Source organism: Ixodes scapularis, unplaced genomic scaffold, assembly GCF_016920785.2.
Source record: "Ixodes scapularis isolate PalLabHiFi unplaced genomic scaffold, ASM1692078v2 PGA_scaffold2__306_contigs__length_199485367, whole genome shotgun sequence".
Classification (NCBI taxonomy): domain Eukaryota; kingdom Metazoa; phylum Arthropoda; class Arachnida; order Ixodida; family Ixodidae; genus Ixodes; species Ixodes scapularis.
This window is the reverse complement of record NW_024609857.1, coordinates 43,524,192-43,585,139: the sequence shown is the minus strand read 5'-3', so window position 1 is coordinate 43,585,139 and position 60,948 is coordinate 43,524,192. Positions and strand designations below refer to the sequence as shown.

Here is a 60,948-nt window from a genome sequence, read left to right as displayed (position 1 = left end):
CAAGAAGCCATGAGTACGCGCATCAATAACAGCACAGTGTGTTATGCTAACAAGGTCGGTTTTCCTCAACATATTACGTATCATAAATGTCGGTGACTTATACTTAAAAAAAAAAAAAGATTGTGAGTTTATTTTTTTGCAGAACAATAGAACGATCCCTGTGAATGACCAAGCTCAAAATAGGCTTAGGTCTGAGCAATACGATATGTACAAGGACCATGAGCAAGTGAAACATCGTACTGATTATTCCAGCGCACATAGCATTTTTAATATCGTTTATAAGATTTGTTATTCGTTAGGATATTTCTATTGTTCGCGGTGGTTTGGTTGTCTTCCTGTTCTTCAGGAAAATAAACTCGCAGTCCTTTTTTTACTTTTTTCTTCTTTTTATTTTGACACTGTGAAAGGACGACGGTTAAAAGAATAGGTCTTAGAACAATTCCTGATTACCAGCTGGAGATCTGTTGATAGTTTAGAAAGCGAAGCTTTAGAAATCGCGAACAGATGTAAATTTCTCAACATATGTAGGTAAAAAGAAACGTTTATTTAATGTATTCTTGCATAATCAGGCAACCTTTCCGCACGAACCACGGTTCCACTGAATCAAGAAATGGTCCAGAGAGAGGGCTCTTAAATGTGTCGTATGAATGCTTAGAAATAGGGAAATAAGCTTGTCTTGAAGTGGCGCCGGGTGGCTCCCCTGCGGACGGATCATTTTTCCAGTGCGGTACGCTTGGCATAGTCGCTGACAGTATGAGTAACGCAGGGTGTGGCTTGTTACCTTCATGCTTGTTGCTCCGCGATTGGTTCTTCAGCTTTCTGGTAGGCAAATGTCACCCTTTATTGGCTGCGGAGTGGTAATACGAGGCACGGGATTTGCCACGTCCTGAGTTTCCTAAACTGTCAGTAAATATAATGCCGAACGTTTTCTTTTATCTTTTTCAACAGAAGAGTCCTTTGGCACAAAAGCTCAGCCCTGCCTAAAATGACTAAATTCGCCACCGTTTTCTTTTTTTTTTTTTTTTTAGGAGATACTATGTCAACCCCTCTCCTGCCGAAGGTGTCCGATGGGTCACGGTCGAGATTCAACTATGGGTCGGCAGAGTTTTCACATCATCGGGAGAACAACTCAGTTCCCGAACACTCCGAAGATAGGCCGCAGAACAGTCCGGAAGAGGCGGAAAAGTCTCCCAAGCGATCGTCTGTCTGCGAGAAGCTAAGGGGCTCAGTCTGGGGCCTGCCTTACGTCTATCAGACATTTTGGGTCGCAGCGATCACCTCTCTACTTGCCCCTTTTTTTCCAGCTCTCGTAAGTGTACACAAAGCGAGGTCGAAATTCTAACTTCATAAATTCACGGGAAGTGCAGCGCGTCCCAAAAAAATGTTTACGCACCAAAATGGCCCGTAAACTTCAGCGACTGGCGTATCAAGCTGTAACTTTTTTCAAAGCCGACTGCTAGTCGCCCAATTAACAAACTAGAACTACAATTATCTACTCCAAATAGAACTATTATGATAATTCAAGAACTAATTTTCCACTGGAGGAGCGGCCGCTGTTGGAAGGAGTTCGAACAACGGCCATGTTTGCCCAGCTTATTCAGAGATGGGGACCCATGTCGGCAAGCCACGGAGTGGGCGCAGGGTGACAAACCTCGCACAGAACTCTCTTTCAAGCGCGCATTTCAGTTCGTTTTTCGGATATCCACGAAAATGCAAGCTGATAATTCAGTTATTAGCTCGCGTTCTCAGAACGGCGAGCGTCGAAGCAAAAGATTGTGATAAATAAAGAAGCTGAATGATTTTTACAGATCACTTACCCTTATTATCACTTGCTTTCTACATCTGCTTTTGCTGTTTGATTTGTCTCATGAGAGAGAGAGAATAAACTTTTTAACTTTTTTTTACGTATTTTCGCCGGCTTTGGTGACTGCAAGCGCCCGCCCTGATGCCTGCGCTCACCTGCACTTGTGTGAGCAGCGGTGGCGCCATCTTTGAATAAGCTGGGCCAGCATAGCCGTCGTTCGGTCTCCCTCCGACAGCTGCCGCTTCACCATTGAAAATTCAGTTTTTGATTTATTATTTTGGTAATCTTGGGAGTAGAGGAGTTGAAAATTGTATATGTTAATTCAACCAGAAAAAGGCATATCTGAGAAAAGGTAAGGAGTGGTACTTCAATTTTTATGATTTTTATGGGCCATTTTGCTTTGTAAATGTTTTGGGGGACAGGCTGTATATGCGGTGGCCATCATTGAAAAAAAATATTATAATATTTCTTTAAACATAACACTTTGAATTTGAAACAAATCTTCGGAGTATAATGTTATGGATCGGCCAGCGTACGTCAGGGGGCACGAGTGTGACCCGATTTTTGAAAAAAAGCTAATTAAGTGAAAGTCGCTCTTTTTTTTTCATTTACACCGTTTAACGTGGTACATAAAATCATAGATTTGTACAAGTTCGGCCCCTGTTATTCCGATATTTGCAGCTAAGTAACGTCCACCTCGCGGTACTCACTTAAATCAACATCTTGAAACCAAGCCACATAAGACAGATCCAATGCCCGCACCGAAGAAAGCCAGCAGCCGGTTCGTGAAAGGACGGCGAGTAGTCCGAGTCACCTAATGGACCTTTTCCACATACCGACGGCACCAGGCGGTGAATGCACGAACTAAAAATCGAGGAGGTGACCTACCTGTGATACCATCCGATGATGGGAGCTACGCTACCAGTTTCTTCGCTCTCTGAGCTGCGGCGCGTGCCCAACTTAGCTTTACAGAGGGGCATCCGTGGCGTCCTCGTAAACGTCGCGTTTTTCTTACCGTCCACTTTCTTTTTTTGTGTAACACAATTATATATATGTTGCAATTACGTGTTCTACTCGCTGATCCACAGCCTCCTTCCGAATTTCCTCGATTTTTCGTGCCGACTTCCGCCGCTTCGCGTCGGGCGCTCGCGCGTGAGCAGAACGCTTCTTGAAAAAGGTCCATTGCCGCGAGGGCGCGTCTTGCTCCGCTATCAATTTGGACTGGTTGCTTACGGCGGGTTTATTCTCTGTTTACTTTCGGTAGGACGACCTATAACATATAGCCTTAAATCTCTACCGACTAATGCTAAGCAGTGTTTCCATTGTAAAAGGTAACTGCAAATGCCTATTTTGATGACGGATAACAAATCTTTGAATGAAATGTGGCACCAAGGATCAATAATCAAAATATTATTTTTATAAAAATAAGCAATTATAGCCACCGGCACATAAAAAGAAAACCTGGAGCGGATCTTACTACATCCAGATTTCTTGCATCGTAATTTGTTCTTCTGCCGCATCTTCATTGGTTGCAGAGAGATAATAAAGTACTCGAGACCCACCGCGCTCTGCGTTTTTTTACACTGTCAGGGACTATGCAGAGCCCAAGTTCGTCTGCTTCTTGCGCAGGGGTTGTGGTGACGTCAGAACGCCGAGCTCTGATTGGCTCCGATTCAAAAGATAGTGGGTAGACCTGAAGGCAGCTAGCATTGGGGTCTACCCACTATCCTTCCAACCAGAGCCAATGGGAGCTCGGCGTACTGACGTCATCGCAACCCCTGTGCAAGAACCAGACAAGCTTGCGCTCCGCATTGCTTGCTATCTATCGCGTTACACTCGTTCCTTGACGTCTCGCACAGTCATCTACATCAACAAGAAGCAAAAATTTACTTATATTGAGTGCTCTTTTTATAGCGTATCAAATTACATCTTTGAAATCACTTCCTTTTTTTTAGAACAGGTGGGGATTTCTGACTTCAATCCCCTGTTTACATGGCCTTGTTTAGTATTTCTGTCCCTGAAACAAGTACATACTAAACACGAATCGTGTTGCGCTGGCCGTGAGTGTTTAGCGCAGCGGCAGAACACTACCGACTGGCGAAGCGAAGCCTAAGTGATAAGTTAATCAGGGTTTAATACCGAGTGAATTATATTTATCTGTCCAAAAATTATTTTGTTGACAGGCGGCCTTAAGAGGAAACAACACTTGGTTGTTCGGTACCACGTTGTCGGTATTCAATGCCTTGATGCTGCCAGGGAGCTTTCTGGCCGAAATTCTGGTATGTCGTTTTTTTGTATTCTCTAATAACGAAATATTTGCTCGTAGCGGGTAAGCATTCTCGTCATGTCACGAGGCACGAAAGACACTAAATAGAGTCGTTGTCACACGCCGTAGGCTCTCAGCCGTGCGTTCTTTTAACATCATCTATATTTGCAGAGCTCAAAGTTGCAGAGTAATCAAAAGAAGAAAAAAACTTTATTACCTAAATTTATATTATTGTGGTTCTCATTTAGATACAGCTCATAGTTTCTGAAATATTATGGGACGAACGAGCGGCGATGCGTGATCGGCCTGATAGTTGAAGACACGGAAGTCCAGTAGAAAGAGTGATGGAGCAGACGTTAGTATTATGATGCTGCAGCGCGTCTCCGACTGGTGTGTTTACCGCATCCAGAAAAGTAGTCCCTCGATTTCCGCTTGATGACGTCATACAAGTTTCGTGCATTCGCCGACCTCGATCCTGGCGGTGTTATAGCAGCGGTGATGAATGTAGCAGACGCCTGCTTTGCTGAAACTTGCTCTACTGCCGCGGAGAGTTGACGGAAACAAAGCAGACGCGGGAGAGAACGCCGCGACGACAGCGACACTTGCTTCCACTCGCCCTTTTTGCCAGCATTTCAGCGATCAACACCAGGATCGCGACACCCGACAGCATGACACGACGCGTCTCCCGAGAGACATTTTGTTGCCACATCGGGAGCCCTTGCAATGAACAAACGGGAAAAGCGGTAAACACACCAATCGAAGAAGCGTCCCAGCTGCGGTACAAAGTATCTTCACTTCTCTATATAACAAATCTCGTACCGCTGACGTCTTTTTTTTTTTCAACGTCACTGCTGGGATTACGCTTATTATAATTTGTCTCATCCAACGATGAACTAAAGGCCAAAGCCACGGTCCGCCAGGTCCACTCACGTTCCACGCTATACAATGACACGCTTAACATTGATTAGGGGTGGACGAATAATGCTCGAATTCAAAAATGCTGCATCATTTCTATAGCTTCGACGCTGCAAAGAGCCTATATGTCGTGGCTTTCTTTGCAATGTAAAATTGTTGAGCCACTCAGTGCTCTTCGATTCGAACCCCTGTCCACCCGTCCCCTCATCAGTGATCCGAGACGCGGGCACCGATACGTGCATCGATGCGAAATACCACACAATTTTAAAGTGGCCAGTGATTGTAACTGGCGGTTCGTAGCTTTTGCCTTTAGTCGATCGTAGGGCGAGACGAGGTATAGCAAAAATGAGAGCATCGTGAAATTGAAGACACATATCTAAAGGTTATCGGGCACATAATTCAAGATCGCAGTGCATCACACAAACATGTATCCAAACGCACGTGTGGGACGTGAACCCTCCAATGTCGCCAGAATGGTTTTAATTAGGTACAGCGAATCCCGCCTTAAATAAAAATTCATCCTTGTGAAAGTCTTTCTTCCACCCTTCTCTAACTTAAGTACTCAAAACATTGCGCCGAAAGGCATCCGAGATCTAGAGACGCTCTGTATTACGCCATCTGTGGCTCCACACTCTAGATGTACGCCTTAAGCTTCGATGTGCGACGGATACTTTTGATTAAAGGTTATGAATGATTTCCGCTTCTTCGGTTTGTTTATATTGATTCGCGTAGAATGTGAGTAAGAAATATATAATGCGCAGAATTAATTCTAGACATATATTGCCAGAAAGCACAAACACGTGCATCAAAACAATGTTGTTGTTCTTCTTTTTATCTACCATGCTTACGCTATGTCATTGTGTTCCAGGTAACCAAAAAATCACTCAAGTTTGCCTATATGATAGCAGTAACAGGTCTTACAATCTACGCTCTTCTTTGTGGGTGAGTTTAGACGCAAGACACTATGAGATATCTACTCACCACATTCATTTAATCATGGCTGCTGCAGAGGCATGTTAAGGTGCAGCCTATTAGCCTTGTTTTGGGGGAGCAGACGATTCACTGTCCTGCCTACCTTGTAATAAAGTGACCGAATATAGTAGATTATATTTCGTAAATTCATCAGCCAGTGAAATGTTATATGGAGGGTGTCTCACTAGAGGCAGAAGAATTAAAAAACGCCGCTTGAAATAAAGAAACATCCTTCGTGGTAACGTAGATGTCCGCGACGGACGTCAAGTAGAGAGTGGAAAGTGAAGTTTCGCTAATAAACAATCTAAAATCCACCCTAACAATTTTAAATGTTAGGAGGGATCAGGGTGTAAGATAAACAGGTGGGGAAACGGCCCATAGAAGTCTACCGCAGCGCCGTGACCGGATTGTGTACTCGTCTGCTTGCGGGTACCCCCGACTTGCGACAGATGGCGCTGCGGTGAGAGGAAAAAAACAGAAACAAATCGGAATCGGATTTGCATAGAATTCTTTGGGAGAGTGCGCAAAACAAACCGAGAGCACGACAGTCTTCCATTGAAAATCCACGAGAAATTATCTCCGTCAGTTTAGCCGGTCGCCCACCTAGAGTGAGAGCTCGCGGTGCTCCACATAGATGGCGCCACAGAAAAAGAGAAACCCGAGGGGGACACAATCCGGTCGCTCATTTGGCTCTCGTTTCCCCACCTGTCTATCTTACACCCTGGGGGGGATTTTCTCTGTCAGATCGGGTTGCGATGACGCCCCGCTCTCGCTGTGAAGGCTGACGTCGCTAACGGGTTGGTCTTCCGCCGCTGCTTTGCAGGTAGTATTATTACCCCAGTATATTCACGACTTAAATTGACAAAACGTGGATCAGAGTTTATTTATATAATTTCTACAAACAGCCATGATATACCTTGACCATAGGTATATAAGAATGTATACCTTGACTAGCGCGCTCTAATACGCTAGCCATGGTATACATTTTGATATACCTATGGTCAAGGTATATCATCGCAGTTCGTAGAACTTATATAACTGAATTCTGATCCACGTCTTGAAAAATTAAGTCGTGAAGAAACTGGTGTAATAATGGCACATGCAAAGCAGCGGCGGAAGACCAACCCGGTAGCGACGTCAGTCTTCACAGCGAGAGCGGGGGCATCATCGCAACCCGATCTGACAGAGGTGCGTCACTAATGGTCCTGTGATCGCAAAGAGGCACGCCCCGCTCTGCTCTTTCCTCCAGCGCGGAGATTTTTCGCTCTTCTCTTTCTTTTGTTTCGGTATGGCGGACTATCTAGACAGTCGATATTCGCCAGAGAATAGCGCGGAGCAGAATTTACTTTTCTTAAACCCAACAACGTGTACTCTGAATGTCTAGAACTGCAACGCACTGCTTGTGTATGGTTTGCTGCATATTTCCGAAGTGCTAGATGCGGCATCCTATTACTACTCAGAGGTGATGTCGAAACAAACCCTGGTCCCACGACCAAGACGCAAGAAGAACTACTTAATAAGTATTTTTGTTTTCGTTCTTTTTAATATCATCCAAACTCTGCAGGCAGGCAAAAGAGATATCCTTCGAGAAGTTTCATGAATTAACAGTAAATCAGCGCGACACTGAGACATTGGTGAATAATCTGGCAACACACGTTAATCATTTGGAAAAAGAACTTCCAACTATGAAAACGGTAGCCGTCACCAAAAGTCTGGTATCGGATCCACAGATAGCGTCCGCTGCAATTGAGATATCGGAGCTCAGAGCGCGCGGTGACGACGCGGAGAGCAGAGAGTGCGGGTCTAGTCTCCTCTTTTTTCGGCTTTCGCGATGCCGAGATAGAAAATTCGGCGCAATCGGAAAACGCTGGCGAATACGTGTGTCTTGAGATATTATGAATTCAACTCTTAGAGTCACCCATCGAAAGGGCACACCACCTTGGTATGTAAAATCATCAAAAGAATCTCCCAATAGTCGCGAGATTGTTTTCCTATAAAGCTGAGGAGTCTGTGCTTTCGATAGCCTACAAGATCAAGGAATGCATGTTTTTGTTAGAGAAGACTGCATTCCGTCGGTGCGTTTTGCTCAGCAGAGACTTCTACTGTTTACAAAACCTCAACTTAATTAAAGCTTTGACAGACTACTTATTAGCAAAAAAATGTTACACATACTCGCCTAGCAAAGACTCGGCTAGCGAATTTAACTCTCATGGGCCCGATCCGAAGTCACTGGGTCTTAACACAGGAACCTCAAACCACGCACCAGCTGTTCAGCTTAATACTTAAAATATTAATAACGCCGGAATTTCCAACCAAGCTTCAAATACCTCATAACGTTCAGAGAATAGTGTTAGGACCAATATAGTACCAGGTCTGAATAATTTTTTTTTTTATTTTTACTAATATTAGAAGCGTAATGCCTAAGCGCACTGTCGTTCATTGCGGACTCCTCTAGTGCGGACATTGTAAGTCTTAAAGAGACCTGGTTGTCGAGTAAAATACATTGTAGAAAAATTTAACCCTATCAGAAACATTTTAATCTATACCATCATGACAGGAAGGAAAGGAACGGTGGCGGTGTGTTGATTGCAGTAGCAGATAATACACATTCCTTTCACATCAACATCGCTCCTGAATTTGAAGTACCATGGGTCGGTCTTCACTTAAAAAAAAAAAAAAAAAAAAAAAAACTACATTTAGGGGCGTGTTACCGTCCTCCCGCTGCAAGTGCAACTTTTATCTCAAAGATTCATGATGCGATAAACACTGTCATCGTTTGATTTGCTAGTGCACCACTAATTTTGTTACTTGATTTAATCTAGCCTTTCATAGACTGAATTGATGTGCCTACTTTGCTCGCCATTTTTCTTCAGAGTGCAGCGAATTGGTTAAAATATGTTTCGTTTTCAATTTGTGGCAAATGGTAACGCAACCTCCGCGTATTACCATATCTACCTCCTTTCTGGCGGACCATATATTAAGATCATCCGCCGAACTTATCTCTTCATTTACGCAAATGCCTGACCTTAGTGACCATTTTCTATTTCATTTTTATTAAATATTCCTAAATGCTATAAGTCAAAGGAAACTAAAAAAAGTAATGGTTATGCGAGGGCTGACTTTGATGTTAGCAATAGTAATCTGAACCTCTTTCTCGATGACTACATGCAATGCCTTGAGGAGCGTTCAGTGGAAAATAACGGGTGCTTATTTACAGAATAGGTAGCATCAAGTATAACTGCTCATGTGCCCTTTCACACCGTATCATCATCACCTGAATCACTATGGTATATCGTAACATTGAGAAGATTGGCAAATAAAAAGAAACGAATATATAATGCTGTTAAGCTCTAAAGCAACGAACAGCGCTGGGCAGGGCATCATCTTGCTCCTGGGGCATATAAAAAAAGCAGCTGATGATACGAAAGTCACTTCTTTTTATGTTGGGTTGCCATCAATGTTAATAAATAATTTCTGTCAATTTTAGAAACTTATTAAACCTACTTCATGTTACGATGTAAAGGTCAAGGACAATGACGGAGTAGATGTGCCGGGTAATCGGTTCCCTTTTGTACTCAATGATCTGCTCGTTCGATTTTTTTGAATACTCGTTACATCTTCCTGTCCGATGCTTCAAGTCTGGGAAGTTCCCAAATGCATTTTGTTATTATAGACTGTGAAGGTATAGTCTAAATTATTGAAAGCATTAAAAAAATCAATTGCAGCAGGGATAGGTAAAATTAGTGTCAAGTTTATTTTTTTAATATACAAAAGTGTATTTCAGCATTATATTATCTAAAATATTCACCCAATCACTCAAACAAAAGGTATTACCATGCAGTGTTGTACGGAACGGCGTCCCTGGAACGTGTTCCTTTTAGGAGGAACGAAGGAACGCCGCCGTTCTATTTTGCATCGGCGGAACTGGAACGGGAACGCGTTACATTTTTACTGGAACGGAAAAAGGAACGGCGTTCCTTTTTTTTTTGTCCAGTGGGGTAATTTGTATTTTATTTCTAAGAGAGAAATTCTAAAATATAAAAACAATATCATTACAAAGTGCAGGATCTCGCTACCTTTTTGGTTACTTATCCTATGGTTTATTTTGTGTTGTCCTCACTTGGTAACAGTCGGGTGAAGGACAGCTAGTAGACATTTGTATATTTTTTCAATGCCCGAGCCTGCGGTATAAAAAGTAAAACTTGTAGTCGAAGGAAAAAACACAAAGTGAGGGAAACCTGAAACTATGCTATTTTCTTTCTTTCCACGAATAATCATACATCCAGAAATATAAGGCCGACTACAGCCATCACTGAACTTTCCCAAAAAGACCTACAGTTACAACAAAAGTGCAGGTTACCTGACATCAAACGCATCCTTGCATCCCGAATATTGGTCACTAAAAATAAACACAAAAATTAATTTTTGTTTCTTTTCCTCTCGTCCTCCACCTTTAAACTGAACAAAGAATCCAACCTTGACGAAGGACTTGTAGTTTTCAAGACTGACCTTCCAAAAGCCCTACTCTCTTCATCACTTGCTCGTCTTACAGACAGCAACATCGAGAAGCAACAGTTGTTATGTTCGAACAAGGGTATTTATTAGATTAAAACGTATAAGGTTGTTGTAAAACGCTCGTTCAATGCGAAGTAACAGTACATTTGGCTCGTCTGAACCGCCCACCTATGGTTGAAAGCTGAGATTTGTAAAGGTAAATATATCAATTAATGAAACCCTGTTTCCGCTTGTCTTCTTCTTCTGGTGTCCTTCCATCACTGCATTCAAATTCGTATGTTGCCATTTGATGGGAGAGATAAAAAAAGAAGACGCTGCTTGATCTAACAAAATATGGTAATCAGTAGAATACAAATGTAACATAAATCAAACTATACGTTTCATATTTTTTAATTGTAACAGGAACGAGTTCCTTTTCCACATATGGAACTTTTAACGGGAACGCGTTCCGAAAATCGCAAGGAACGAGGAACGAGGAACGAGCCTTCGTTCCTTTTTTGAGGAACGTGTACAACAATGCTACCAAGAGACTGGAAAATGGGAAAGGTGACTTCCCTGCACAAAGCTGGCAATAAACATAATCCTTCAACTTTTCGTCCCATCTCTTTAACGAGTTTTCTGTGCGAACGTCCTGAGCACGTGATTTCTTATAATATTGTTAATAGTTTGGACTCAAATATATATATATATATATATATATATATATTTTTTTTTTTTTTTTTTTAATTCAGCCCGGCATGTTATCCGAAGGTTTTATTTTTGCGAAACTCGACTTCTAACATTTCCTCATGACCTTCATGTCACACTCGACCAAGGTTCTAGGACTGACTACATACTCGTTGACTTCTCAAAAGCGTTCGAAAAGGTTTCTCACGTTTTTCCTTTACATAAGCTCCATTACCTAAACATTGGTATTAATGTAGTCGGTTGGATAAAATCGCTTCTAACAAACTAATGTCAGTTTGTACATGTGAACGGAACCAGCTCTTCATCCTCTCGTGTTAACTCCGGTGTCTCACAACGTTCCGCTCTTGGTTTACTGCGATTTCTCATATATAATCACGACATACCTATGCGTATATCTTCCTCTATTAGCTTGTATGCTGACGACTGTGTTATTTATTTTAAAACATCTTTAACGATTAACATCTCTGCCCTTCAAACTGATATTAGTAAAGTAACCCACTGGTGCACAGAATGGCTTATGGAACTTAATATTCCTAAATGTAGGTCTATTAGAGTGTCTCGTCAAAATAACGTTTGCCCTCCTTACTACATTAAACATTCTTCCCTCCCTTCTGTTTCCTCCTATAAATACCTCGGTGTTCATATTTTCAATGACTTTTCCTAGAATCACCGTGTTGAATATGCCACAAACAATGCTAATCGCTTAATTGGTTATCCTATAAGAAAGGTTTTAGTCACTCCTGATTATTTAAAGCCAATTATGTATAAAATTCTATTCCGTACTAAACTTGAATATACAACCTCTATCTGGGACCTTGGAATCACCCTTGCGTCTGCTTTTGAATCAATTAAAAATCTTTCTGCTTGTTTTATCCTTTCAAACTATCACCGCTCAACCATGTGTCACTCCAATTAAAGAATATTTTATTGTCTAGCTTCTCTTCTCGCAGAAGAAATATATCATTTATGTTTATTTCACAAGACTTATCACTAAACCCGGCACTCGGTTGAACGCTATTTTTAGAGTCATCTTTCATATCATCATCCATAGATCACCAACAAAAAATGGTCATCTGCCATTGTAGCACCTCTATTTCCAAGGCTTCGTTTATTCCAAAGACACCCATTGATTGGAACCGCCTTTCCACATCAACTGTTACAACAACTGACGGCGCTGATTTTAAAAGCGCAATTACAATTTTTATTAATAGTGTACCTTAATGATGTTTGTAATTTTTGTATTTACGTGTTCCTTGCCTTCTTTAAGTATATTGATGTATGCTTTCCTTGTTAGCGTTATATTCTTGTATTTTTCAATAACTAACCTACTCCTCTCTGTACTGCCCTCGGCTCCTGGGAGTAAAAAATAATGAAATTAAATCAAACGTCTATGTAATAATCTGATGACGGGAAAAAATTCTAATTTGAATGAGGCACTCAAGGTCAATTGTTGATAACTTGACTAGTAGTTCTAAGCAATTATTTCGGAAATGATCACGTTATACTCTCTACTTGATGCCTACCACGGTCCATAAATGCGCTAGTAAGCAATATTCACGCGTCTGTACATTTCTGCAAAGCACCGGGCCTTTCGTATGCCCTGAATACATTTATTCAAAGCGCACACACTTTTCGCGTGTCCTGAATTCCGTACGATATTTGGTTGACTTTTCACCCATGTATTCCAGCCTCGACGTGTGGTATGCTAATTACGTCCTGCACAGAGGGAGCTTGTCTATAAAATCATTTTTTTTACGCGCTTCGTCGTACATTGAAGATACTCCATAAAGTATGCATTTGATTGTATTCTGCAATTATCTTCTTCAATATATTTTGGTTTGCTAGGGCTATGTATTGGATCGACGAAGAGAATAGTTTTGTAGGAGTCGCCATCTTCAACGCAGCCTTTGGCGGAACAGCCATGGCAATCTTCCTTGTCTCAATCATCACTGTCTTTACCTCAGACAGCAACGGAGGACTCTGGATGGTGAGCCCGTCAATGTTGATAATAAACCTCGCGTAATACCATAGTTCATAGATTACCTGGTCTATAAATAGTTTGGTCACGCAGTAGCCAAGATTTCTCTATGAAAACATTTAAGCACCCGAGGTGCGCTGCTAACTTTGTGAGTTAAGAGATTGGATCACTTTGAGGACCTAACGGATAGACGTAGCTTCGGAGAGGCCGCCGGGGAGAAAGTTGCTGGATGAGTTTGCTCTTTCACAAGATAACAAGGACGGGTCAAAATGATGGACGCTTTAAAACGCCAACTATACTTGCACACTAGGGGTCATATTTGTTTTCCGAATAATTGAAACACCACGTAGGAAGTGATACACCTGCTTTATAAATATTATCAAAAATGTTCATCAAGATTGTTTGCAACTTGCTCGTTTATTTTTACTTTTTTTGTACTCCTATTTGCATCAGCGCCGCTTTTGGTGATAAACGTTATTAGGGAGCAGACTTGCACACTTTACTCAAAAAAGTAATCTATTACAGTTTCAATTACTTTATCTGAAAAATATTCAATTAGATGACTTTATTACTCGAGACGAAAAGTAATTGGCATTACTTAAAAAAGCAACCGTTACTTTTGCTATTATTTCATATTTTCGAAGCGACAAAGCTTTCTGTAGGTTTGAAAACAGGTCCTCTCGTGCAGTCTATTATAGACTTCGAATCATCTAATTACTACCTACTTTTGTTATTAATCTATAAATTTTGGTAAACCAGATCCCTGTTGAAAGTTTGGTAGTAGGATTCCGTGGTCGAAATCTTGTATGAGCAAAGCACGCTGTTAGAAGATGTAGGGAAAAAAGGTAACGGTTACAAGTAGCTTTCGTACTTCCAAAACTAATCAGATTACTGCTGTTATTACTTCCTAATAAATGAATTAAAATGATTACAAAATTACCCCAAAAGTAATTGATTACACTTAATTTGATTACTTGTAGTAAGTACCGTTAAAATCTGCTATGGCGTCAACCGACGAAGTTTCCACATCTGCACCTAGTTTTTTTAAGGACTGTAGTGATACGAAAAGCGCCCTCTACAGACTCTGCTTGCGCCGAAAGAAATTCTGGATACTGACTGCATAACGCCGACTGAAGTCACCACACAGCTGTAGGCTCACAGAATCGACAGCCCCCTCCCCCATTGCCCGACGCCACAAAGGCAGTCATTCGTCCGTTCACGTCACATGACTTTTGTTTACGGCTGCCAGCGGCTCGTGGTGGCCGCCATTTTGCTTCTTAGAGCCGCACTGGCATTGTCTAGAACGATTATAGTTATGAAAGGCGACCGTTGAACAGTAGATATAATCTTCGGTGATATTTTTTTTTTCTCTTTTGGAAGTTGAGTTAGCAAGCAGGATAACGGAACGCAGTTATTTCATATTTCGTCAGGTACTTTAGCGAAAGCTAGCATCAACTAGAAACATCTATCGCACGCATAATTATGATTGAAGAGTCAGTAGTCTAAAGCACAGATTATTTAGTGGTGCTAGTTCCAACGATCAACGCAGATGAAAGAGCGAAAGCAGTGGATCTTTTGAGTATCACGTAGTAAATGCTGCAGTAACAAGGAGAAGCTTAGAGGAAATTACATGCTTCGTTGCGGGCTTCACGACTGCCCTTTCGGGATTTTTGCAACTAATATATTGGTCGCAAGGTTCCATGGCCATTCCGGCATCATTTAATTCCTCCTGTTCTGATAGAACTACCCCATCCCGAAAATGGGCAAGCGTTTATAGAAGCGATTGCTCCAGTTGACAAGGTTTCAAAATCCATCCTCAATGGGTTACAATTATTTGACCTGGTTCCTCTATAGCTTCTACTTGAATGTGTGGCAGTCATGAAGGGTATGCAGTGGCGGTAGTCTGGTTTTTTTTTTATTAACTACAAGATTTTATTGAAAAAGAGTTCTTGCGACAGTCGGACGTGCTGTCAGAAAACACAGTCAACATTGCTCATACAGAGTGCACTGAATACGCTGAGTAAATGGGTAAAGACATATCGCGCTCGAGCTGTCCTAATTATTTTAAATTTCCATTCTCAATAACTTTCTTCCTCGCACTGGTGAAAAGACAAACTTCAGTCATATCACCGTAGATCTAATCATCAGCAAATAGAGTCGTTTTTGCGATTGTATTTGCTTAACGTGTTTCGACGATGTGCGAATATCTTCTTAGGGCATAAAAGAGAATGTCTCGGGTATTGGAGGTCTGCTTGGCCAAGTCGGCGGGGGATTCTTTATTGATGTAAGTAATAAAATAATAAAAACGTTTTCATAAGTATTCATTTTAGTAAAAATGTCTGGCTATACCTCAAACATTCTGACACCATTCCTTGCTTTCACAGCACTGGAAATACCCAACGCCGTTCTTCGCGTTCGCCATTGCTCTTGTATTAGTCATTCCATTCATCACAGTGCCTCACCCAGAATCATTGGAAAAAAGGGAGGAGTCCCGAGGCAGAGTTGACGAAATTAAGGAAGAGTTCAATCAAGGTAAGATAATCACTCTTCCACTGTTTACATTCATTTACAATAGCATATTGAGAATCTTGAAAACGTATAAATTGAGCCTGCCCATTCATTCAGGCATCATGCGTTTCTACAAGATCATTAACCAATATACCGCCCTATTGCATATGAATTTTATTGCAAACAATCGATTGACTTGTATGCATTTAAGGACCTGTAGAATACAAATGTGGATCACTACAATCTTTTTTGGACCCTAGCGTTTAAGCATTGTGAGCACAGAAATGCATGGCTTGCGGTTTACTTCAGAACGATTACTTCTTCGTTTAATCATGCTGCCGTCGCTTTCATGTTTTCCTTCTTTTTTTGCCTTAAGTAGCTTTTAGTAGAGCTATAAGAATGTTAAATTCAGGTCAGATGGTATTGTTAAGACTTTAAGCTCCTACTCGCGGATTCTAGGAAAACATTTTAATATGAGAGAGCTAGTGTCATCAGTGCAGAATGTATCTGTATATTTTGTTTTGTTTAGCAGGAGACATCGGGTCAAACGACACGCATTCCCATCTTCACCTGAGTCAGCCTAAAAATTGTTACAAATTGCTCTTGGACCCCATGTTCCTCGTGAACATCGGACATATTCTAATGTCCTCGTGTGTCACCGCCTACAATGACACCACCCTGCAGCCTTACCTTGTTCAAGTACGAAAACTAATTTGGCGCATGTGATATTAATAATCTAAAATGGTCTAAAGAGTTTGTTCATGTGAAAGACACTCATTTTTCATGCACCAATTTTCTCCAACCTGTTTCACGATTCAGTTCAACTTATCCAATACCGAAGTTGGTGCCGTGTTTACTGTCAAGTCCTGTGGACTGTCATTTGGGCCACTCATTGCCGGAATGCTCACAGTTTATAAGGTAACTGTCTTCTACGTTAACAAGTTTGTGAAGTCGCTAAAAAAAATATTTTGAATATCCATACCCCTAAGAGCATAAACAGTTAAGGTGGAGATGCTTGACAACGAACGTTCGTTCTGCTTCTCGGGTAACGTGCGCTAGCACTACTTTTAATAAATGTCGTTACCCAAAACCTCGGGAAGATCTTTAAAATGAAATCTCAAACATTGCTGGGGGAGCCCGTCACCCATTCTTAACTCCACTCACTGGTCTTAAATAAGAAAAGTGCTTTTGTATATAATTATGTTTATTTATACAAAAATATAAAGCACATAGTACACCGGACAAAGGAAATCTGCAAATTAGATTTCACAGGTTTAGTCATTGTGAGGTTGGCCTTTCATTATGTCGATAATTTCACGTTGTAGATGATAAATGTACTCGGTAAGTGCGACTGCTGCCTAGCTGTTCACACAGAAAATAAAGAGTATATTCTTACACGCCTTGTCACATTTAATACATCCTGAAATCACTTCGACGTACAACGCACTGGCGCTGAACCCACGGTATTAACTTTCGCGAGTGGCTTAATAACCGAGTTATAAGACTTATTAAAATTGCTGATGTACGTCTGACTGAATAAAAAAAACTAATCGGGCTTTCTTTGTTTTACTGCAAAACCTCACGGTTTTCTGTATTTATTTTTTGTAGTGTTTGCTAGGTACATTAGCTGTGTAATATGCAGTATCGCACCGTCATCAAGCCTCTCGTAAAAGTTGGGGCCGTTATGTCGACGTCACTGCTCTGTTCGTCGAACTAAAGTTTTGGCGTGTATTGTATGTGACAAGTAGTAATAAACGACCACATGCCGGTACGATGCTTATCAAAATCGACATAAAGCTAACATAAAGGTTAGACTCTCAGGCCTCTATAGCCGATGAAACTACACGGCTGGAAACGTATTCTACTCTGCTGGTGTGCTTGAGGCGTATGTCAGGGTCCTAGGAAGAGAACGACGATGTGCGTCCTGATGGCATTTGGACTAGTTACAGCCTCTGGCGTAAACACCATGGTCACTCATTTACAAACTTCGATTTGTAACAGTAATAAACTTTTTTTTTATCGGTTGAGCTGATCCGGCGTACTGTGAAAGCGAGAATCTCGTAAAACGTACAACTGCATATTTCTTTATAAGGGATTTTGTTCTTCATTTGCAGATGGAAAAGATTTATATTTTGTTTGGCAATGGGCTAATTGTCATAGCTTTACTTATTGTAGGTCCTGCTCCATTTCTGCCATTCCAACCGTAAGTGCAATTAACAAAAAAAAAAACGTCACACTCATTGTTATCTTTAGCGGACGTATGTGGTCGGCTGTCTAGATGCAGCTTGACTTACGAAACAGACCTCATCTCACACTATGTAATAGACCCTTTGCCAAAGTCCGCGCCGTCTAGTGGCCACTGGCTGCGCCTAATATCTGGGTCCATTGTTTTCCAAGGACAGCGTTATTTTTTTTTTCATAAAGAGTGTCCAAAAATTTTAAAAAAGCTATTCTTCTACGATGCTCTAGAGTTCGTATATTGTTGGTTTCCATCTACAAGGAAGGCGATTTAGTATTTTAAAATTTTCATGAAGCTCAGAACACGTCTTTGAAGTCATTCCAATGTTTTAGAACTAGATTTTGTATGAGGGTGCCAAGTCATACTAACATATTCTAGTTTAGGTCTAACCAGTGAATTGTAAGCCACAGGCAATAGGATTCGAATCCAATCTCATATATGCTTCTTGCCCAAAAAATTGCGACCACTAATGCTGCCTAATGAACAGCTAAAAGGGTCTATTCTCGGAGTCATCTTGACATGGGTAAACTTAGAAACATTTGTAACTCAATACGATTTCCTTTAATATCCAGTCAATTCTCTCAAATCTGCGTCATTTCCTATGTTAGTCTGGCTCTTGAATGTAAAGGAGGCAGTATGTTTTATGGATTTTTTTTTCTTTTTTTTTCAGAAACCTCACCCTCATCTACATTGGTCAGCTGCTGATAGGGTTTGGGTGTTCTGCTCTGAACGTCTGCTCTATTACACATGCGCTTAGATATGTCAAGTAAGCCTCGCTATCCAATTTCCTTTGGGAGGGCGTAACAAAATCGACCTATATTTCTGTTAAAAAAAAAATCTTAGCCGTCTCTCACAGATAAAACTCGCCAAAAAGCACGAAATGCTTTCATCGAAGAGGTTTCAGTCATTAAAGATGCCGCTGGCTACGCCGCTATAGACGGAACAACCCTATAAATAAACTTCGCAACTGTAGGCAACTCTTCGGCCGCAGTGCGTTTTTTTTTTATAGACATTTTTGAAACGCTTTTTTTTAACGCCGAGTTTTTGAGGTGATTACAGTAAGAAAGTCATTTTATGTTTTCAAATCAGCGGTTCTCAATATACTCAAAGGTATATGACGTGCAGATGCACGTCAGATACCTTAAGCACGGAAGGGCTCAAAATGCGAAGTTGTTTTCCTTACAACCCCCCCCCCCCCCCCCCCCACCCCCACCCCGTATATCTCTCTTATCCCCAGAGCAGTCGGTGAGCCTATCTCTGCAATCAATGGAAAGTGCTCGGTGGAGTTCGAGGACAATAAGAAAGAACAAAAAAAAAAAAATGTTTCGAGCTACGAAAAAAAAATGAAATTGTGTTAAAACACTGAGCCTAAAACGGGAATCGCGCTGCTCATACGTCATACAAGACGCAGCAGACACTGTCTGGGGCCTGTCCGCAAAGAATTCTATCATCATGTCTGCAGCCAACCCCGTGCCTTCTCTGTGATGCACGAGCAGTCTGACTCCGACTTAACGCGTCCTTAACATAGGGCTCACAGACCCACCTCAGAGTTCCCCTTAAGTCTAATCGTTTTTATTTATTTTTTTTAATATTTTATGGCCTCATCTTCTTCGGAGCTCCGTTCCTTAAATGTCAGTGACAGACTCTTTCGATGGCTCTGTGGAAAAATAAAAAAGAAAGGGGCAATTTTAGAAGTGCAAGAACCTCCTGTTTCCGTCGCGATGTAAAGTGTGGTTTGCCAGAGGCCCCTGTACAGATGATTGTGTAGTATATTTCTTGTAATAAGAGTCTATTTAGGCAACGCGGTAGGAGCTAAGAATTTTAATTGTGCACTGGAAACAATATGACAATTAATTAACTTCAAAATTCACGTTGTTTGAAATTGACTTTTTACTCGTGCTGGCTGGCAGCGCGAGCAATATTTATTTTGTTTGAAATTTATATGTTACATGTGCCCGTTGGCGACATGATGAGCCTGCCTTCTTTTTTCGCGAGTAAAAATACGCATTATTTCAGTAATGGCCATCCTGGAAAAAGGGGATTTACGTAAAACAATTTCTTGGATATATACAGGAAACATGGCGACTCCTCTCTTCGTGACCGTTTAACGGCATCCTGTTACCTCACAGCGTGCCAACCAAGCACAAACAATATTACTGCTGTGGCTCGATAATTTTGTTTCTCCATCTCTGAATTTCTTTTTTTTTCTTTTTTTTTTTTGTAATAGCTTCAGAATTTAAAAGATTTAAACCCCGATTGCCTGTGAACTCTGCTATGCTAACAAGGAGGCCTGGACCAACTCTGTTTGTCTAGGCCTCCTCTGTGTCTAAGTATCTGGTGGTCGAAAGGGTGAGACGGGGGTGATGGTATGTCGCGCGATCCTAACGCGTTGGGATTTGAGGCACGTTCGAGCCCAGCCACGGACATCCAGATTCATACTGGGCCAGAAGAAACGAGCGGTGATCATGCAGTTTCTGGGCTGCTCGGATACCGGGATGGCTCTTGTTATGTAGGGGGTCGAACAAGGCACGACAAAACGCTGGTGGCACGAATATTCGACACACTCCAGTCGACATCTCGCAGGTCACTGTTACCGTTGAGAGAAGTAGGGGAACGTCGGCGAGCTTTAGTTATCCAGGAGAGATACGAAAGGAGTGCAGTTCGGGATCATCTCCTAGAGCAGTTGAACTTGCTGGAGCCTCCATGTCGACTGTCTGTTGTGGCGATGAAATAGTACCGACGTGGGATAGCGGGTTAGCAACTGTGTTGTTCTTGCCGCTGTCATAAGGGAGATCGACGGTAAACTCCGATATGAAGCAATGGCGCCTGATCTGATGCTCGGTGTAGTCACTGTGGTTTCAATGAAAGGCGAATGTCAAGGGCTTATGATTGGTGAGAACAGGGAAGTCCCAGCCCTTAAGGAAGTGACGAAAGTTCTTGATTAACATAAGCACTGCCAGAAGTTCGCACGCAAAAGTATTCTATTTTTGATCCGGTTGCTTAAGTTGTAAAAAAATGATTCCGAGGGGCTGCCAGCCAGAGATTTTTTGCCAAAAACCTGCACCAACAGCGACACTCGATGCATCGGTGACAGGTCGTACCTCTGCGTCTGGAACAGGTAGAATCAGCATCGCCACGTCAGCAAACGCCTTCTTCGCTAAAAATAAAACCCAAAAAAAAAACAGACGTTCAATATTTGTTCTACTCAAGAGATGCAAATGGTTGTTTGTCGGTGGTAAGCAGATCAGTCTGGTGGCTTGATCAGTTCAGCACATCTCGGTTTGAAACGACAAGAGAAATTGTTTGTCCTATGTCCCTCTTGTTCCCCTTCTCCAGGGTTTACTTTCGTCATTCTTGTCCAGCTCGCTTGCACCTTTGCATTTAATTGCATTATAATTAGAAATTCCTACTTTACATAAATGATATTACAGCAATTCTGAGATCTTCCGAGCTTATCATGTACACAAATAATAGGAATGTTTTTTGTTTTTTTTGCGTCTTTTAAACCATTGCTAGAATTGACGACTAATCTTGCTGACCTAGCCGCATGACTAAAAAAAGTAATTAAACACTAGAAAACAAAGTATATAATATTCGTCCCAATAAACTAAAGCAATATTACAACACACTTGTGCATTTCAAAAATGTAATTATAGAACGACTGAGAGTGCAGAAATTCCTGAGTGTCTGGTTTAACCAGGAGCTCAACTGGAACTCATGTTAAAATGCTAAGCTCAAAGCTCTCTTAGGCAGAAGATGGGAAATTTTATACCAACATTGATAAAAAATACATATATTATTATCTTTTTAATTCTAAACTATTGTATATTAGAGTGGGCAACGACATCTTCCATGAACTACAACACGTCGCAGAAAACAATGCTGTGCTTATTTGAAAGCTACAAGGGTAAAACACAGAGCCTCCTCAATTATCAGCCATTTCGTCGTTTACCCTGAGACTGGGTTTTTTTTAGAAGAGCAGAAGTAACCGAAAAAACAGACAGGTCTCAAACTCAGCTACAAGTTTATTTCAACAACCTCCTCTTATATAGTTCGTTCTCGTCGTCATCAACCAATCACATACGACTTGTCCTCTGCACCGTGACTTTACAGGTTCCACTCTATTACAAAAGAAGCGGACACTCACCACGTTTCCAAGTGAAAAGGTTCTAGCAGAAGATATGCCTCACAAAGACTTCAAGCAACTCTTTTGTATCCTCACAATAAACAGGACAACAGCCCACAACGACATCCTACTCAAAACCGGTCACCTCCAAAATTATAGAAAACAGACAATACCCTCCAATACACACCACAGACAATACACACCACACAATACACACAACAGACAAACCACACGCAAAAGGAACCTCATACACCACGCCTACGCTACACGGCACCGACTTTTCCCTATGCGCCTTCTGACAGCCCCTCTGAACCGTTTCAAAAGGTGTCAATCTATCTAACCTCAAATTCGTGCTGAATACGAGAATACGACATCCACGCCATATTTTTCTGCACATGCTCTAAGGAAAAGTCGGCGCCGTGTAGCGTTGGCGTGGTGTATGAGGTTCCTTTGGCGTGTGGTTTTAAGTACGTAGGCCAAACCTCTCGGTGTTTGAACGATCGTTTAACAGAACACAAAAAGAATGTTAAAAATAATGCAGCAAATTCGGAGTTGGCTAAGCATCTGGAGGAGTGTCGAAACTGCACAACGGATTGGTCTGGAACGGATGTAGTTGTTAAGGAAAGCAACGATGTTAAAAGGGTGGTGATAGAAACAATTAGGATTAGATCGTTGAGAAATTGTATTAGTCAACCTTCCATGCAAATAGGGAACCGCTGCAAGCAATTTTTACAGTTTTAAGTGTTTTTTATTTTTTTTTTAGTCATTCTGAAAGGCTTCTTTGGTGTGTATTGTCTGTGGTGAGTATTGGAGGGTATTGTCTGCTTTCTATAATTTTGGAGGTGACCGGTCTTGAGTAGGATGTTGTTGTGGGCTGTTGTCCTGTTTATTCTGAGGACACAAAAGAGTTGCTTGAAATCTTTGTAAGGCATATCTTCTGCGAGAACATTTTCACTTGGAAACGTGGGGAGTGTCCGCTTCTTTTGTGATAGAGTGGAACCTGTAAAGTCACGGTGCAGATGACAAGTCGTATGTGATTGGTTGATGACGACGAGAACGAACTATATAAGAGGAGGTTGTTGAAATAAACTTGTAGCTGAGTTTGAGACCTGTCTGTTTTTTCTGTTACTTCTGCTCTTCTAAAAAAAAACCAGTCTCAGGGTAAACGACGAAATGGTTGACTTCCACCAAGTAGCCTGTGCTTTGACTCTTTTCTCAATTATCAGCTTTTTAAAACAAACGTTCATATTGAAGACTAATTAGATTTATGATTACGAGTTACTACAACTTATTCACAGCAAAATACTTTACGATAGAAATACATGCACAGTAACATGCAGGTACATGTCGCGTTGGGCCCCGGCTCGTGCCAACGACGCTAGACAGTGTCACGCTCAGAAGACCAACCAAAAAGCCTCCCCTTTTATTCGTCTTTCTTCCATATATCCACCTAGGCGCCCGACCACAGGCCGCGACCTTTCTCGAACATCGCGTCGTTAGTGGATCCGATCAGGCTTTGAACTCTAAGCGGCGCATCCGCCCATTGGCTGGCACGAAACGCAGTGAGACTGGAGGCGGCCGCGGCAGGTCGGTAACACGAAACACCGTGACGCCGCTTTTCCCTATCTTTTTTTTTTTTCGTCTTTTGATACACAACGACAGCAAAGTGTGTTGCCATGCACTCGCGTCGCTCAATTACAGGACAAAAGAAAGTGACAGGACATTCTACAATCGACAACGCCTAGTTTCTACAACCGAAAAAGCGCAAATATTAGACGAAGGACGAGTAAGAGGAATGTACACGACAAGCGCTAAAGTCAAAAGTCCAATTTGGGGGTTTTACGTGCCCAACCTACGACGGGCGTCTGGCACGCCCCAGCGGAGGACTGGGGATTAATTTGGACCACCTGGGGATCTTTTGACGTGCAACAGAAAGCTCGGTTACACGGCGCCTTCTCCGCAATAAGCCTCCGCCATATTGCGGGCACCTCGGTCGGGGTTCGAACCCGCCACCTGGCGATCCGTAGGCAGGCGCTCTCGCCTCGGAGCCACCGAGGCGGCTACGACAAGCGTTGACTTACCACTGAACTTTTATTAGGAAGAAACATGAAAACCTCGAACGAGGGTTTCATGTTTCTTCCTAATAAACATTCAGTTGTTAGTCAGCTCTTGTCATGTACATTCCTCTCAAGGTCAGCCATAGAATTAAAAAGTGCCTAGCAAACACCAGGTTGCAGTGTTGTCTTCCTCTCCTAGGAAGCTGGAAAAGTTGTGGGGCAGAATTGACCGGGGGGGGGGGGGGGGGGGGGGTTGTGAAAAGAAACATATTGTCACGGGTGGTGACCAAAAGAAAACAGGAAATAAACAAGAAGAAATAAACGTTTAATGTGGCGTTGTGCCACATTAAACTTGTGCCAAAAGTAAAAGAGTACAAAAGATAATAATAGAGCGTCGCGGGCGAAGTCGGCGTGGCAGCAGAGTCGAACGCTGGGGCGAGACTGACTGCTGATCAGCACGCGGAGTCCCTTATGTACGCGCGTTGGGTTCTGGAACAAGCGGCCTAGATTGTTCGGCGACTGGAACATTCAGAACTCGATCTGACGAGAATGTTCTCGAACTCCCGAGAACGCAATGAAAGAACAAATAAAAGAGCATTCCACTGAGTGGAATCGAACCCAGACTTTCTGCACGACAGTCAAGCACGGTAACCACTCGGCCACGCGCGCGGTGGCTCGCTGACGAGCGTGGCATTACTCCCCCCTTTAAAAAGGCATCGTCTCGATGCCACGTAAAAGGCAAAAAAACAGAGCGAAACAAACAAAAAAATGGGAACATACGGAGGCTCGCAAAACACAATCCTATCAAACGGTGCACAAGATCACAGTTCGCAGTCTTATCGCGCGTAGTACGGCTTGAGGCGCACGACGTGGACGACTTCCGGTCGTGGAGCGCGGCGTGATGAAGTTCGTGTTCCGTCGGGCATCACCTCGTAGTTCAGATCCCCGAGTCGACGAAGTACTTTGTAGGGTCCGAAGTAGCGCTTTAGGAGTTTCTCACTGAGACCACGGCGGCGGATCGGTGTCCACACCCACACCCTGTCTCCGGGCTGGAAGTGGGCGTCCCGACGACGAAGGTTGTAGCGGCCAGTGTCGACACGTTGTTGGGCTTGAATACGGTGTCTGGCGAGCTGGCGGACTTCTTCTGCCCGTTGGGCAACCACCTGGGCGTCGTCGCTTCCGTCGAGAGCCGGTTCGTGGGGTAACATCGTGTCCAGCATTGTCGTTACTTTACGACCATGAACCAGTTGGAAGGGTGTCACCCCGGTGGTCTCTTGCACGGCCGTGTTGTAGGCAAATGTGATGTACGGCAACACCTCGTCCCATGTATTGTGCTCCACGTCGACGTACATGGAGATCATGTCGGCGATGGTCTTGTTGAGTCTCTCCGTCAGCCCGTTGGTCTGCGGGTGGTACGCCGTTGTGCGCCGATGGCTGGTGTGGCTGAGACGAAGAATTTCTTGCGTCAGCTGGGCCATGAACGACGATCCACGGTCAGAGATCAAAACTTCGGGAGCGCCGTGCCGGAGGACGATGGATTCGATAAAGAACTTGGCGACTTCCACAGCAGTCCCTACAGGAAGGGCTTTCGTTTCGGCATACCGTGTGAGATAATCTGTGGCGACAATAATCCATCTGTTTCCTTGCGTCGATGGTGGAAAAGGACCAAGTAGATCCATTCCGATCTGCTGGAACGGTACGGTCGGGGGAGCGATCGGATGCAGGAGACCTGCCGGCTTCGTCGGCGGTTTCTTGCGTCGCTGGCACTCGTGGCAGGACCGTGTGTAGAAGTGAACGGTCTTCGGCAGCTTGGGCCAGTAATACCTTTCACGAATTCGAGCCAGCGTACGGCTGTAACCAAGGTGTCCGGACGTCGGGTCGTCGTGACAGGCTTGGAAGATCTCCGCTCTAAGGTCGGTGGGGATTACCAGCAGCCATGGTGTGCTGTTGTCTCCGAAGTTCTCCTTGTAAAGTACACCTTGTCGGAGGACGAAAGTCGGCAGGGCTCTCGAGAAGACACGGGGGACAGTACCCCCTCGTCCTTCGAGGTGCTCGATTAGCGCGCGCAACTCAGGATCGTCTCTTTGACGTCGTGACATGTCATCGGTGTTCACTGCACCTAGGAAGCACTCGTCGTCTTCGTCGTTGCTGCTGCCGGAAGGTGTTTCGATGGGGGCTCTGGACAGGCAGTCGGCGTCGCTGTACTTGCGGCCTGACTTGTAGACCACAGTCATGTTGAACTCTTGTAGTCGTAGACTCCATCGAGCGAGGCGTCCTGACGGGTCCTTGAGGTTCGCAAGCCAGCAGAGCGAGTGGTGGTCCGTGACTACACGGAACGGGCTCCCGTACAAATACGGACGAAACTTCGTGATTGCCCAGACGACAGCAAGGCATTCTTTCTCAGTCGTGGAGTAATTTTTCTCCGCCTTGGACAGTGTCCGACTTGCGTAGGCGATAACTCGCTCGGTGCCGTCTTGCACTTGAACCAGTACCGCGCCAAGTCCAGCGTTACTTGCGTCCGTGTGAATTTCGGTGTCCGCATCTTGATCGAAATGTCCTAGAACAGGAGGAGTCTGCAGTCGTCGCTTCAGCTCGTCGAATGCCTGCTGCAGCTTCTCGGCCCATTCGAACTTCTCGGCGTCCTTTGTGAGGTTTGTGAGTGGTGCGGAAATCCTTGCAAACTCCCGGATGAAGCGCCGATAGTAGGCACATAGTCCAAGAAACCTTCGCACGGCCTTCTTGTCTGTCGGTACTGGAAATGCTGCGACGGCGCGAGTCTTCTCTGGGTCGGGGCGAACGCCTTCGTTACTAACCACGTAACCTAGAAACTTCAGTTCGTCATAAGAAAACCGACACTTTGACGGCTTCAGGGTGAGTCCGGCGGTCCGTATGGCTTGGAGAACTGCTCGGAGTCGTCGCAAGTGCTCGTCGAAGTCGCTGGAAAACACTACGACGTCATCGAGGTAGACGAGACAGCTCTGCCACTTCAGTCCTGCCAGTACGGTGTCCATGACACGCTGGAAAGTTGCTGGAGCCGTGCACAGTCCGAAGGGCATCACCTTGAACTCGTACAGCCCATCTGGCGTGACGAAAGCTGTTTTCTCTCGGTCCCGTTCGTCGACTTCGACCTGCCAGTAGCCGCTCTTCAGGTCCATGGATGAAAAGTATCGGGAGTGGCGCAGCCGGTCTAACGTGTCGTCGATGCGGGGGAGTGGATAGACGTCTTTCTTCGTCACTGCGTTCAGCTGCCGGTAGTCCACGCAGAACCTAAGCGTTCCGTCCTTCTTCTTAACCAGTACAACTGGAGAGGCCCACGGACTGCTTGAAGGTTGGATTATGTCGTCGTTCAGCATCTCTTGAACTTGCTCCTGGATCACCTCCCTTTCTTTAATGGAGACTCTGTACGGCGATCGATGCACAGGGCGCGCGTCGTCCTTGGTAAACATGCGGTGTTTCGCGATGGCGGTTTGGCGCACCTTCGACGACGTCGCAAAGCAGTCACGGTATTCGGCGAGGAGGTTGAGCAGCAGACGTCGTTTAGGGTCCGCAAGCTTAGGGTCAATGTCGAGCTGTGCTGGCGACGTACTGTCTTGCAGGGGCGGCGAGGATTCGTCAGTAATCGCGGTGATTTCGGCGGGGTTTCGGAGTTCCTCGACGTGGCCCACGGCTGCACCTTTCGTGAGGTGTTGCGTTTCGTTTCGGAAGTTCGTCACGAGGGCTACAGTCCGCCCATCCTGAAGTTCAGCTACTCCCCTTGCGACGCCTATTCCTCTTCCCAGGAGCAATTGGAGGCTTCCCTCGAGAAGAACTTCGCCACAGGAAGCTTCATCGATCCCGACAAGTACGAAAACGCTCGACCGCGGTGGTAGGTTTACGTGGTTTGCGAGGACTCGGACCGTGGGTGACGACGCTTGGGGCTCCTCCGCTGGTGGAGCAGGTTTTCGTAGCGTCAGCCGGTTTGTTCCGAGGTCGATGACGGCGCCATACTCGCAGAGAAAGTCCATTCCCAGGATAACGTCCCTCGAACAGTCTTGCAAAACGACGAACTTGACAGGGCACGTTTCACCGTGGATCTCGACGCGAGCAGTGCATCTCCCGACTGGCGTGATGAGATGTCCTCCGGCGGTTCGTATTTGGGGCCATCCCACGGCGTCATGACTTTTCGAAGGCGGCGGGAGAGCCTCCCACTCAAGACTGAGTAGTCTGCTCCGGTGTCCACGAGTGCAGATGCGTCGTGGCCGTCGATGACGACGTTTAGGTTATTGGACACCACTGCAGCGGCGTCGTTTTGGTCTCTGGTAGCGTTCGAGTGGGGGCCCCCCGACGTTCGTGGAGGATCTTGGCGTCGGTCGTCTTCGGCAACTCCACCTCCAGGGGTTGCCGCGCCTAGTTTCCCCGGCGAGGAGCGAGGGGGGACAGGCTTTCACGTCGTGGTCGGTGTATCGGCGAAGCTGGACGTCGCGGTGACGGCGACCGGAACTCTCGGCGTGACGCAGGCTCGGGGGACTGGGGTCGTCGCAGGTACTCGTCGATCTCCCGAGGGCGTTCACCATACCGGGGGCGCGGGTCGCTTGGGTGGAATCCGCGCAGCCCGAGTCGTCGGTATGGGCATCGGCGGTACACATGGTCAGCTTCCCCGCAGTGGTAACACAGCGGGCGTCGGTCGGCCGTCCTCCAGACGTCTGTCTTCCTCGGCGCAGGTCGCTCTGGGGGAACGTGCGCCTGATCTTCCTGCCGTCGGGGGTACTGCGGCGTTGGGGCGTCTCTTCGGGGTGGCGCCGTGGCTTGGCGGGAAGCTTGCGGCGGTCGTCGGGCCATGGCGGCGTAGCTCAACGTCGGTTCCTCCGGTGCCACCCTGGTGACGGGAACCTCTGGTTGGAGCGCGCGATGCACTTCTTCTCGGACAGCCTCGGCGATGGAAATGGTTGGCGGACGGCTGGTGGTTGGCAGCAACCTTCGCAGTTCTTCCCGGACAACCTCCCGGATAATTTCGCGGATGTCCGTACCAGGCACGTTTTCACCGCTAAGCAGCGCGGTTGCAGTGACGCTTGGCTGCCGCTGGTAGTGGGAAGCGCGCGCTTGGAGGGCGCGCTCGATGTTTGTCGCCTCGCTGACGAAGGCGTCGACGGTTGCCGGCGGGTTGCGGACGAGGCCTCCGAAGATGTCGTCCTTCACGCCCCGCATCAAAATGCGCAGCTTCTTTCCCTCAGTGGCCTGAGGATCGGCGCGGGAGCTCAGGCGGAGCACGTCTTCCACAAAGCTCGTGACGCTTTCATTGGGGCCCTGGGTCCTGGTTCGCAGTAGGTCCTCGGCTCTCTCTCGGCGGTGGTGGTTGACGAACGTAGCCTTCAGGTCGGTCTTGAAGATGTCCCACGACGTCAAAGAGGACTCATGGTTCTCGTACCAGTGCTTGGCGGTTTCCTCAAGCGAGAAGTAAACGTTGTGCAGGCGTTGCTCGTCGGTCCAGCCATTGTGGCGGGCAACGCGTTCATACTGGTCAATCCAGTCTTCGACGTCTTCGTAGAGCTCACCGTGGAAGGGGGCAGCCGTCCGCGGTGCGACGGGCATGTAGACGACCGGAGAAGCGGCGGGGGCTTGCGACTGGTTGGCCATCGTCGTCTTCTCCGGCTTGGGCTTGTCCAGGAGCAAACCGTACTCAGGATCCTCTCCCTTGGTGCGGCGGCTGGTCCGAATTTCAGGTTCTGCGGTGAGTGGTCTTCTCACCGAGCCGGGAATCGGACTTGCACTGCGGTCCCTTGGAGGAGAACGCTGCACAGGCATGCGGTACCCCGCACCTCCACCAAAATGTCACGGGTGGTGACCAAACGAAAACAGGAAATAAACAAGAAGAAATAAACGTTTAATGTGGCGAACTTGTGCCAAAAATAAAAGAGTACAAAAGATAATAATAGAGCGTCGCGGGCGTCGAAGACGGCGTGGCAGCAGAGTCGAACGCTGGGGCGAGACTGACTGCAGATCAGCACGCGGAGTCCCTTATGTACGCGCGTTGGGTTCTGGAACAATCGGCCTAGATTGTTCGGCGACTGGAACATTCAGAACTCGATCTGACGAGAATGTTCTCGAACTCCCGAGAACGCAATGAAAGAACAAATAAAAGAGCATTCCACTGAGTGGAATCGAACCCAGACTTTCTGCACGACAGTCAAGCACGGTAACCACTCGGCCACGCGCGCGGTGGCTCGCTGACGAGCGTGGCAATATACAGCAATTTGTGAACTCTGAAGTCGGCGTAGTATATCACATCCCCTTGTCGTGTGGAAACGTGTATATCGGGCAGTCAGGCAGATGCATTAATGATAGATTAAGGGAGTATTATCTGGCTATGAGATCTTCTCCCTTCGGCTACTTGGCGGTACACTGTGCCAGGTGCGGGTGTGCGCCACTCTTTATTCACATTGGCAGTGTGACGCGGCACACTAAACAAAGAACGAGGGTGATTACGGAGGCTTTTGTCACGTCACAGTGCGAGGAGGGCATGTGTGTCAGTTCGCCGTCCATGGGCTTGTTTGGCAGCGACATTGCTTGCATGTGTCGTTGCGAAGCAAGATTTTAATCGCAATGATATTATTGGCGGTCTTTTGTGTTTTGGTGGTTGAGAGGTTTTGATGATTTTTCCTAATAAAAATTAAGTTGTTAGTCAGCGCTTGTCGTGTACATTCCTCTCACTTGTCCTTCGTCTAATATTTGCGCTTTTTTTTTTTTTGGTTTTCATGCATCACCAACTGCCTATGTTACAACTCTTATGCATAGTTTCTGAAGGTTAACAAGCAACCCCACAGCGGTGCGATTTTTGAACCTCGCGTCCCGAACGTGTCAGATGAGCCGGAAGTGAACCACAGGGTAATGAGCTATGTGACTTGTTACTTTCATCACAATTGCTACCCTGCTCGTCTTACAACCCAGAGAAACTAGTACTCGTGTTAGGCGACTGAACGCCGCCGGGAATGTCGTAACTGCCCTCATTTGGTATGAGGTACGCGAGAAATTGGTTTCGTTCTAATTCCAATCCCGAGTGCATTCTAAGAACATAAGACCTCGGTCGATTGGCAGGTCGTAGGACTGTGGCTGCTTCTTTGCTGTCTTTCACCCACACTTGGTCACCTGACTGCAGTGGAGGTAGCCCCCTAGCCGCTTGACGGCGATCGAAATTCTGTTTTTGTTTTGCTTTTGCAGCACGCTCTTCTTGGCTAACAAGGTTCTTGTTCACAATCTTAGGCTCCAGTTTGGTGGGCTGCAGCGGAATCGTAGTCCGCAGCTGTCGGCCCATAAGCAATTTGGCCGGACTTTTCCTAGGGGTCCCCGGCTGTCCCCGTATCCTAACAAAGCGAGGTAGACGTCACTAGACTTTTTTTATGAGGCTCGTTATGGCTTGAACCATCCTCTCTACTTCCCCGTTAACGTGCGGGTACCTCGGGCTCGACGTGACTTGCTGGAATCGGTACTCTCGCGCAAAACACCGGAATTCTGAGGACACAAATTGCGTTCCATGTTCCGATAAAACTACTTCGGGTATTCCATGCCGTGCAAAAACACTTTTCAAGTGGGTGATTACAATGCAACTGGTAATTCTTCTCAGATATACTTTTAGACAAACGCAAGACGACGTCCGCAAACTCGAACAAATTATGGCACGCAAGCAAACAAAAACAGACACTAAGATATTTAATGACACAAAGACCATGTTGAATTTAATACCACGTTTAGTAAATTAAAAAAAAAAAAAAAACTTACGTCACTTATGTTGGGCAGTTTATAACTTTTTTTTATTTCTATAGAATTAATTTTCCTTGCACTTTTCTCACTTACATAAAGTGCATCACCGATATAAGTTCATTGTGATTCTTTATTTGGTTTGTAATAATGCTATGTATGACCTTGTTTGCAAGATTAATTGTGTGCTGCCTGTAAGTGTTGCATTGGGGACAGAGACCTTTGTCAGGCTTTACGACTTTAGTCTTTGTCTCTCTTTCGGTTGGAACCAGAGACAAAAAAAGCTCCATTCAATTCAATCCAAATAGATTAATCCCATGAACTCAAGCATTTTCTTTAGAAACGTCGGCTGTGGGAAGTCTGGTATGGCTGTAACCTTTCTGTCCAATGGCTTGATAACTTGCGGGGTTACGAGATGACCCAGGATTTGAATGGTTGTCACGCGAAGTACGCCTTTTGGGGGTTTATGATCAACCCGTATTGGTTTAGTCGAGTGAAAAGAGCGCGAAGGTACTCCTTGTGCTCGACCTGTGTCGACCAAGAGATCGTCGAGGTAAGCAAAGAGAAAGTCTAAACCTCGATTGACTTCACTGATGGTACATTGAAATAAAAGGGCGACATTTCGAAAACCGAATGGCCTCCTCACGTACTCAAAGAGGTCTTTAGACTGACGGCAATGTCCACCCTAATCTGGTGGTGTGTCTTGACTAAGTTGATTTTAGAGAATATCTGGCATCCCGCCAGATTCGTGGTGAAGTCATGTTCGTGAGGAAGGGGTATCAGTTCGATTGTGTGTTGGTGATCAGGGCACGACAATCGCCGCACGGTCTACAATCGCCGGGGTCTTTCTTGTGAGCCATATGAAGTGAAGACAGCCAGTCCCTCGAAGTTGGTCGAACAATGCCAAGTTCGAGCATGTGCTCGAACTCGCGACGAGCAATAGCTAGGCGTCCTCCGGGCAGCCGACGTAGACGAGCAAAGACAAGCGGGGCCGAGGTAATAATGTGATGAGTGAGGGTGATTCCCTAGTGTGTGGCCTTATAATGCTCGAAAAATTCGCAAGATGTCTTTCATAAGCAGATGAAGGCGAAAGCGCCCGTAGTTCAGTCGCCGTGGTTATGGCGAGCACGCCGTTCACAGAGGGGCGTTGTCTGTGAGTCGGTGAGGCCCAGTGAATGGATGTGGACGGCGATTTACTACAAACTGAGTAACTCAGCTCCCACAACAGCCTGTTTGATGCTGGCGACAATCTACAACCACCGGAAAGTGCGACCCAGTTTCAGGTTGATCGTAAAGGACCGCTCACCATAGGTTACAATGGTCGCATTTTTCATCGCCTGGAGTTAAAAGGTTGCATCGTTGGTCCAAAAGAGAGCCAGGTAGAACGCTGATCTCAGCTCCTGTGTCGAGAAGCAAGCGATGGCCGGCTACCTTGTCGACGACGTAGAACAGGCGGCTCTCCTGTCGACCGGTGACACTTGCTCTCTTCAGTGCCCGGTATTCTCATTTCCCGCCCCAGAGCAGGGTTGGCTCCACTTACGGGCATTGCTGCCGAAGGTACGGTAGTACCAACATTCACGCGAGGGGGAGTCGACCTGACCAAACTGGGAGGCGGAAGGCTCAGCGTGACGTGAAGGGGAACGCGAGTGCTGCGGTTGGCGGCGTCGTGGCGAAGGTCCAAGGGCAGAAATCTAACGCCTCAATGTGTCAGTATAGTCTAAGAGCCGAGCGAGTCTTGAGTCATCCGTTGTACCTCATAACTGACCGGTGACTGCGCCGATGCTATGCTACCACGAATAATCAGCGCCTCGGTTAGCCAGTTCTGCAATCTTGTTTGGCGTCATGTCTTTTACGGCTGAAGCACCAATACCACGTTCTGGGAAAAACGCTTGAGAAACCACTCGCGCAGGAGGTGGTTGTTCGGGTCCTGCTCTTGATCGGCCAGCAGCTGACGCATTTTGAGGAGCAATTGGGAGGGACGTCTATTGCCAAGGTACTCCGATGTGAGATACTGCTGCAGTCTGCTGCTCTAGGACTCGGACTTGCGTTCGAGGATGGCTGCCTTCAGATGATCGAACGGGTTGACCAGGTGTAACGTAGTGAGGGGGTCGGCCAGTTTCTCGGCTACGTCGGCAGGCATGGAGGAGACGGCGTGAAGGTATTCCGTCTCCTGACTGGTGATATGTCGGACACGGAACTGGGCCTCGACTTGCATCAGCTATACCTGAGGGCTTTTGGTCAAAAATTATGGAAGCCGGATGTTTTGGACCGTCGCCGCGACGTGGTGTCGCTGTGAGGAACGTTGGATTGGCCGGTATTAGTCATTATTCATTCAAGATGGTAGGAACGAGTTCGATACCTGGTCACCAATGTAGGAGCTGGAGACAAATACTACCAGCTCAGACGAGCGGCAGGATTCGAACTGATTTGTATTTTCTCGCGCCCATGAACTATTGCTCCTTTCTTGTCGTTAGTTAGCGGACTGCACTGGCCATGAGAACCACTACAAAGGTTTGACGTGTGCATGAAAACATTGTGTACAATAAAGTAGGTGGGAAGTTCGAGCAGACGTTATTCGTCCTAGTCCGTCTTTATTCGCAATCTCAGATAAATTATGAACGTCTTACATCGCTTTTTCTGCGTTTTACTTTATATTTCTTATATTTAAAAAAAAGCTTTAATATTCCTCCTCTCTTGCGACCCTCGCCCGCAGTCTACAGATGATCCTAAAGCGAGCTCATCGACGCCAAAATTGAGTAGAGCCAGGGTCTGTGTAGTACTCAGTCAATCCATTGCATACTAGGATATCGCACAAGACCACGAAATGCGCTTAGTTTTAATTTGCAATACTACATTTCGAATAAATTTGTTTTATCACTTGCTTTTCAGGGACGAGGCTGGGTACCCAAATGATCTGAAAACGACCAGCTTCATCTCTAGTTCTGCTTGCCGGTGTATGCTTCTTGGGTAAACTAATCCTTCTTATATTTTTTTTATTGCACTTTCGCACGACTAAAGAACGCTATAAGTTGCATGTTTTTTGTATGCTGGACATTGATGCAATTGTTGGTGGCTGTTTAACCATTATACCAGCTTGGTGGCATATTGTGACAAACAAGAGTAGCAGCCGAATGTAAAACTGAAAATGTATGTCTAATGAGGCGAAATTGGTCCAACAAACTTACCTAGAAATGTACCAGTATCTTGTGTCGGCCACGGAAGGGCAAGTATACCAAAGCAGTGAGCTGCCGCTGCTTTTATACACGTTGTTGCTCTTGTACCAGTAGCTGCTCTTATACCATTGGCTCAACCAGAAATTTCTATAGGGGGTGTTTTACTTTTCTGGTAGGGCTAAAATGAAAAAGAAAGAGTAGAAAATGCTTAAAACTCAATTTGGTCTTTTTGTTATACCCACAACTTTCAACTTTGTTGTTTCCCTCCAGTGGACAGGGGGAGGAAGAAAACAAGCAGGCTACTGTTGTTTGACTAAGTTTCTCCTCCGCACCTGCAACAAAGAAATAAAAAAATCCCGTACAGGAGACTGTATGCCTTTGACTGCTATCAAAACGCTTTACGATGTGACTGACACAACAAACTCCGAACATCGAAATATTATATCTAGTTTATATCATGAAGCGACGTAAAAGGTGCTGGTCCAACTTCAGGAAAATCACATTAGGAAAGGAACAGTGCCGGGCCCGAGCCAGGGCAGAACAGCTTGGTTTCAAGGCGCCTTTTTATTGCCGCGAGGGTAATAAGGGGGTCGTGACACCTGTTGAGACGGAAGGGAAATGTCAAGGAATGAGCTCACTGAAGAATTTATTTAGTCGGAGCTTTCAACGGTTATCAAAAAATGAAAGGAGTTTACAAATCCCTGTAACGCGAAATTAGAGCGCAGCTCTTGAGGAGAAGAAGAGTGTATGGAGGGGAGGATTCGCCACTCCTCCTCCTCCGTATCCTTTCCTCCTCCGCACCCTCTCCTCCTCCATACTCTCTCCTCCTCCCTTCATATACCTTCTCCTCTCCCCTCAAAAAAATTTAAAAAAGGAACAGTCTTTTGGAAGGATGTATGGCAAAAGGAGTGACATCGGGAATGATAAAGATTATAAACCGGCTTACCCTTCCTTTCATAGCCGTATTTTGGCTGTGCGAATCCGGGCTCTTCGGGAAACCCGTAGGGTATCAACTTCCATGTTCTGCCGGTGTGCGCGAGAAGGAGAAATAACAAATATTTATCGTACGGGCGGAAGAGTGTTCAGCTACGCCCATGCGCGGTACGTTTAAGAATGTTTTAACCCAGACCACTAGATTACAGTCAAGAATGGGCCAAAACTACCAAAAATAATTCAAGTTAAAAAAAAAAATTCGTGCCGACCGGAGTTTAAAACTCGTTTTTCCGCATGGCAGCCGCATGCGTTGCCAACTCCGCCACGTGCGCAGTATTATTATTATTATTTATATAAACCAGGTTCACCGTTTTAGCCGCAATCGATGTTGCTTATTCTTTGTGTATCTCAATCGTGATGTACATACCTTTTTTTTCTTTTCAGCGGTATGCTTATGCCTCCCATTGCTGCCTATATTGTCACGGCCTGCGGGTACAGAAAAGGGTCCATGTTCATGCTGGGTACACTGTCATTGTTTGTAAGTTTCTTTCATATCAATGCAATTACCGTGTTGTTAGGTAAAAATATCCCGATGAATGAACGTAGTTCGTATCGTAACAGATTATCATATCCATTCAGGTGTTGTTTTAGAACTGGTTAAAGTTTGGTGAGCTTGGCCTCGCGTTACAGCAGTTGTTTTATGGATGATTATTTTTGCATGCCTCAGTTCTTTTTGTCTTCCCCGAACACTGAGGCGACAAAAGAATGAAACTCTAGATGACGCTTTTGTCCTGCCTCGTCCATCAATTAACATAAAACAATTACTGCGATATTGACATCGATGCCGGTCACATCTGACTCACTGTATCTGCCGGGATCAAACAACGTTCAAACTCCATTCGTGACGGTGTTTTTTGTTTACCCGGTACAGTACTGAGTTGACAGGGGAGGTGAGCGGTTTAGGAAATGTGGGGACCTTCATCAACATTCCCTTCGTAATCTTGATTTCTTTCTCTTCATCATTATCCTCATCCCCATCTTCCTAATTATCACATATTCTAACCTCCTCGAGCACTTGTCTCTTCTTGGATGCGGTCGCTCAATAAATTCGTCCCTGGATCTCTCTATCTCACCCTCAAAATATCTACAGGTCATGACACATTTTAATTAGATATATGTATCGTCAAAGACCTCGGTTAAGTGTACTATACAAAAATAAAGTATGCATTGATTATACAACCAAAAAGTAAAATAAACCCATTTCAATAGTAAGATCCATCTAGTGACAGCCCCGAAAGCCTCAATATTGCCTCACGGATGTTGGTGATAAGTAAACACGACCAGCTAAATTAAGCGCACTTGATCAACTTCCCAAATTAAAGATGACATACAAGGGCCTAAATGTTAGAATCCGCTCTCCTTTTTGTGCTTCATGCTTTTGAAGATGTTCGCTTTTGTGGACAAGCTTTATAATGCCACCATTAAAGAGGTACTGAATTGAAACTAAGAATACACCCCTCACGTCCAGAAATAAGTTAAATATGATCAACTCCATCTGCTAAGGAAAATCGCACGGTTGTATTTTATACGGACGGCTAAATATTTCGTTCTACATGTTTGATTCTGGCGAGCGCTTCAAAATCAGCCATCGAAGAGTGCAGAGCGCTTCGGGATATCCGTCGTCCCCGTGACTTGCCCGCGATGTCATCGGCCTTCCTATCGCCAAGCGCTTCGTAGCTGTGAGCGTTGAAACTTGGTGGCGTGACACTTTGCTACCTCACTTCGTCAGAGTGCTTCAGGGCTGTAACATATCATTGGGAAATTACGGAGCTGGCGGAGCCGTGCGCGCTATGACAACACGTAGTGCGTCGTCTGCTGCGCCACTTTGCCGACATGGTCACATCGGCAACTTCTATTTCGGGCGCGAGGTCGCTGCTCTTTAAACGAGACAACATCGTCACCAGGCGACTAAAGTACGTATGTTATCTTGCACTAAGCGACATGCTGGTAGATTTTGTACCTCACGTTATCTAGGGCTGGGGCTGGATCATGTGTGGCATTGGAAAGACAAGGCAATCGCTGCTTCGCTGATTTACCACCGACTGATCAAAACGACCCGACTCGGTGAGCGCGCCAGCTTCACGGATAAATAAATATTTCTTTGACGGCGCCATACGAATCGGCATCCTTCGTTTATTAAAGCGAGCAGGGAAGCAGGCCGACTCCGGCGACGCAGCACGGAGGTGGCATAACCCGAATATTTCACACAGCGTATCGCATCAATAGTGGTATGACTGCAGCATTGTCATGACACCGCGAAGAACTGCGTACACCGCGAAGATTCTACGACATTCCTTGTCGCATGGGCACGCATTAAACGAACGAAAGGAGATATCAGCGTAGAGGAAGCGTGTGCTAGTCTTGACGGGACGCGATTTTCTAAGCGAAGGCACAGATCAGAGAGTACACGACCTGTAGAATTCTCACGTCGTCACGCAAAAGAACTACCACGTAAAAACGCTTTCACCACCACGATTTTGCAACACCACTTGTATAAATGGCGAGCACTAAACGAATAAAGAGAAGCGATCGGCACCGCTTTCGTCGGTTTTGTCTAACGAGGCTTACGCGATCGTCCAGGCGGGGGGGGGGGGGGGGGCACTTAGCACCTCGATAACCAATAAGTTGAACGGCGAGACGGTTGCTGAATTCTCACATCGTTCCAAAGAGACTACCATGCCCGAAAGCGGATACCGGCACAGCTCTGCGACGTAAACCCGGGTCACTAGGAGAGGTCGGTACCTTCCGGCGAGAGCGACGTCAAAAGCAGCGTGCGCCACTCAGCCCCTGATGTCAGTGACATCAAAGAATGAATAAAATCGATTGGCTGGCGGAGTGAATTCAAGGTGGTTAACTGCGCCTTGACGTTCTTCACCAAACCTTTGGTATTACGTTCTGGCCTAGGTAATCTGTACTACTGAGCGTACCTCCCATATAGTGGCGCTGCCGTCGGAGACCGATGCCTCCACGACATTCCATTCAAGCTTCATAACCAACAACCAACTGGATTCTGGTTATCGTATAATACAGTTTAAAATATATATCCTCGCGCTTTCGGACAAAATAATAAAGGTTCTGAGGTTGTACTGCAACTTACGCCATGTTTACGCGAAGAAATGAGCTCGAGAATTTGTTTCTTGTACCCTCTTAAAGCGTCGGGTTCGGCTCTGCGGAAGGTAGCTAGACTGACTTTTGTAAAAGAGAGTCTATCCTAAGCAACTCAAATAGCGACGGAGATATCTCATTTTTACGATATTTTTTTCTTTCTTGCAGACGTTAATTACTGTGGGCTCCTGGCTCACCGCTGCACTTTGTGCGTCAAACGCAAGATTCGAGCGAGACTCCGAGCGTCAAGCACTGTGGCGAGGCAGTTCGGAGAATGCCGGCGGTCCGCAAAATCCTCAGTTACCTACCACACTCTCGCGGACCGATTCAAGCGTCAATCACGCTCCAGCATAATTTATTGATTTTACATGCACATGAAAGCTTTTGTATCGGCATACGAATAATTATGGCGAGTCACTGGCAGTCTAAGAAACGCCGGGCGTATCTTATTATATTCATGCATCTTGGTGCGTTGACTGAGGAGTTTTAAATGGATGTTCGCGACTCGCCACGTTCCGCATTTCTTCAGTTGTCAGTGAGTCGAATTATTCCAAATATGGACAAATAGAACACTATAAAAAAGGTGTTTCTGTGAATTAGAGACAAATTCTCAATGCGGAGGACAAATCGTCTGCTTATGGCGCAGGATTTCCGGTGACGTCAGAAAGGCGCCGAGCTCTGATTGGCTTTGATTGAAACGTTAGTGGGCATCTAGGTTCAGGCCTCTAGCACCTCTGTGCTCGATGCCTTAAGAACTACGCATTATTTTTTTTAATTAGCCAATGGGAGCTCGCCGTTTTGACATCATCGCAACCCCTGTGCGAGAAGCAGACGAACTTTCGCTCTGCATATCGTCTTTAACTCGCGTATCGTGCTACAAGCAAACCCCATTTTTTATCCATAGAATGACCTTAAAATAATCTACGGAAATGAAGACAAAAGCACGGCACTCTGGTGGAATTCATGTTTGAAGTTGCGTGGACTAGTTATTTTCTGTCCTTTTTGGTTTTAATAAAGTGACTGAAAGATTTTATTAAATGCATGGGTTCATATAATTTGAGATTCCCAACGAAACAACAAGGTAGGAATGCTATTTTATGGCCACAATATTCCTGACCTCACTGCAGTTTGATTCCCTATACCTCAATGTTAATTGCTTCTTTTTTTTTATTTGTGGAGATATTAAGTCTAGTCTTTGGTGGATTTTCTGTGTGAGAGACAATATGTATCTTAGTAGGTTTTGCTGTTGCAATATTGAAAATAACAGATCTATATCGATTGCAACAATCTCATTTTCTCTTCGCAACGTTCTGATCTCTTCATTTTTTATAGGCATTTATGACATATTAATGTACTTTAACTCATGAATTGCACTTTCGCTATGCCCCGACGATTTTTCCGTGCAAGGCACAAGAGACCGAGGGAAACCTTTAAAGACACAGCTAGCAATGTAAGCAAATGGGCGGTTACCAAAAGCTATCTTTGGCACTGCAGCATACTAAATCATAGAACACACATTTCCGATACAGTTTTCATTTTTCCTGGGGGGAGAGAGAGAGAGGGGGAAAGGAAAGATAATGAATTTGAGGCTTTCGATTATGAGCCCTGATGTAGAACGAGCCGTCAAATCGGCGTCTTAGCCCAGCGATCTCATAGTTTCGTACAAGCTGCGATTTATTGATAAATTCTATAGCTGGTGTAATTCCATCGTGTTTTTCTGTTAGAGTAAAAATGAAAGCCGCTTGGTTTGGTGCTTGCATCGAGAGATAGTGCAACATATCGCAATCGAAAAAAAAAAAAAGTTTCCATGGACGGTGGCGGTAGATAAGACTGAAGACATCTGTGGTGTAATCTAACTTCCCCCACCACGAAAGATTGGCATCTAGTCCCTAACACTATGGACATATTTAGGTGAAGGTAGAGCGTTCGGTGATGCGTAGTTTAGCGAAGAGAAAAAAAAACGCGTCTTTCCCCCGAATACCCGGTACCTCAATTTTAGTGTTAATCTGATCTGAATGCATACATATGCACGCGTGCATAAGTTAATATCTTTCTATCTTTACTTTTCTGCGTCACCACGTATATACGTTTTGGTTTCCGGCAAAGCAACGTTTACTATGATTTATATTTAAATTGGCCTGACAGTAAATTACTCTCGTCTAAATGTTAACCCGTCACCGCGTTTTGAGGAATATGTTCCAGTAAACAAAATTATATTTAACTGTTAGCTCATAGCCCCGTTCACCCTTCATTCAAGAGGTCAGGCATTTTTATCTAGCTTATGAGCTGCCTCGAATGTTATAACTCAACCAGCTGTTGATTGTCGTGGTCTCTCCCGATTTACAGTTCAACGAACTCGCTTTGCTGGATCGTCTATGATACACTTTTTTAAACGTCATGTGGCTTCTACAGTTGTTCTCGGCAATGCCGTCAATGTACTCATAATATCCAATCATGTTACGCTTGTTGCTGTTAAAAGCCATTACTGCGTGAATATAGCCAGTTTTCTGATACTGAAAAAACCTTTAAGGAGACTCAGACTTGCACGTACGCTCTTAAAAGCCCCTGCCTGTAAATGTCCCCACAATACACTCTAAATACACGATAACGGTGTTCGGTGTCAGACTGCAATGGTCCTGCATTTTCAGTGGTAAGACGGTTTTCCCTTTTTTGCCACAGAGGCCGGGCGGCTATTCTAACATGGCACGAATCGCCCTCCTCGTTGATAGACCGGATTAAACCAAGGACAACGATTGGCGTTCTAAGTGCACAGTGACGTAGTATACTCAAAATAAATTTCAAGAGCGTAGTATTCACTATCATACAAAAATATAGTTTGACCACTGACGGCTTGAGAAAGGCACAGCGTGGCGACCTCCGGCGGCATTCGCCGATATAAACGCCGCAGAGCGTATCATGACCCAAGAGTTACGGACATTTTGAGCAACATCCGGTGTTTCTTAACCCATGAGCAACATTACTAGTACAACTCAGCTAGGGAACTTACCCTCGAAACCCGGACCGCTGGCGTCCACGGAGACCAAACTAGGCACGATTACAGATCCGCCCTTTAGTGGCAAGTCAAAACATGAAAGTTGCTTCATACTACTGCGGGATGGCGCTACTGCGGGATGGCGCACCCGGCCCTTGGGAGACTCGATTAGACCGGTTCGTCCGGCCGTGAAGTTCGCGGAGTGGCCACTGCAGGAGGAACGGGCGGTGTTGCGGTCGCGTCTAGTTCGATTCTCGAGTGCGTATCGGAGCCACTTTTTTCAAAGCAAGTTTCTCAACTGAGTTATTCTAGTAACGTTGGCTGTGAGTGACTAGAGACAGTACAACTGCTATCAGCAGTTCAGATTTGCTTTCTCTCTTACATCGCTGATTTTTTTTATAATTTATTTTGTTTGACCTCATTCATTCGATTTCATACACTTACTTTTCTTGTGCACAGTGAATTCTCCCATGTTAACCAATATCGCCAAACTTAGAGAGTGTCTGCTTGTAAGTGAATCCGAAATGAAGAAATAAATGTTTGTGGTCTAGGGACATCGCGAATCGGCCTAGTTTAGACTTCTACTGAAATTACACTATTACACACATGGACGAAATTGACAAAAGGCCTCCATGGTGCATGGTTTGAATGCGTGGCAAACGCGAATTGAAAAAGTAAAAAGAGTAAGATCATTTGTAAAAATTAATTCCGACTTAGTGCTCGACATTTGCACATACGTATAGGCGATGGGTGAGCAGCGAAGTAGTGCTGACGATGCGATTCGTATGTGTTAGTCGTGCCTGTACACTAATCGCTTTAAGCGTTGGTTGTAAGCGTGCTTCTCGAATTAGGTACCAGGTAGCCATTAGCATGAGCGAGCAATGTCCAGTTGTTTTTTTATATTCTTCTGTGGAGAGGGGAAGGCAGTCATCAACGCTAAGTGCTTCCGATGAGAAGTTAGCGTATTAAGAGATACTTCACAATCAAGACAAGTTGAAGATTGCATATGCCAACGACAATGGAAACAAAAAATGTGAATTTACAATTACTTCGAATTACTTTTTTGTCGGGTAGCACTCGCAGTAACATCACTTGTGGAGATGTGCCTCATTGGAAGTTAGTCAAATGACAGGCTATCCTGTTTTGTCGTCGAAAAAAAAAAAAATACGTGCGTTCGGCAGAAAAAAAAATTAAAGACATCCAGCATCAAAAGAAAACTTCTAAACTTTACGTTTTAGAACAGATTATAAGCGAAATCCAAGATATTATCTTGGAATGACATAACCCTAGGTTAGACGCTTGTACTTTACACTCCCAACGTCGAAACAGAACTTTAGGACCTAACTTTAGGACCGTTACAAACATGAAGACGACGGAGTATATGCTATATTACCGTACGACAAGTCCATTGTGATGGAAGGGCCTGCATTGAATCTAATTGACTTTTTAAATCACGTCATCTGTCCGCTGATATTGACCACAAATATTTCATACGATATTATCAACTCTGTTTCGTAAAGTCCAAAATATACTGGGTAAAATAACCAGTATATTTAAGAAAAAAAACCGTGACAGTTACACTAATGCCGTTTGCACTGGTGAATCTATGGCCAGGGGGACATACTTTAGGGGGTAATGGTAACAATTAGGCGCGTGATTAACTCAAATTTGTTAATCAACTTTTTAATTATTGCAAATAAACAAATGGTTCTAATTAGACACTTGGGGAGCGTCATCGAAAACCGTTATATCAGGCAGTATTAGAAAGCAGGAGCCAGGCTGCCCTTGCGATACCGTGGCCGCGCGATTTTTCTGTCTCTTACCAACCGCGTTTTCCGACCCCAGCCTTGTGCCTGTTGCCCGAGTGGTAATTTTAGCTCACTTCTGTGCTTCCCACCCGCTCAAAGATTTTCGAAAAAGTGGCTCATTTAGTTGTTTTGGATGAAGCCGAGCAAGTCTTTAATTGAAACCATGTCATCATCATAATTTATTTTCCTTGAGGGCCCAAGGGCATTATACAAGAAAAAGAACACTTAAAAAACGACAAATATTTAATAACAAAAACATGCTGTAACCTAGTTATAGGGTAAAAAGATATAGGATAATGACGGCAGTGAATTTATTAGTGTCACCTATGAAAACAATTGTTTATCTTCACTAATTGAAAAAGGTTAATTAACAAAGTTTAGTAAATTATTCAACTTATCATGACGATTCGCCCCACCAATTTGTTCATTTTGCCGCATACCTCACCTGCAAAAACCATTAGTGTATTCTTTACGAATTTTTGTTTTAATCTGTTAAGCTTAAAAGGGAACAACCCTGACGATTGTTTTGATAAGCAATTCGTAATAAATATTTTTAGCAGCGAGCTGATTTACCTTGCAACTCTTGACTTAATTTTTGGTAGTCTAATTTTTAATCTAACTTAAAAGGTGAAATTGGTGAATCGGTGAAATTGGGGGAAGGGTGAAACGGCGCTCAACCAACACGGACAGAAAAGGGTGTAGAAAGTACGAGCGTTGAACTTCAGTTAAACATTTATTGAAACTACGGTACGTCTCACGAAGAAACCAACCACGCCCTAATCACGTAAACACGTGCAATTATGGAGTGGTTGCTTTCTTTGTTTCACGTAGTTTCAATAATTTGTTAGCCGACGTTCAGCGCCCGTCCTCTCTACTCCTCTCTTTGTCCTTATTTATTACGCGCTGTTTCAACAATTGTTACGAATGAACCAACTTGGCTAAATCGCTACTTTAGTTCATCACAGGATAATACAAATTTTACAATACTCAAAATTGGAAATAAGGAAACAACAGCAAGGTTTAATTGTACACTGTAGAATGTCCTACAGCAGATTCGCATTTTTTTTTATGCCAGTTCTTTGTTTAAATCCTCAGCGAGCGTAAAGGGCACACCGGCATGTGTTCAGTCTTCACATTAGAAAACAAAAAGCAGCCAGAAACTTCTCATGTAATCAATTATTAAAATGACAGCTGCAGTATTTGTTGACTCATTCATCCACTGGGAGCATAGTGTCGCAGTTGAGTCACACAGAAATTTTTGTTATTTGGTTGACGACAACTGCAGTGGATCCAAACCGCTATCCGGTTCCGAAAACGCTTAGCTCACTGAGGGCATAAAAATACCTTAAAGTTATGTTCGTTCTCAGATTTGTGCCCGAAACACAGCAAAGATGCCTTTACATATGCATTGTGCCAGCTTTCCCTGAAGTTCTATAACATTCACAGCGAACTAGCACAGAGCACCTAGTATACCCTTCCTGAAAACACGACTTTTTTTGCAATATACGTGACAAATTTAACGTGACTGGCAGGTTTTTTTTTTTTTTTTTTTTTTCTCTGTTTTTAATCATAAGTAGATAATCGAGTATTTTAAGACATTTTAATGTGTTATAAGATCGCTTAAAATCTTTACTTAGAGATTGAAATCACTACTCTTTCCACATTTTGCTGATCCACGCCCCGAGAGTCGCGGCATACACTAAACAAAATAAAAAATACGGCACGTGTGCTCTAGAGCACTGTAGGAAACAAAAACGTGAACCCCCTGACATTAACTAGGACGTGACGGCACTCACAATCATCGGCGCACATTTCCAGTTGTTTTTTATCCAAATGCTTTTGACTGTAGAGCCTTGTGCAGAGAAAAACGAGAGAACGGCCGGATTCTGAAAACTAATCGATGCCTAGGTGGAGACTGTTTGTTTTTGTTGTTTTTTTATCTTGCCTCACGTGCTCGTGAGAACAACCTTAATAACTGTTGTGCGCGTGCGAATTCGTTCACTCGAACGTTTACACTCCGATAGAACAAAGCATAAATCGAATGCTCAAGAATGTCTATCTAAGTGTACGTCTTTAGAGGCCTTTTTATCCCGAGATAAATGTACGGGGGAGCTTGTACTGATCTGACCAATTTACAGATAAGATCTTCCAGTGGCAGTCAATAGAATTCCTGCTTCCGCCTTACGTCACTGGGTTTATGTCTGGACAAAGCGGCACGTGCGTTTTATTATCTAGATTAAAAAAAGCAGATACAGGGTAGTCACAATGTTCATTATCACCCACACAAACGTACATGATATTCATTGCTCTTAATTACCAGCCTTGGGATCATCACTGGAAACGTTCTAGCTTTATTTGATCTGAATCCTGTAATCTGTAAGATAGCATTCCTGCCGAGTTTATCTACGATCAAAAGACGTATTTAAAAATTACTTTTCTCACTACACTCTAAGAGTCTCCTGCGTGTATGCTGCTACCATATGTACTCTGAACGGAAAGTATTTGTCGTATTTCATTAAGTTCACTCAATAGGGAGTTTAGTAGATTGTTTTGATGACCCGAGTGACGATACCCGATACCCCACTGACGTCTTTGCGGATGCATCGTGTTGTTATTGGGATTGTTATTAGAGAGATCAAAACGATCTAGTAAAACTCTCTAATGAGAAGGGTGAACGGTATTGTACGTCAAAAGTGGCAAAAGTATCAAAATGGTTACTACATAGTTTTTCACTGAAACTCTTGACCGTAGTGGATTATGATGCCTATCATCCGGCTCAGTTTTCGAGCCCCTAAAAAGGAGACGAACGATTGGCGTCTTGCATGGCGCCACACCTTGAGCTTCTAGTGCGTGACTACACCTAGTGCAATTCTCGGTAACAGCTATTGCACCGAAAGCGCCACGTTAGAAGCAGCGTTCCACAAAGCTTTGCCTGAAAGTCATTTGTAACAATTGAGACGTGCAATATACGCCAAGAGTTTTCTTTAATGCGTTATAAAATAGAATTAATGATACAAGTATATCCTGAAATTGTGTATGCCCGTGTAGATTATTTTCCTCGAAAACATAGATTTCACGAAAAATTAGTTTGTCTTTATTTTACATAATATGCAGACCTTAGTTTTTGCTAGCAAATCAAAAATAAAAGCACGCTTTTGAAGACATAGCTTACTCTTCGACTAGTTATATCAACACAAAACGCTTACAGAAGTCGAGCTAGGAATTGCAATGAATCGATCAGAACGGAGGATATTAAGTATTGTATACCACAAGGCGTAGGTTGCTAAAAACAAACGACAACCTCGAGTAACAAAATCACAGCCCCGTTTCAAATTTGTACATGCAGTATTTACGTCAACGACCCTTGAATCCTGGTGTATATAATACTTTCTTCCGTCGATACATAACCGATTGAATAGAGACAGTACGAACTTATTTAACACATTCCTTCTTTCAAAACGTACTCATTGCATAATATGCACTTTATCTGTGGGTGGCGTACATGTTTCGTACTAGGAACGAATTTACCCACCGTTTAATTCAGTGATTCGAGGGAAAGATTGCGTGGATGAAGACTTCAGAACAAACTCACCTGAACCTGATAATTGCGTATTTTCTTGTGTACCGAGAAACAGTAGCTAAATGCTTCATTATCCAGGTCACTTCAAGAGGCATCGAAGCGTGGGAGTACAGTCCTATCTTCTCAGCATTAACCGTCTCCTCCTTGCCAGGATCGGTGTTGGCTGGAGTATTGGTACGCATCGTTGAGAAACCACCAATTAGGTTGCATATTAGAATCACATGCATTGACCCTCCCAAAGTCAGTTGCACCAGCGTGAAAGCTAGTTCGAAGCTTTATGTCAATGGTCACGTTTTCGCAATAAGAAAGCCAGTGCCTATGTATCCATTCTGCCGTTCAAATGGCCATGATGCATGATACCGATCGCCCTTCTTGGTGACTCAATCAACACAAAAAAACATTGATTGGTGTTTTAGTACATCGCGGCACAGTGAACGCTTAAAGATTTACTAAGACTGCAACACCATTAGTAATCCCGTATTTCGCGATATCGCTGAGTACTCTGAGAGCCAATCACAGAACTCGACAAAGGAAGCACGGTCAATGGCAAGGAAGAAATAATGCTTATTGCGATGTGACACCGAGCATAAAATAATAATGTGAGACACCCTGCTCATTGCCATACTGCAGACCGTTTTCAGGAGTAAACTGATTTTCAGAGAAGACAATTCCCGTACTGTCTTTGTAGATCGGTGTTTTTGGATTTATGAGGGCTTTTGGGTACAGGGAAAGCGCTGACATTATGTAATCGTGAGATGATCGGTGCTTTACCGAAATGCCCACAAATATATAGGACGTTCGCATGGAAAAACGCCTCACCGAGAAAGGGACTGTAAAATCTCTTCGATATTGATCAGGCGTCCATCCCCTAAGGACAATATAACTTTTGTAAGATCTCCAAATTACCAAATAGCATGACACAAGTGTAGTTACAGGCGCTACACGTGCGGACGTCTGCAGCAGTATTTGTTCGAATTCAGAACTTCACAACAAATAACAACCGCGCTTTGTACGGGCGTTCGTCAACTTCTGGTCATCATTTCGAGTCCTTCACAAAAATAAGGCGAACGCGTGCAGCACATGTATGCATGTTCCTAAAATGACCCTTGGTGCTTGAGTACTTTATCAAAATGCTCGTTGCTCGGTTTTGTAAGACATTGAAGCATCATTCAGTGCACAATGAAATAAAGAACAGAACCCTAACAAGGTTTTTTTATGCAAAAACTTTTCGGAAACATTTCCTCCCTCAAAAGTTCACACTTTTCTCATCAAATGAAGATAAAGAAAGAAACATTATAGAGTTGCAAATAACATCAAATATCGGTGCTACGAAGTTCTTGGACTTCCTTGAGTGTGCCACGTTCAGCAATATATTAATCAATATTTATGAAATTCCTTATTTCAGGTAAAAAGCGTAGCACCCACAGCCAGTTATTTTGTTGGTAACATTGGCATAGCTGTTTTTTGTTGCCTCTTTGGGTGAGTTCAGGCTACACAATTGTCAGCTAGCCCATCACTTTTACACAAGCAAAACACTGGAGTCTATTTTCAGTATTTTTTCAAAATTTACTATGATGTCTTTCGTGCTCTATATATTCTTTAATTTTAGTGTCTTTCAAGCAGCGTCCCCTGAAACGACTAATAAGGTAACCAACCCATTGAAACAATACAAGGTTTACGTATACATTATGTTTGGAACATCATATCTGCAAGAAGCACATATGTTACTCAGTTGGTCTCCGTCTACGCAACATATATAACACAAATCAAGGTTGACAGTCAGTCTCTTACCTAAACCATTGTCGAATCACAGGCAGGTGAATGAACCCTTACAGGTTGAAAGGTAGTACGAGATGCGATATATATTTCGAATCACTTATTCATTCGTTATGTTGTCTTCGCTTGAGAAGTAACGACGAAAACCTCCTCGAAATTCGGTATATTTCCCACTGATCGAAATGATTTGAACACTTTATCTTCCGCAAATGTTTAGCAACGTAGGATGCCTGCTGTGTTTTATCGTGTCCGTAAAAATGGCATTGTATTGTCACTGACAGCTTAGGAAGAAACGCAAGGCGTAGCCTATTATTTTCACTCTTTTTCGCAGAGTGCTTTGTTAAACGGCGCTCGCATAGGTATGCATTGAAACTCTGGGTTTCCGTTTTCGTTAATGCCTTGAATTTTGAATATCTCATCAAGAGATAGCCATAAAGACGACGGACACTCCATGACCGAACACTCGACCAGTCAGAGAAAAAGTGGTGGTTACGGATCATCGCTCGCTCATCGGTTCTCACTTTCGCACCAATATTCGTACAGGCTATAGAGGAGGGGAGGGCATAGAGAGGGAGAGAATGGGTGGCCATCGGTCTCGCAAAATAATTGAGCATGACACCACTTTTACGCGTTCTCTCTCTGTCAGCACTTCTTAGATGGTCTAACCCCTCCCCTCCCCCCCCCCCCCCCCCCCCCGTTATGTTGACAGTTGGCTGCAAAGTGAGGGGTGGACTCGACCACCATGCCCAGACAAGTAAACCAAAAGACCTATCGTCCGTACCCTCCAAGACGATGCTCTTAGTCTCGCGCCAGGCACTCTCCAGCCGAGCCTCCAGAGCGTGCTAGAATCAGTGTTGCGGAGTTGCCACTCCGGAGTTGGAATGATTCCGGAATCATTCCACATTTTCGCGACCCCGGAATGGAATGGGAATGGAATGGCGGCAACGTTGAGGGGAATGGAATGGGAATGGAATTAGGTGCCTTTCACCCGGAATGGAATGGGAATGGAATGGGCCTGGTTCTTTATATATTTTTTATTCATTTTTTTTTTTTTTTTTTACGTTTAGTTATACCGAGTTAGTCAGCGAGTCAGCTGTTCAGAAATAAAATGAGCGGCAAACTGCAAACCCGCGTGGAGCCCTAATAAACGCATACGCAAAAAAAAAAAAAAAAGAAAAAGAAATCCAATACATAAAACAAGCGTCAAAGCAAAGAACAAAGGTGGGAGGGAAGGGGGGCGGCGGTGGCGCCTTTCACCAGTGAAGTTCAACACAAATCCCAATGCGTCAGCGCCTGTTGCACGGCTCAAGGGTACGTCATCCGTCGACGTGAACCTGACCCGCTGCTCTGGTGATCCGATACCCAGGAAGAAGGCCAAATGTGGCCTCGCTGTGCCAACCCAGACTTCGAACTAATGAGACTGGTCTCGAGCGCGCTGTTTCTCGGAGAGCTCGCACCTGTGCCGGCAATATCAGGTCGCAATCCACAGGTCTCTGTTTGGATGATGCTAGCCGAAACTTGAGGACGGCCATTCATGCGTTGGAGGCGGAAGGTCGGCAGGTAGGACCACTGTGGTTAGGACCGTCACAACAGGGATGCCACCGTATCGATTTTTCAATCGTAACAGAAGATAAGACATGTGCTCCAGGATGCTTCAGGTGGTCCACCCTATTCTCGAAAATTCCATGGTCTTTAACGGTCACCTACAACGAAAGTACGTATTCATACAGCAGTGTGAGTAAAGTTTCATGTTCAAGGAAACACCTACAGATACAAGAATACTAGCTCATTCCGCCGTGACGTCATGTGATCAGTGTTGACAGGGGTGCCCTTATTGGACAGGGGCATGGTGACATTTTGATGGAAATTATGTAGAGGTCGAAGTCTTTTCGCATTACTGGTCAGACAGACAAGATGCCAGGGAAGGGACCGCGGTCAATCCTTTATGGGACGTTTTTTGAACCCATTGAAGACTCCTCTTCGTCCGGAACCACTATACTCGCGGTCAACTTTCTGTGGCAATCCGAAGAGAGGAGGAAAGCGCGTGTACGGCGGTTGGTGCGCACTCTCCCCTAGAATTGACGGCATTGCCACAGAAAGCTGACCGCGAGTATACCTTTAAGGCGAAGCGCCAAGCCTGCGGGAAAATAATTTTGGGATAAAGAAAAAAAAAAAAAACAACTTCCACTTCAAACTTAAAGCCTAATCTCAGTTGGCGTCTCAAAGAAATTTGAAAAATGTATTCATTATCAGTATTTATATTTCTGCCCTCCCCAAAATGTATTCCTGTATTTAATTTTCCAAAGCTTTTTGACTCTTTTCAAAATGTATTTCCGATACGTATCGCGATACATTTTTACAGATATATTTGAGTATCAATATTTTAGCTACTATTTTTATCTACCCCAGTATTTGTATTTTCAAATACATTTTTTTTCTGCCCAACCCTGCAATGCAATGCAGCTGTCAAGTGCCAATTTTAACGTTTAGGAATTAGAGGAATGGAATGGAACGATTCAGCCATTCCAGGAGTGGGAATGGGCCCAGTGTCCCCATTCCTAGGAGTTGAAAGGAATTGAATTATCGCAAACTCTAATTCCCCGGAATGGAATTGGAATGGAATGGGGGTGCCCATTCCGCAACACTGGCTAGAATACAGTAGCGTACATCAAAGACAAAGAGAATTCGACACCTTCGCGCGAGGCTACATCGTCTATTACGCGAGTTGTGAACCCCTGGATCGAGGGGGTACGGCCCACGTTTGATGTCTGTGCAGGGGGCTAGGGACGTTGAAGAAGTTCAAAAAGGATGAAACGGTGTAAAATACAAAAAAAATAAACACAAAAAGCTTTCTCCAGCTCGGGAGAAGAAGAAAAACACGATGGAAGGCGACGTAGAGCCTACTCTGCGTTGACTTATTTGATCTATTTTTTTTTCGTAAATGGCCGGCCATACATAAAATCGTGTTTTAACTCGAAAGCATTAACTTTCTTATGGAGCGAGCCGACGTCATCAGCTTTGAAACCATGCAAAACGGCACCTTAATGAAACTACGCGCAAAGCTAGCAAACGGCACCTTTTACACTTCGGTCCCATTGGCTGGCGCGCGTCGACGAGGCTCCCATTGGCCGCTGCGCGTCACACTGTGTCGTGTCATCCTGACTGTGTCAGCCGTATGCAGCTCTGAGGTTCCACGGGTGGCCAAAGTGTGGCGCCACATGAAGCTTCCGTACGTCTATCCATAAATATTCGTACATCCATTCATTCGTTCCAACCCAGACGTGGTTCTCAGTCTTACCGCCGCAGTTTTGAGCGTCATGTCGCATAAGTTATCTTCGCCACCATATAATATCAGTCTGCGCGCTTTCAGCCAATCATGGGCGTTCAGGCAGAGATCCGTTATCGACCGTTATTTTTGTTTGATCTTTCGAAGCGCGTGCGGGCGAGTCGGGCGAGTGGCGTGCGGCGTGCGCGAAACGCTCGTAACCGAAACCTTCGGCAGTGGTGGTCTGCGCGTTAGATGGTTCTTTCAGCTTTCAGTTCGGCGGGATTGCTGCTGTCTATGGATATTACTGTGCAGCAAAGTGGTGCCAGCATACGACGAAATCCTCTGACTACAGTTTTTTTTTTTTTTTTTCGTTTTGCGACTGACGACAGGTGAGACTACAAACTTCGTACGCGCGATACTGAAAGAAGTGAACGCGTTAAGTTATGCGCGCTATTTTTCTTCTTTTCCGCTTACTTTTTCAAATAGAGCCAGTAAATGGATCTGCTATGCTAATTGCCCAGAGTTCAAGTTGCTGCCGTTGAGCAAACTCCGCGAACGTCGTCTCTGCGGCGAACGGCTTGTTTGCTTCTTGCTCAAGGTGTGAGTTTTTTTTATTGGCTTTGTGCAACTTGGTGCATATATTCGTTACTTAAAATCCTGTCAATACTTCCCTGCATATTGTCCTTTTAAGGTTGCTCATACATTGTATAAAAAAGAATTCGAATGCTGCGCACTGGAGTTTTAGTATGCTTTTTCGTGTGATGACTGGTACGGCATTATGGGGTATAAAAGCAATTTATAATTTCTTGTAAACGTTTTATTGAATGTCATGGGTAAGAGCTTAAATAAATGAGATGTGCTATTTGTGAAAACTGCTTGTTTAAGACGTATGTAGTAATAAAGTAAATATGTAAATGCTAATTGAAAGATGGCGAGATGCCAGTGAACGCAATTATTTCTATATGATGTCACATGTTACATGTTTGTATATCTATGCCCTTGATCTCGCCATAAAGCTGACTTATTCATTGTTTATGTATTCCTGTAAACTTTCTCTCAATTCTGTAAATAGCTAGGCATTTTTAGAACGTGAAATGACTTCAAATAAAATTCGTCTTATTCAATCTTCCGGTTTTATGACGTTTCCTTGGCGAGGTTGTGTGCAGTGTACGCGTGCTTGTTGTTAGGCATCGATAAAAAAAACGCAAACACAGATGTCCGTATCAAGCGACGTCCGTGTTTACAGTGTGAAAAAGCGATGCTTTAACACAGACGCACGAGCGCGCGCCGCACGCCAAATCTCAACACGCATCACCACCCATCATCGTACATGCACGCGCGATAAACACACGCCGAAGAATGGATAGTTGGGCCAGTTGGTGGAAATTCATCGTAGGAAACAGCGCGAAAAACAAACGAGGACGAAGAAAAAACACACGGGACGAGCGCTCGTCCCGTGTGTTTCGTCTTCGTCCTCGTCTGATTTTCGCGCTATTTCCTACGGTAAAACACACGCATACATAAAAAAGAAAAAAAAGAACGGTCGGAAAAAAAGAAAAAAAAAAGACAGGAGGGAAGGGGAGAGGATAAGGAGAAGAGTAAGCACGTTGATGATAATGATAGCTGTTCGCTTTAGTGGCGTGGCGCCATCTGCAAGTACTTTACAACCCAGACCTAGTTCGCGAGACTGACGCAGCGCCTAGCCGCGCTAGTTTCGCCGTACCATGGTGGAAGCTACGGCTGCACCCGGCTGACTGTGTTATCACACTCTTGTGTTATCACTGATCACCGCGTTCGCTCGCCTCTTACCGGATGTACGGTGCGTGGCAATTTATACGGCGCATGGAATAAACCAAGGGGTTCGTTCTGCTGGAAACTACGTTGATGTCTGTTTCTTCCTCGCGCCCAACGAGGTAGAGGGGCTTAGAGCGATAAACCGGGGTTCCGGTCTGCACTCGAAAGTGACCCCCATAAGGAGGCTGCCATTGTACGCAAATTTGACCACACGTCACATGACCAAACCAAATACGTGACGTCACAGAAAAGATGGCAGCGCCCATGCAGCGGCTGGCCCCAGCTGGGCCGGAGCTTGTCGGATGCTTTGTTGGTTGTCGTTCGTCTCGGCGAGTTGATTTCAGACGCGGAAGCCGTCATATGAGGCCGGTCGAAAGCGCGTTCAGAGTTCAGCGTGGTGTTTGACGTAGGTATAACGTGAAAATACGGAGAAACGGTGTGCATTTCGCTGGTGACCGACCGGGATATTGCCACGGAAGAGACAATCTGACCTACGTTGCTCGGACCTCGGATTGATTCGGATACCACTAGGATATAATTTAAGGCGACGTTTCTGTGCTCTCGTTGACCATCGGAATCTTCGAGGTTTGCAGTGAAGCGTGTGCAATATATTTGGATACACAGTTTAGCGACGGAAATTGCGTGAGTAGTGCTTGGCGGTGTGTAATCGCGGTGCAGCTTCGATCAAATGACCGAGGGCTCACTTCGGTTGTGCGGCGCACCGGAAGGCTGCCTTGAAGCTGGTAGTTCCCGTGCCGTGCTGAATGATGCTGTGCTGCTTACAAATTGTTCCGGCGTAGAAGTGCACTTTCACGGAGCACAGGTGTGCGGCGCACCGAAGAGCTGCCTTCAAGCTGGTAGTTCCTGTGCCATGCTTTAGGTGATGCTGTGCTGCTTCCGAAATTGTTCCGGCGTAGACGTGCACTTTCACGGAGCACAGGTGTTGCAGTTGGTATTGATCCCGCTGGTCTGCCGCACGTTTCGTCAACACAAACGTTTCATCCACACTCGTTACGCGAATTGCAAGCTGTCCGGACATTTCACCGAGCGTGTTACGTACCCAGCTCACGCCGCTTTGTGGCAACAGTCTGCAGTGGCTCATTACCAGAAAAGTGGTCCCACATCCATTTCAGTTCAGTTCGTCCACGGCAGTCGCCAAACCCCGAAGGAGAGGATTTATTCGGACAGAATGCCACTAAAGCAATGCAGCTTCTTCAGTGGTCAGGATAGATTCTCTTCTGCTAGTTTCGTTATAATGTCACGGATCCTTGTTCCAGTCCTATCTTCTATCAATATTCACTATTCTGGGACACTGCAGGTCATGCTCAGCTGTAATCGTATGTTCAGGTAAAGGTGCTGGGCACTTTACCCGTAGCCCTTCACTCTGTGTGAACCCGGCGGCTCTTCAGCCGAGTTACCCGATAATGGGACACGGCTGGCGGACTATTCTGCGTCTTATACCCCTGTCGAGCCGTAGGCAAAGTCCTGACCCGAGCCTGGCAGAACAACCGCAAGACGACCGAGTACCACAAGGAGTAACCTCGGAAATGCACCACGAAGCACCTGAAATCCGAGCCAGTTGCTGCTACCAGGAAAAACCACCGGAATTCGGTCTCCTGTCAGAAAATCCGAAGCTGACTAAGCCAACAATGACAAACCTGTAGCAGCAAACCGTGTCCCCTCCCACCATTGTTTGCATGCCCGTCGCAAATCACACTCCGACGCTTTTTCACGCAAGCTGTATGAACACGTCAAGGACTGGATTGAACAATATGACAGTGCCGCCCGCCACATTGGGTGGACAGACAACCAGCTCCTGCAGAACCTATACTTCTCGTGGAAGCAACTGCCGGCGCTGGTCTGAGAACCATGGACCCTCCTTAACGTCATGGGAAGTTTGCAAGATCAAGCTGAAGCGCGCATCCGTCAGCCAACATCAACGAAAGAGAGCCGCATTCTTGATTCTGTCCAGGACACTGCCCCAATGAGAGCGCCACCGCACTCGTGGAGGATGTTTTGCGCTTGATCGAGCGCCCACGCCCACGCCGACCTTGATGCTACAGAAGACAAGAACCTAAGAATCCCATGCGCCTCACGTGAGGGACAACACCTTTGGCAGCCTTGTCCGCAACCCCCCAACAACAGTCGAAGTGTTCATATCACTGAGGCTTCCAACATAGAATGTGCACTGCATGCCCGAGCCTGCCACTATGAACAACTTCCCGGCGTCTCGACACTCGAGTTGTCCAGCTACTACTTCGACGCCAGCCTCCCAGGCATCCACGACATCACCCACGACGTTGTCTGTGAGGAGATCAGGAAGCTACTTCCTGCCATCAGTTGCCCGGCTTTTTTTTGATTGCCGAGATTGTTTCGGAACAAGTTTACAGGTATTTCAACCGAGACTTCTGCGAGCGAAGCGGCATCTGACAAACCAAGGGCAACTTACACCACAATGGCACGACGACCGCCACCGGCTGCCCCTTAGTATTCAATGCCAATTCAATGAGACACTCTAACGCCGAAGCATTCCCGACATCGTGTGTAGGACTGTGCTCAACAAAGTACACCGAGGAAAACGTAGGTGATGCGAATGTGCGACCGAAAACCACTTTGCTACCACTGCATGAAGCCGACCATGTCTACCAAAGCAGCCCGTACCAATGAATTGGTCGGCGAGGGTTCGTGCCAAACGACCCTGAATTACGTCTCGAGGAGCGACCACGGGAGATTAAGGATTACCTTCGGCGACCTTTGTCCCTGATGCCGAAGGTGCTGAATCGAAGATTCTGAATCCCTGATTACCCCAAAGCTCCTCATGTCCATCACCTCAACAAGAGGTAAGCACGACAAAGCAGGTGAGCGGCGATGCAGTGACAGTGGATTTGGTGTCGGTTGTCGTCCAAGGACAATACCTAAAAATTTGCTGACACCAATTTTCTGTGTCCACTCCACGAAGCACACAATTTCGAACTTAGAGGGAGAATGCCCCTGAGTGACTTGAAGGAATAGAATGGTTGGTTGCTCTCAAAAGTGAACTGCAAGCATCACCAGACTTGGATAGCAAACAAAAATTGTTGCCAGCTTTCAAGTCAACGGTACAGCAAAAGGCACAGCCACGTAAGCAATACATGCCCGAGCTTGCTACATTAATGCCGAAAACTACCAGGAAAAATTTCGGATTAGAAGCCAGCCCTGCAGCTTCAGTGCACATGACGTATGATTACAAGACAGCATCAGTCGGTCAAAGTTGCCACTCGACCAAACTGAACACCGACGTGCCAGGAGCGTCATCCGACAACAAGGTCCGCAGGTACTACGACTGAACGCCTGACACGAGACTGTCGCAGAAAGAACTCGTTATGGAACCATTTACTAAGAATCAATAATTATGTAATCAAGTGGAAATAAACATATTTGATACACTAACCAGATAAACATATTTCCGCTTGCCTTCATGCATTGAGAGTCTACACACCAAGAATTGTGTCCATTGCACGCTCTGGACCTTACGAGGACACTCGCTTCTCTGACCCTTCAATATTAATTAAGGGGTCATACCGGACTGGCAGACTTCTTGCAAGGGGCTGCACTCGTTCAACCTTTCCTGAACATGTGGTGCATCCGAAAACCAACTCCAGTGATGTGAAAATGTTATTTATTAATTTATTCCTTCCAGGGGCCTTCGTAGGCATTGCAGAGAGAATACTTAAAACTACACACATGATAATAGCATTAAAGCACACTGCTGTAACTTGCTAATTGGAGAAACAAACACACCTCTGAGCATACAGTTTAATAGTATGTGTTGATGCATTGTTATATAGCATGACACTTCCTATATGTATGACACAATAGACCCTTTGCAGAACCTTATCAAGCAACACAACCGTCACCATTTTTTTCGGTGCAAAGCACACGAATGGGCCCCAGTTCACGTCGAACGCCAATGCAGCATTCGAGCCCAATAGGTGCTGAGCCGAATTCACAGGGATGGCGGACATAACATTCTTGTCGAACAAATACCCAAAGTATGAAAGCCTGGGGTAATTACAGTAGTAGCTACTGTAATTTGTTTCATCAGAATTTGGCAGACGGCAAAGGCTACGGTCTCGGTGAGTCAATACACACATTGGAGAGAGGCACATGACAGCACATCACCAGAGTGCTCGTCTGCACAGATTTGTCACACACCTTCACTCCGTCTCTCTGATTGGCTCGAGGGGGCTGTGGTGGTTGGCCTTTTCCAAGTTACAGTGATGCGATGTATAGACAGCCCACACTTTTAAAAAGAGTCTATTGAAGAGACCGAAAGGAATGGTAGTCAACATTTTTCAACAAGACTGCTCTCCAGGCAAGGGATGAACACAAATATGAATCATCTTATCCAGGTAATTAGAACAATTAAATATTTGACCGACTAATACAATGCACTCTTGATGGAAAAGAGTAGAGCTGCAATAAATCCTACAAAACAGAAAAAATGCGCAGGTAATCTATGCATGCAACAAAACAGTTGTTCTTATAGCAAGTCGAATAGCTTTGAAGCAGGTGCCTGCAACGATTTATTCTTCCCCATACTCAATAAAACGCCAACCTCGTAGCTGAAAATAAGGGTGCACTTCGCACTCACACACACAAAAAAAAAAAAAGGAAGAAAAGCGATCGAATGTAGAATCGTGAATTAGCACAATCGCAGGAGCTTCCTCGCTAAAAGTTGCTAAGGTTGTTCGGTGACGGAGGGCTGAAACAACTTCCCTTAGGCCCTAACGCGACGTATACATTTCGCGTAGATTCTCAGATATTTCAACGTTCAAACAAAGGTAAGAGAATGCGAAAATTTCATGTTAAAAGCACTCAGTTCTATCGATCCTCGGACACATCCCGGAATCCAAGCACCGGTACGGCGATGCAGAGCTGATGCTGTCTCACAGGCGTTAATATCCAGATGATCCAGAGCGATCTTGCGCAAAAACGTTATAAAGTCTCATTCCTTCATATTTTCACATTATACCTGCGTCAGCGAGCACGAAGAAGCCCGAAGTCGTCGGAAAGCAGCTGCACATCACGGCTACCGCGCGCCGAACAAACCCGCATCCGCCAGCTCTGGGCGCTGCCATCTTACCTGTGACGTCACGGCTCTTGGGAGGTCACGTGACGAGTGGTCACATTTGCGTAAAATATGGCGGCAACCGGGGGGGTGCCACTTCCGAACTTCCGGTTTATCACTCTAAGCCCCTCTACCTCGTTGCTCGCGCCGCAAGGCACATGACAGTTTGAACGATCGCTCACCGGATGGCGCTGCGTGTCCGCGAGGCAGCGGCTACCGTTCCAAGCCCAAAGTCAGTGCGTTGTACGCCATAGATTAAAAAATGGAGCGAAGAACGGCGTGCGAGCCTTCGCATTCACAACTCACAAGAAGTGCTTAGGTGTACCTCGAGCATTTCTTTTTCGGCTATTCTTCCCTTTCTGATGTTTTCTATTTTGTTGAAGTTGCTCTCTTTAGGCTGCTAAATGTTCTGCTCGCATTCCTCGAGTTGCTGTATTACGCTCATGTTTTTAAAAAGTAACGAGTAATTAAAGTAATCTATTACCAATATCTTGAACTGAAATTACATTACAAATCACTTCCGAAAAAAAGTAACGGGGCAATTATAAAATTACTTGGAAAAGTAAAGGATTACAAATAATCCGGTACTTGTAAGGGATTTCTTCCCAAGTCTGATTCGCACCATAGTACAGCTTCGCTGGTCTTCCCCCTTCACCAGAGAGGAAAGGCTGAAAGTATTTTGCATTCCGGTTTTTTCCGGTTTTTATCCGGCCCGCTTCGTCCCCAATTTGCGGCGATTCAGCCTGCTGCAGTGAAAGTTCGCCGGCCCCTGATACAGAGAAAAAGCACGCTGCCCGTACACCTAATTCACTGTCAAAAAATTCGATATTTGCGTGAATCTTTTTTTTTTTTTTTTTTGTTTTTGCGAGGGAGCGCATCTGGTTGGTGGTCGCCCCTTCCCCCCGCGGGGTGAGCGGGAGAGCTGGGGCCATCGGCTGGAGCTTTTTCGCGGTAGAAGGGTATGCACTTGGGCTAGTTGGTGATCCATATTTTTGAGGGTGAAAGCTCTAAAAACAACGGACAAGTAAAAGAAACGAACAACACAGAGCGCTGTTTCGCGGCCCCCGCTAATTAGGAACCGTGAGAGAGGTCCTCTTTCGAGGAGGGTGCGGCAATGTGTTTTGTCCTCGACTCGGGAGGTTTCTTTTTGGTTTGTGTCTGTGTGTCGTGTCAAGTAAATAGATGGAAAGTGAGGACCTCAGCTTGGTTTCGAGCCGAGTGAAGACAGCGTATTCGGAGACTGGACAGGGGGTGGACGCTACGCAAAAGTCGGGAGCGACAGCGGATGCGGCGAAAGGCGGAACGCGAGAAGAGCTCGGAGCGACTGTGCAGGCGCCCAAGTGTGTGTGCTCGTTAATGAGTGTGGTGCTGAGGAGCATCGCATGGAGCATCCAAGCACAGACAGACTTCCCCGTTTCGACCGGCGTCGTAACGGGCCCGCGTCACCCACACCACTCACTAGACCCCCAACCCTTACCCCATTACCGAGCTTTGGGAGAGAGCCTTGGCCAGCTCCCACCCCGACGATCAGCTACGACTGGTCGCGAGGGC

The 60,948-nt window shown here is 45.0% G+C and overlaps 1 protein-coding gene across 1 annotated transcript; it reads left to right on the top strand.

Annotated features, from left to right (window-relative positions):
* Positions 1 to 1,032: 1,032 nt before the first annotated feature.
* On the top strand, positions 1,033 to 40,107 carry LOC8025859. The gene is made up of 13 exons (XM_002399520.5): positions 1,033 to 1,309; positions 3,988 to 4,083; positions 5,854 to 5,927; positions 13,005 to 13,146; positions 15,353 to 15,421; positions 15,522 to 15,669; positions 16,178 to 16,344; positions 16,465 to 16,563; positions 17,760 to 17,848; positions 18,555 to 18,650; positions 34,688 to 34,765; positions 36,349 to 36,442; positions 39,238 to 40,107. Exons 1-13 carry the CDS (start codon positions 1,037 to 1,039, stop codon positions 39,421 to 39,423), a joined length of 1,611 nt encoding a protein of 536 aa, XP_002399562.5. The 5' UTR covers positions 1,033 to 1,036; the 3' UTR covers positions 39,424 to 40,107.
* The last annotated feature ends 20,841 nt before the right edge of the window (positions 40,108 to 60,948 follow it).

Excerpts from the sequence above, each read along its gene's own strand:
- LOC8025859 (XM_002399520.5), top strand. The coding sequence starts at position 1,037 with ATGTCAACCCCTCTCCTGCCGAAGGTGTCCGATGGGTCACGGTCGAGA. Across the intron at positions 17,849-18,554 it reads CCATTTCTGCCATTCCAACC|AAACCTCACCCTCATCTACA; the intron begins GTAAGTGCAATT and ends TTTTTTTTTCAG. Across the intron at positions 36,443-39,237 it reads TGGGTACACTGTCATTGTTT|ACGTTAATTACTGTGGGCTC; the intron begins GTAAGTTTCTTT and ends TCTTTCTTGCAG.